At 39.5% G+C, this 72,089-nt stretch overlaps 1 protein-coding gene across 1 annotated transcript; it reads left to right on the forward strand.

Moving 5' to 3' along the window:
- The first annotated feature begins 20,609 nt into the window (after positions 1–20,609).
- Positions 20,610–21,296, forward strand: LOC126335714 (gustatory and pheromone receptor 32a-like). Its single transcript, XM_049999171.1, has one exon. The coding sequence runs from the start codon at positions 20,610–20,612 to the stop codon at positions 21,294–21,296; it is 687 nt and encodes a 228-aa protein (XP_049855128.1).
- The last annotated feature ends 50,793 nt before the right edge of the window (positions 21,297–72,089 follow it).

The raw sequence follows: 72,089 nt of genomic DNA on the forward strand, positions 1-72,089 counted from the left end.
CTGTGCCTATCATTAGTTAGTGACTTCCGTAGTTTGAAACTTTTAGTTAGCTGGCAGTAGTGGCGCTCGCTGTATTGCAGTAGTTCGAGTAACGAAGATTTTTATGAGGTAAGTTATTTGTGAAAGGTATAGGTTCTTGTTAGTCAGGGCCATTCTTTTGTAGGGATTTTTGAAAGTCAGATTGCGTTGCGCTAAAAATATTGTGTTTCAGTTTAAGCACAGTCGTGTATAATTTTTCTAAGGGGACGTTTCATATGGCGACCCTGCCAGGATACCTCACTGGAATCTTCTGATTTTTTCTTGTAGATTGTGTAGTTAGTGTAGCCTTTGTTTATTGCTAACGCGTAATCATAGAGAGAATTTCCTTTGTAGTTGCAGTCTTTCATTGTTGTACAGTAAAACAGTTGTGGCATGCATGTAGATTTGCACCAAGTATTTCGCAGCTTCGCTTGCAATTAACTAGATATTATTTTCAGTGCTATGTTAATGTGTTCTCTTATTTTTGCTCTTCAAATTGTGCTTTTATAGAAACAGACAATATGGCAACCAGAACTATTATCATCACAGGAGACGGAATAACTTCAGACGCAACGGTCCAGCGCGCAGTTACGATTCAGGGAGAAATTCTCCACCACGTGACCGACAAGAAATTAATTACAGAAATTACCGACATGACGACAGACGATATGATCGTAACGACAGACCTGAATTGCATCAGAACTGGCGGGATTCAAACAGAGCAGGGCCCTCTCGGCAAGGTGAATTTGTAGAAGTTAGGTCTCCTAATCCCAATAACGACGCGCGCCAACAAAGAAACAGACAATGATTCGCACCGCAGGCAGCCGCGTGCGCCGGCTGGCTCAGAGAAAAATAACATAAGCTAACCCTGAGCAAAATTCCAGTGTTCTTTACTGCCGTATACCACATGATGATTGACTTCAAGTTGATTTGCTGCATACTGAGGAAGAGTAAATGTTTACACCACATTTCACATGTAAAACCGTTTATTGAAATATAATCTGCTTTTTAACTTTGTCTTTGCCATAAAACATTTCACTTCACATTTCTAGTATGCTTTGTCACACTGAGAAACTGTTAACATGCAACAATGTTTTGAAGTTAACTATACAGTCTAGAACCTAGGGAACATTTTTAAACAGAAATTACGAATGCATTGTTATAGTGAACAGACTACACAGTGTTGTTATTTGTACAGTCTTGCTTGTTAGTTGCACGATTACGTAACGACTATAAGGCTTACATACTTAGAACATATACTGTTAATGAGGTCTTAATGCAACATTTTGGTTCAGTTGAAAAGACATTCTTTATTTGAAGTACTTTCTGTGAGATTAAAAATGACTTAGCGTTTGGTTTCTTTGATAGCTACACGATTATATCACGACGCTACTAATGTGTGACACAATTTACATTGTGCTTTTGCGGTGTATCTGTTTTTATATCTGCACAGTTTTTCTGAATTATTCTGGAAAGTAAAACATGTTTTAGTGGTAACTTTTGTGGTATAGCTACAATTAGACAGCCTTTTCCATAGCACAGCAATACGTTACAGCACAGTACTTTCTTCATCATGGCAATAAGCGTAATAACTAAGATATTTATACGCAAAGCAATTCACTTCGTTTATTACGAGGTAAGTACATTGACTTCTGTAGAACTTAGCTTTCGGACGACGATAACTACGACACTTCCACAGAGATTATCTTACAACACGACGCACAGTTTAGCGCTACAGTACGCGTATTTGAGTGACTAATTATGTACTTAAAACATTTATTTTTAAAGATATTTGAAGTAAAATGATACAAAGGTTTTCCGTGATACATTTAATTCCATTGCTGTAATCTGTAACACCTGAGGATATAATTACATTAATCCTCAGGGGGGTACACGCTTACTTTGTGTACCATGCGTTTGGCAAGCACAAGGGGCCCTAGCTAATATGGTACTTTACACACCGGTACCATATTTCTCTAACACATAAATTACACAGCTATCTGATCATTTAACTGAGAGAGACAAACATTTACTTTACTACATCAGTGACAGATGTTTACGTAAGTACACAGTTGGATAACTTCACACTTATGAAACTGTATTTTGTCTGTACTTTGTGAACTGTTCATATTTTTTCAGAACCATTGTGATACTATAGGAGCTTTGAATGACATATTTGGTATGAGATCATGATTTTTAAAGTACGTTTGAGGCAGATGACACTTGACATGAGCAGAGAATTTTTTTTAGGTTTGAAGTTATTGCAGAAAGCTACGATGATTTTGAGATTTAGCTGAGTTTTTATGATGTTATTATGACGATGACAATGTGTATTATGCTGTTGCGGTATGTTTATGATCAATAAGCTGATGGTATAAGAGTTATTTGATTATGCTACGTATCTGTTATGATGAAATATTGAAGAAGTGTCGACGAATAAGGTATGGAATAATGAGTAGTGGTTAGGGACTCTGGTTTGTGAAAAAGGTTGTTGGAAACCAAGAATCGTACTTTAAGAGTTATGAAATGTATGTACATGTGTGAATGTATTACAATGCTGTCGAAAATTTTTGAACACTATTATTTTTAAATGATTTTATTTCTACAGATTTGTAACGCAAATTCTTGACCTGTGAATTTTTTTTATATGAGACAGCCACTGTAGCGGAAACTGGTGTCGTAAATATTTCGGTAAGAAAGTTAAGTGACCACCTGGACGTAATGCGTCGTGGGCGCCCAGCTGGGCGACAGCCACCAGGGAACAAGCCATTAGTGTGTGCCTTTCAGAGGCACAGGTAAAAAAAAAAAAAAAAGGTGTCATTATCCTCGCTGTTGACATTTCTTTGTAGAAAGCGTCGCAAATACGACACGCTCAAAGTTGAAAACATATGATTACACTGTGGAGCTCTTAATTTATGATATTTACTAAAATGCCTAATGAAACGACGAGAAACATTTCATGGCTATTGTCCTGCTAGTTGAGAGAAATGCCATGTGGCATGCTTTATGCATTTATTTACTCATTTTGTTTAATATCTAGTTTCTAGCTGCACTGAAGCATTGGTTAAAATAAATTTTATGGATTTACTAATATAAATATTTTATGCCTACAGATCCAGTAAATAATAACTTTATGATGTACTTAAAAACAACGAAGTAGCACAAAAAGACATTTCCCTTCACAGAAATTGCATACAGAATTGTCTTTTCAAGTACATGGAAATATTTTTTTACAATAAATTTTTGTGGTGCACCACTTTAATTGCATAGACATTAAGATGTGAATAGACATTGTCCTTATCTGCATTGTTGTCTTTAGTGTAACATTTTTTCTGCTTGAGCTTTGCCATGTTTAGGTATAAGTTATAGCATTTGCTGCGGCTGTTTGCTATTCATAGTGCTACTGAATGTCACTTTGTATTACTAGGTTAAGCCAATTTTATTACTGATTTATTTTTCTTGTTTGCTGCGCATTGCCTTATATTAGTTGTAATGTTGCTCCCTTTTTTTTGCCAATTTCCATTTTTTTTATCATTGCTGTTTGTGTTAATTGTTTTGAGCTGCTGCATTGCCTCGTCCCTTAGTTTAGCATCTGAGCTCAGTAGCTTTAAGTTAGCTTAAGATGGGGTAGCCTATAAAAGAGAACGAGTTGTGATGAATTGGAATAAATGCATTGAGAAGCTATAAGAAATGATTTGGCCAAAAAAAAAGTTGTGTACAGTGGAGAAAAACATTTTTGAAAGAGGATGAGAACAGAATACAGAAAGCATGCTTGGATAGGATTTTTTTTTGGCTGGAGCAAATGTTGAAATAAGAGGGGCGATCTATGGAATGTAGTTTTGGGTTGGACTCCAGTACCAAATGTTACCCTGAAAACAAACCCTGTCCTTTCCTTTTGTGTTATCCCACTATGTGTTTGTGTACCATTGTGCATTTATTTTCTTCCTGTCTCTGTGTACTGTTTCATAGAATTTTTTCTCTTCTAATACTAAGCTACATTCAATATGAGGAGGAATACTGTTATCCTCAAATATAATTTGCATTAATAATATGTTATTTACTTTGTAAAGATGTTTACACATTATTTATTCTTTTTTGTTCTAATGCTCATTCGTGAAGTTGATGTTTCGAAATTTATTCTGATTTTTTATGTATGTGCTCCTGTCATAATTCCTGTAACACTGATGTATATGTTATTTCGATTCTTTTGTAAAGCCTGTATTACTGCAAATGTTATCTGTACTATTATGTTCTTTAATGATTTTTTTGTACCTTTGTTATTGTATTCTTATGTTATAAAATTGTAATTGACACCAGTTCATCAAATTAAGTAACTTGTAAATTACATTTCACTGCACACGTTTCTGTTGGTCATTGTATATGGACAATATGTGAGAAGTAGGGACTGATAGTGTTTGCACGTGTGTTAATAATTCAGTAAGGGACTGGATAACAGCATTGCTGGTTGTAAGAACATTTCAAAAACAATTTTTGTGAGTGCACAAGTGGTGGTTATGGACTTGCTATATTATCCGCAAGACTCTTCAATGGTGATTGTGCACCTGCACAGTCAAACAGATGGCTGCTGGCCATCTCTACAAGGACTACAGTGGGTCTACACCTTTGATGACCCACCAATACCATTATCTCTACAAGGACTACAATGGGTCTACACCTTTGATGACCCACCAATACCGTAATCTCTACCAGGACTACAAGGGGTCTACTCTGTGATGACCTACCTACCAATAATCTTCAAAACTTTGACTGACTCTGCTGTGGGTTTGCTCTGTTGTGGCCCATTACCTGTCTGCATGTCAAGAGTCAGCACTGTCTTTCCGTTGGAAGGACAACACTACTTCTTGAAGACTGCATGGAAATCCACTACTTCCGTGTGCATTTTCTTTTACTACTCAGACTTTGAGAAAAACACTGCAATTTTACTTTGATGAATGATCAGGACTGTCTTTATGGACTGTGAGAAAATTTTAGCTTTTGACCAACATTGTATCGATAAGTGTGTGCATTTCATTTCTTTGTTATTGTAATTATGAAAAAAAAAATTCAAATCTGTATTGGCCACTGCCCAAAACAATTTGTAAAAATTTTTTGTGGGGAGCATGGGGGCTATGTAAGTAGGCTGTTTAGGCTTTCTTATTGGTAACGCCGCTTAGTGCTCGGTATGAAAAATCACTGGCTGTGCTGTGCGCAGTCTGTGTTTAGTTTGCATTGTTGTCTGCCATTGTAGTGTTGGGCAGCGGCAGCTGGATGCTAACAGCGCGTAGCGTTGGGCAGTTGGAGGTGAGCCGCCAGCAGTGGTGGACGTGGGGAGAGAGATGGCGGAGTTTTGAAATTTGTAAGAATTGGTGTCATGAACTGATATATATATATAAAGGTAAATACATTGTTTGTTCTCTATTAAAATCTTTCATTTGCTAACTGTGCCTATCATTAGTTAGTGACTTCCGTAGTTTGAAACTTTTAGTTAGCTGGCAGTAGTGGCGCTCGCTGTATTGCAGTAGTTCGAGTAACGAAGATTTTTATGAGGTAAGTTATTTGTGAAAGGTATAGGTTCTTGTTAGTCAGGGCCATTCTTTTGTAGGGATTTTTGAAAGTCAGATTGCGTTGCGCTAAAAATATTGTGTTTCAGTTTAAGCACAGTCGTGTATAATTTTTCTAAGGGGACGTTTCATTCTTTCATCTCTGTTATCACTTCTGCAGTCAAAGATATCGCATTGCAGAAGCAAATAACAAACAGAATATTTATTTACAATCCTCAACGTCCTTTCCACCCCCAGGATAACAACTTTCACAGGCCGACTAATATCTCTTCCCTCAGGTGTCTGAAGAATTAAATACCGCACTGTTCTGTGTCTTCTTGGTCTTCTTTATATAATGTGCACTCTCTTTTTTATATGCTTTAGCTGTGTTTCTTCTGGTAAGAAGGCAACATCTGCCATTCGTTATTTACAGGTTTTCTGTCCCTCAAGACGTCTTTTTGCTACTTTTCCCCTAGCCTAGCCTCTTTTCGTAGATCCTTTAGTGTACTGAGTTCGTGACCAGTGTATAATGTAGTCATTCATTCGGCAGCTAAGAAATGACTTGGTGACAGTACTTCCGAGTTATCTTGTGCGATTGGTGAGAGTTCGCTGTATCCCCCCGTGTAGTTCAAATCGTAAGCTCGCCTACTGGGGATTTTCCCAAATTCATCCCCAGTGAGGGTTTAGGTGTTTGTGCCACACTCTCCCACATGCCTCCCCACCAACTCACCTATGGTACCGTTAACTTCCATGCAAAGACATGAGAGAAGATTTCTAGTTACATGTTCACGGCTTGAAATGTTTTTGCATTCTCAGAATAAATTGTGCATGTCGTTTTTCTTCTCGCAGCAAATCTCTTGAATGCCTAAAAATCTATCTATGCTGATGTTTGATCCAAATTCGATGAGGAGAGCTCTTCTTGCCCACACATGAAGAGTAAAATGTGACATTTATGTGGCAAATTTCCGAGAATGCCCCGGCCTGGCGAAATCAACGCCTGTTACTGCAATCGGATTCGTGAACTGAATACTGTTTGGTGACAGAGGAGCTTCTGCCTTACATCTGGGGACACTTCTGGCTACATTTTAAGGTAGACATGTGTACATGACCTTTTTAACTGTTTAGTTCTCTTCAAGACAGAACTGAGGCATTTGGGTTCCCCTCTCCACATGTTGTACAGGAACATCCACTGCTCTTAACTTATGTGACTGTGGTGTGGTCTCATAGATCCGACATTCTCAGCCCGTTTTTCTTGAGGAGATAATACCTAGCGGGCCTGTTAGGTGTACAGTGATTCTGATAAACGACCTCTTTCTAAAACATCTGATTCCAGTTTTGCAGAATGCTACTGTGTCCACACAACTTTTTCGGGCAAGATGGGGCGACACCACTCGTTGTTTGCCAGGTAAAGATTTTCTTCGAGAACCCTTCGGTAACGACAGCATCATCTGTACACAATTTCAAGATGTGTGGCCTTCCACATCCTCCGTACGAAATACATACGACTTCCGGTTGTGGTTATATCTGAAAGATCGTAGCTGTCAGGTATGTCTCTGGGCACTTCCTTATCTGAAGGATAGCATACAATGACATATCGCTCTGATTACACTGGATACGCTGCGAGCAACTGTCTACCATGCCGTGTTACGAGTGCAACATTTTGCTGAGTCGGGAGGCCATACTGAACACATTTTGTAATTTGTCATAGTATGCTACGAAACGTGCCACAACCACCGTTATCATGTCTTTGGTCTTTCAGCCCCATTTTTTTCACACACAACACATTCTGACTGTTTGCAGTGCCATGTTTTCCCCTGGTGGCGGAGGGTGGATCAATTATTTTTTCTAGCTGCTGGTAAACCTTTTGGGATGTGAGGTTGCGGTCCAAGAAACTCTTCTGTTGCTGACGTTTCGTCCAGGATGGCACTAGACACCCTCAGAGGCGCTCCTACGGCGAGTCTTGCCGACTGACCAGTCGGACGTCCGAGAGCGACATAAATACTGTAGGAAAGGGGGCGTGGTCAAAGTAACACGTGATGAGCAGAGCGATAAAACTTAACCATGGATTGTCGTCTTTTCAAAGATAAAACAGTCTAGCATTTCTATAGAGCTACTGTCCATAAGTTTCACTGACGCCTCTTTCCTATTACAATTATCCTGATGCTTATAAATTTCAATGGCTTCTCTACATAGTCGTCGATAATAATTTAACTTTGTAGCTAACATTTCTGTTTCATAAAACTGCCCTTCGTGGTTTCCTGACTGAAGAGCACGCTCTGCTACAGCTGATTTCTTTATTTTTCCCAATCGGCTAAGACTTTTGTGAACTTTTAGATGTGTATTTACGCTCCTCTTGGCAGTTCCAGTATAAACGTTATCACACGTGCGCGAAATTTTGTATACATCACATGTCGACAGAGGAGGGCGTTCGTCCTTTACAGATCGGAGTACTTGACTTATTTTCTTTGTTGGTCTAAAGGTGTTTCACAGATAATGCTGTAGTTTATCGACTAATAAAGTCATCAGAAGATCAAAACAAATTTCAAAACGATTTAGAAAAGATATGTGAATGGTGCGAAAATTGGCGGTTGACCCTAAATAACGAAAAGTGTGAGGTCATCCACATGAGTGCTAAAAGTAATCTGTTAAACTTCGGTTACACGGTAAATCAGTCAAATTTAAAGGCTGTAAAATCAACTAAATACCTAGGAATTACAATTACGAACTACTTAAATTGAAAGGAACACATGGAAAATGTTGTGGGGATGGCTAACCAAAGACTGCGTTTTATTGGCAGGTACTTAGAAAATGTACTAAGGAGACTGCCTACACTATGCTTGTCCGTCCTCTTTTAGAATGCAGCTGCGCGGTGTGGGATCCTTACCAGGTAGCATTGATGGAGTACATCGGAAAAGTTCAAATAAGGGCAGCACGTTTTGTATTATCGCGAAATATGGGAGAGAGCGTCACTGAAATGACACAGAATTTGGGCTGGACATTATTAAAAGAAAGGAAAATATTTTGTTGACACCGACCTACATAGGGAGAAACAATCATCACGATAAAATAAGGGAAATCAGAGCTCGTACGGAAAGATATAGGTGTTCGTTCTTTCCGCGCGCTATACGAGATTGGAATAATAGAGAATTGTGAAGGTGGTTCGATGAACCCTCTGTCAGGCACTTAAATGTGATTTTCAGAGTATCTGTGCAGACGTAGATGTAGATGAAGACCCATATATCATAGAAGAATATTTTCTTAGAACAAGAACAAGAGCAGACCCATTGTTGATTCTTGTGGTACACTTGTAGTGGTTGTTCCCCATTCTGATGATGTCGTTTCGTTCAGTGCACTCTCTGGGTTTCTTAACATGACAATCTGCATACTTGCAGTTACATAAGTAGAAAACCGTTTACCAGGGAAATCTGCGATACCATAATATTGGAATTTCTTTGGTAGAATTTTTGAAACTGCACAGTGAAGCATAACTACACATTAAGTCGATGTCACATTGGGCCTTCGATGACAGCAGGTGCAGGTACGGCGGCTTCTACCTTTCCTGAAATACGCCATAGCAGTATGGAGGGTTTCACAAATACAACTTATGCCTGTATTCTGGGTGCCGACTACATTTGGATACAACTTGCTCAGGAATTTAAGAACAGAGCAACTACAAGTCGCAGGTGACTCTGTCCCTGGCTCTTTCCTCCTTAAGAGGACCATACCGTGGTTCAGGTCCAAAAAAATCGACTTTCTGTTTTCTTCATATTTCGATAGATTAAGGTTTTATTTAAGAACACTGAAAAGGATTTCGCTGAAAAAAAATTCGAGAATTAAAATAGCACTTTCCTACCACGTGTGTTTATGTGCCACGCCCACTTTTCTGTCACCCACTTTTCTGCATATCTTTTAGATCTTTAGACCCCCTACAGTGCAAGTTAGGGATTTTTGTTTATACTCCCGAGTGTGTTGGCTAACCTTGAAATGCAACGGTCAGTATTCTTTTGTTTCTGCTGTTCGTAAACAGCACGATTTCAAACACGCGGTTAGTTTTGTTCAAGTGTGATTGCGAGTAGCTGTTATGGAAAACTTGGAGGTATACTATGGGCACGCAATTAGGAGAAATAAAGAAAATCTGGAGGCAATGAAGAGACGTGTTTGGGCCATATTCTTCCATAAGTCCTCTACTGATGATAAGCCATGTCATGGATTGTGTCCATCAGGAAAAAATTCTTGGTGTAGATACAATAGGGCTCAGGCAACTGGAGACTCTTACTCTCACCAGCATTCTCTTCCTGCTGCTGTTATTACAGCAATTAAACCTATTTTCAGAAACATGGCTCATCCTGACCTTCTAAGGAAATGTCTGTATGGGCAGACACTGAACCCAAATGAATGTTTCAACAGCATAATTTGGAATCGCCTTCCTAAAACTGTATTTGTAGGCATGCATACAATGAAACTAGGAGTTCATGATGCTGTTATTACATTCAGTTGTGGTAATATTGTAAAGTGTTGGGACTGAAAAAGTTGGGAATTAATCCTGGTGAAAATATGATCACTGGGCTGCAACATTGCGGTAAAATGAGGATAGCTGATGCAGACAGGTCTGCATCTAATATGGCCAAGAAAGCAAGACAAACATCCAGGAAGGAGAAAAAGGAGCTGGAAGATCTGCTAGAAGCCAAAGAAGGACCATCATATGCAGCAGGACAGTTTTACTTAAATGTAAGTAACAAATTTCAAAAGTTTTTTCTTTAAAATCAATTTCCCGCAAACTAAAATTTTCAGTACATTGCCTCATTATATCAGAAATTATTATAAATAAACGAATGAAATTTTCAGAGACTCTGCATTACATAAAAAGCCACCTCTGGTACTACATTCATTAATATTGCCCCACTCAGAAGTTCACAAAAAATATTTTCTGCAGAAAAAAAACCTTAATTTTTTTAATACATTATAAAAGTACTTCTGGTAAACTATAAAATGGGTAAAGTAGATTTTAGTACAGTTGACTCTATTAGCATCATGTAACAAACAGCAAAAATATTAAGGTCCTGCATCAAATAGTTTTTTCAGAAAGGGGCCAAATATTTGCCTAAATTAACATGGGTTAGATAGGCAGGGTATGGTCCCCTTAAGAAGGCGTTATCAGGAGAAGTTACAGCAGTCCAAGAACCTCCCTCTCCAGGCAATTCAACACAAAATGCATCGCAGTACCCAAAGAATGGGGCATCTTATGCTGACGCGACGCGATCTCACGAATACAAGAGTCAAGAGACAATCACATGTCGTGTAAAACAAACAAAATAGAAGGAAGAATCAGAAATTTGTGAGTTCAGCACAATCAGGGAGTAATGAAGAATACCCTGCAACGATTCCGCTGTATTCACGAGGAATATTCTTAGCCCATACAAGGGCGGTCACAAATATCCGTGGTGTAATCTCGCGAACCTAACTTCTAATCTTGATGCACATATCGTTTTTAGATCAATAGTATTTCTGCACATCAACAATTCATGCCTCTTCCAATATTCCAAGCGATAAGCGTTACGATGCGGCTTCTCCATTGTAATGAATAATCCTGTATGACTGTAAATTTCTTGGTTTCCGTATATACCTTCTTTGATTTTTCCCACGTTTTCACAAAAAAAAGTCTCCTATCAGAAAATTAGATGGAGACGCCTGGTCACCATACCTCCTTTTCTCTCCAAACATTTTTTTTCTTTATGGTTTCCCTGACTATAGTTTAGTTTGTCCACTAAACGCCCGGGAGAGGTACGACAGCCTGATTAACATTGTGAAAGGTACAAACGCGTGTGGAATTAGTAAGAGAGTTTAGTTTATTCTAACATAGTGCTGGAAGTGTTAATATTATTGCCTTTATTTACGAGTCTGAAGTTAGACATTAGAAAGACAGCCAAAGTTGTAGCAAGGACACAGCTTAACAGGCGTGATTAAACAATCGTAATAAAAGACGATGTGTTTACGAACAGAGACAATACGTTTACGAATAGAGAAGAGGATATACCGTCGTTATAAGCAGTTCCCAGAGTTTCGCCGGTACCCAGCTGTGACGGTTACGTCACATAAATATTGACATTTTTATAGGTTGTAAACCTTAGTTAAAGTATTTATGAATATAATTAGTACAAAAGATATAGTTAATGTTCTTGAAATAACTGATATGCAGCGATAATTAAAGAGTAGCATCTTTATTTGATGTCAACGAAAATAAAAAAGGATCGAAGGAGACGCTATTGTACGGCCGAGGAGGAAGGACGTATTTTACGTGACACACACTGTTTTGTTTCGCTATACGGAAGGCAGTCATTGAGCGGCTACACATATTTTATGTAAGTTATTCGTATTTCTACTAAAATAAAATTATTATTGTTATTACAAATTGAATTTCTTTGTAATAGTTGTCACCTCAAATGCTCACAGTGGCTAACTATTTTTAATGAGCATTTTTTCAGTAATTTGCGCTGCGAGAAGCTCATCTTCCGATGCGGCCTCTGGTCGGCCATTACGCGCCGAAGTATTAACTGATTTTTAAAGTGTTAACAGTAACTGTAAATTCGAGAGATTTCGTTATAAGAACCTTTTTAAATTGCAACAGATAATTAATTTACTTTAAAGTTCATGTTTTTAAATTATACAGATTCCATGAGTTCAGCAAGTTTTATCTTGGCCGCTCCACGGCAACAATCGAAGTTCTCTCCAGCCTTGCTTTGCAACTAATAAATAGAAATTAACAAAATCACATTCAATTTAGTTAACGGCAGCTATATTTTAGTCATCACGTTCAAAATCTAAAGTTGGTACGTGAATAACTGCGGCCCTTCAAGAACCCGTTTCATGTTTACATATGCAAGTAAGTAAAAGTGATAAGAAAAGACAATATCCCTGAGAGAAAGAATCATGCTGATAAATTAAAAAATACAAATATATAAAATATATATGTAATTTTTTGTATATGACATAACGAATGCCACCGACGTCACACAGTCCTGTATCAGAAGTTTAATACATTTTCTTAATCCATTTCGCATTATGTGTACTGCAGTATTCTTTGCAGATTACAAAAAATTCGCAAAACAATGTTTTTCACAATATGAAAAATTGTTCTGAGTTACAATATGGCACTTACAGTCCATTTAAAATGACATTCTAGTTAACGTGTGTCACTTGCCACTCTGGTGTTACCACATCTGCCTCCGGCTACCGCTCGGCAAAAGGTAACACACAAACACAAGTCATTTCACAAATACTGTTCATTCGTAATGCAGAGTAATCTTCGAAGTGGCCGCCACAAGGAATGTTGGAAATGTGAGATGCTCTGTCGCAACTGATTTTAATGCACTAATGACTGAAGTGCAGCAAGAGACGCGTTTTGTAGCTCGGAATTCAAATTCATGTACGAAGCTAACCATAACCTCGTGATTTGCAATGTATCCGAGAAAGCGGTAGTCAACAACCTGCGGCAGAACTAATACCACAATCACTTTTTGCACAGCTTTTAAAGCTAACATCTATGAGCAAGATATGACAGAAAAAAATCATTTTCAGAACTAAAAGCAAACTGTAATTTCTCGCTATCATTGGTTACTTGAAACTATCCTCTCACCAGCTACACGAGCTACCGCATTAGCAACCGGTGAGCGGTCCTCATTGGCACTTGGATGCAGATTATAGGCAACGTAGGCAGATTCCAGATGAAAAAAAAATGATAGGTAGAAAATTAAGAGTAAATGAAAAAGTCAGTACTGTGATGAAAATTACGTGGCAGAGAATTAGAAACAAAAAATTACATTTAAACCAGTTAATTGAATAAAAATGATAATCAAAGTGTTTTGATTAGATTTAGAAATAAACAAATTTCACGTCATTAGAACCTATGACCGTGAGTATGATTGGTTAATATGCTAAGCATTTCCCTACGGTACAATACTGCCTCAACTTGTTTTAACTGTGATGACAAAGTCGCGATGATAAATTGCTGTCTTCAAAAACTCTGTTTCAGGCAATGTCACGCGAAGCTTATCTAGTGTAAGCCGATCTCTGTGGTTACGATAATTGCGTACTTGGCGCAATTACCTTGTGCGGAAGTATCTAGTTGTGTTTAGCTAGTGATGTGTGTGAACCGTTTCAGTAGCATCGTTATGTGTGTGTGTTGTTTGTGGCGTGGTTGCCATGTATGATGAAACACGAAATAAAAGTGCCAGATCCAGGATACCTGATCGAAACACATCAAGAAAGAGTGCCGAATAGGAATTGTTAGTGATGTGATCGATTTTTGCGGCAGTTTGGCAACAGCGAACGGTTCATGCGTAACGTTGAGCCCTCTGATTGGAGGAAAAGGCTCCAACGCGTGAAATGCCAACTATCAGCTAATTTTATTCACTTTGTAGGAACAAATATTCTACTGTAATTTAGAAGTATTACAATCGAGAAAATCTTGTCAATTCTGTCTTTAATAATCCACCTGTTACAAAAAAAGGTTAAATTGGCTCTGAGCACTATGGAACTTAACTTCTGAGGTCATCAGTCCCCTAGAACTTAGAACTACTTAAACCTAACTAACCTAAGGTCATCACACGCATCCATGCCCGAGGCAGGATTCGAAACTGCGACCTTAGCAGTCGCGCGGTTCCAGACTGTAGTGCCTAGAACCGCTCGGCCACCACGGCGGGCTACCTGTTACATTATTGCTATAATATACACCAATAATCAGCAAGGAAACTGAAATGTACAAGTATTATCAAAAACCAGAAGTACTATCAAAACGAAGTTACAAATTACATACGTTGTGAAACAGAAACTTTTGGGAACTGACACAGATTGCAATTTTCAAGACAGGAAACGCTGCTAAGACATTAAATAAACTTACTTCATTTGCAGTTGTCATATGCTCCATAGCAGGAGACCTTCCATGCCAAAGGTCAAGATGGTGCATGACTGCCTAAGTACCGGTATGGCTTAACTGTCCACGGGTTATGTAACTAGTTTTATGAGTATGCAGAATTTTACTCAGTATAAAACTCTGTAACTGAAGAGTTAACAGTCTCCTCCGAATAGCTTTAATGTATCACACAAGACTTTAATATGTAGAACTCTTAATATTTACAAACCCTGAACAAAACGCAGCATCGTTTGTCACAGCAACAAAAATAGAACAAAATTCCGGAAACTGTTTATGGCGGTTGCTAGTGCACATTCCTTCATGTGAAACAAAAATTAGTCTCTAGATTGAAACACCGACCGGGAATGAGCATGTGGTGCTAGGTTACACTATCCTGCAGGTAACGCTCTTCCTTAATATTGCATTTATAAAATAACCGCAAACTATGTAGCTCGCGGAATCCAAAAATGACGCGAAGCTGACGACTGAAACTGTCTTAGAGAAGAAATTTTACTCCTGGAAGTAAAGTGAACTCAAACTAAAACAAATTAACAACGCTAGGCTCGACTCGCATAACAACTCACAATCAGCGATCCTTAGCAAAATGCACATTCAGAAAAGAGAGGTAACAATTTTATTCGACAATGAGCGTAGCAAAGATTTCAAATGGCTCTGAGCACTACGGGACTTAACTTCTAATGTCATCAGTCTCCTAGAACTTAGAACTACTGAAACCTAACTAACCTAAGGACGTTACACACATCCATGCCCAAGGCAGGATTCGAACCTGCGATCGTAGCGGTCGATCGGTTCCAGACTGTAGCGCCTAGAACCGATCGGCCACCCCGGCCGGCAACAAATATTTCACTGACGACATACTACCCACGACATACTACCAGCCATCTGAGCCATTTACTTAGTTCTAGTACCGGCTTTCACCATTTAAAATGTTTGCTGTGGCTACTGGAGTTGTGGTTGCATAAAGCAAAACTGCGGGTTGAACAGCCCATATCGGTGCTCACCTGGTGTGTCTTCGTATCGCTTTAGTGACGAAATAGTAAATCCCTCCTCCGGTAATTAGCCCGTAGGTGTGGCTGAGACTGGCGATGATGGAATGCAGCAGAGGAGGGCATTCCTATCTAGAGCTCTGTTTCATTTGGCAGTGTAGGTAGCTCCTCTCAGTGTGGATGAGACTTACATAGCTCTAGGTGGTTGATCGATCCCATAAGCTCCCAATAGCCCAAAGGCTCTGGAAAACGAGTAAGACAATATAAATGTCGCTTGTAAGTAAGTAATGGTCAAGCGCAAAAATAATAATAATAATAATAATAATAATAATAATTATTATTATTATTATTATTTCGAGACATTCAACGAAATGTGTATAGCACTTACGCAAAAGCACTGTAAAAGTTGAGTATCACTACAGAAACACAATAACTGTAGAGGAATCATGTCATATACACTGAAGAGCCAAAGAAACTGGTATACCTGGCTAATATCGTGTAGGGCCCCGCGGGCACGCACAAGTGCCAACACGACGTGGCAAAGACTCTATTAATGTCTGGAGAGAACTGACAACATGAATTCTGCAGGGCTGCCCATAAATCCATAAGAGTACGAGGAGATGGAGATCTCTTCTGAACAGCACGTTACAAGGCATCCCAGATATGCTCAATACTGTTCATATCTGAGGAGTTTGGTGGCCAGCGGAGGCGTTTAAAGTCAGAAGAGTGTTCCTGGAGCCACTCTGTAGCAATTCTGACGCATGGAGTGTCGTATTGTCCTGCTGGAATTTCCCAAGTCCGTCGGAATGAACAATGGACATGAATGGATGTAGGTGATGAGACAGGATACTTACCTACCTATCGTCTGCCAGAGTCGTATCTAGAAGTATCAGGGGTCCAATATCACTCCAGCTGCATCCGCCCCACACCATTACAGACCCTCAACCAGCTTTAACAGTCTCCTGCTCAAATGCAGTGTCCATGGATTCATGAGGTTGTCTCCCCGTCCATCCACGCGATACAATTTGAAACGAGACTCGCCCGACCAGGCAACATGTTTCCAGTCATCAACAGTCCAATTTCGGTGTTGACTGGCTCAGCCGAGGCGTGAAGCTTTGTGTCGTGCAGTCATGAAGAGTACACGAGTGGGCCTTTGGCTCGAAAACCCATAATGATGATGTTTCATTGAATGGTTCTCACGCTCACACTTCTTGATTGCCCACCACTGGAATCTACAGCAATTTGCGGAAGGGTTGCACTTCTGTCAAGTTAAGCGATTCTCTTCAGTCGTCGTTGGTCCCGTTTTTGCAGGATCTTTTTCCGGCCTCAGCGATGTCGGAGATTTGATGTTTTACCGGATCCCTGATATTGACGGTACATTCGTGAAATGGTCGTACTGGAAAATTTTCACTTCATCGCTGCCTCAGAGATGCTGTGTCCCATCTCACGTGCTCCGACTATAACACCACGTTCAAACTCTCTTAAATCTTGATACCCTACAATTGTATCAGCAGTAACTGATCTAATAAATACGCCAGACACTTGCCCTATATAGGGCGTTGCCGACAGCAGTGCTGTATTCTGCCTGTTTACATATCTCTGTATTTGAAGACGCATGCTTATATTAGTTTCTTTGTCGCTTCAGTGTACGTGTTTTTATTCTACTTTAGTAGATCTAACAACAAATTGATAGAAAACCTGAAGAAAATGAAACGTTCTGCATGCAGTGGCCTTAACATAAGCCAGCCCGTGTGGCCGAGCGGTTCTAGGCGCTTCAGGCTGGAACCGCGAGACCGCTACGGCTGCAGGTTCGAATCCTGCCTCGGGCATGGATGTGTGTGATGTCCTTAGGTTACTTAGGTTTAAGTAGATCTAAGTTCTAGGGGACCTATGACCTCAGGTGTTGAGTCCCATAGTGCTCAGAGCCATTTGACCCCTTTTTGAACCTTAACATAAATAACGATACAAGTACCATTATGCCCATTTTCATTCATTACACAAGGTACTCGTAAAATCACGTATTCTCCTCATTCACAAATGGCATCATTGCAGCTAAATCTCTTATCTTTTCTTCAGGCAACCTAGACTCACAAGGTGATGTTTCCAGCGGCAACTGCTGAAGATCAAAGGCTTCACGTTCCTGTTCAGTATTTAATGTTTCTTGAGCTCTTCAGTTGGATTAAGAGTTAACTTTCAGTACCCGTAGCTGTTTAGCAGTCAGTCTGACCCACTGTGCTTTTGAAAGACGCATGTTGGTGAAATTCATATATTTTACAGCAGCTGACTTAAAGTTGCAAGAATTTGTTTCTTGCATAGCAGCCACTGTGCATTGTGTTGTATGCGTAGTTTCAATGATGAGGCCAACTAAATACTTTGGGATTTCTACATCTAAATTTACGTCTACATAGATATTCCGCAAGCCACGGTGCGGTGTGTGGCGGAGGTTACCCTGTACCACTACTTGTCCTTTCCTTCCAGTTCCAGTCGCAAATAGAGCGGGGGAAGAACGACTATCTATATATCTCAGTAAGAGCCCTAATTTCTCGTATCTCATCTTCGTGGTCCTTACGCGCAATGTATGTTGGCGGCACACAGCTGCTTCAGTTGTCAGCAATTCTCAAACATGCGCCCCAAGGCACTAACAGAGAGCAGAGATCGCGGATGACTCATTATGTGAACATCAATGTTGATAGTAGGCAAGAGTCCCATTTTGTGACAGCTGTAAATACTGTTTCCCACTGTTCTGGCGCTTTTATCACAATGTTTGTTACTGGCCTTGGCGTTTACAGCGGAATTTCAACAATAACTAAAATTTTCATTTTCAGCTCTTGGCCCCTTATTTACTTGCGTGCGACATTTTATAGGACAATATTTCTCACACCTCAAAAAAATCACTCTAAAAGAGGGTAACAGCCTACACGTCTGTCAGATTTAATGAACTGTGTGTATCTCAGTACGGAAGGTATTTATGATCATTTACGAGAAATTTTACTAAAAGGACTGAAGTTCTAGTACCTTACAGTTGAATAGCTATGTTCTGTTGATGGATATCTGATAACACGTTACTCTCTTTTAATCCAAAATTATTAAGTTGATTGGAAACGTCAAACAATAATGTATTATATATAGTGTTCATTCGCTTTATGAAAATTGTTACCTCTGACAGTCATACAAAAATTGTAACAGAGCTAAATGTATCTTAAACCTCTTAGGATACGAATAATTTATAAATAAGAATACCCAGAGAAAATACAATAAAACTGATATTGTTTTGAAGACATATCTACCATTTCCTAATATATTTTTATTAGTGATCGAAAGTTCATAACACTGCAACATGTGTTTAAATACAGGTGTTAAAACTATTAAAATATAAAACTGAATTAAAAGTGTAATATTTCGCTGTAGCTGTATTTATTTAAGTCGACTGGAGACCCACACAACCAGTTTCGCAACTTTTAAGTTGCATCTTCTGGTGAACGGTACAGAAATGCTACTGTTTGTCATATGGTGCACGAAGTAGTTACATATGCCGCAGTTTAACAGTTGCCTAGGCAAAGCTCTCAGTCCTCATCTATTGATAAAAACCATCGTCAATTACGAATGTCATGTCTTTGTAAAAATCACGAACTGTCATCAACATGTTGCTGTCGGCATTGTCTACTGCTTGACATAGGCCGACAGAAACATGTTTTAATCGTTAAAGTGATGACAGTTCGTGATTTTAACACAGACGTGACATTCATAATTGATGATAGTTTTAATCACTTGAGAAGGGCTAAGAACTTTGCCTAGGCACGCCAACTGTTATTCAAAATGGTTCAAATGGCTCTGAGCACTATGGGACACAACTGCTGTGGTCATCAGTCCCCTAGAACATAGAACAACTTAAACCTAACTAACCTAAGGACATCACACACATCCATGCCCGAGGCAGGATTCGAACCTGCGACCGTAGCAGTCGCACGGTTCCGGACTGCGCGCCTAGAACCGCGAGAGCACCGCAGCCGGCGACTATAATTCTGCGGAATTCTGTAACCACTCCCTATGCCATATGTCAAAGCGTACAACAGATGCTCCAACTTAAAAGTTGCGAAACCGGTTGTGTGGCTGTCCAGTCGAGGTAAATAAATACTGCTAGAGTGGACAATTGGACTTCATTCAGATTTATATTCTAATAGTTTTAACACCTCTATCTAAACACCTGTTGCACTGATACGTACTGTTAATCAATCATAAAAATTATTTTAGCTGTGGTTGCCGCAGTTTTAAAATTATCTAATACACTTTATGGGAGCGTCAGTTGAAGCAGACTGCCCCGTCACCTGCCGTGAACTGCCTTCTGAAATGTTTCTCCCCCCTGAGGGGAACAATAGCACCTATTCAATTATTTAAGTCGCGTGTATTCAGAAGCATCCAACGACGTCTAATAACCGCAAAGATGTATGACAGGTAATCGAAAGTTTCAAATTAACCTGCTGCAGAGGTAGTGCAGTAGGATCGAATGCTGTGTCGCTCATGGCAAATTTACTTTCTCTGGTAGACGACTTCTGTGCTTTGAACATACGTTTGTGTTCTGGTGACCAAGACCCACACTACCCTACTCGATAATTCTGTCTTTTTCAGAAACGTGGTTGCTACTGACGATTCGCCTCCATACACGCTTTTGTAGCGATGTTGATCTACAAAGTATGGCAAGTGTTCGGCTTGGCGCCGTCAGATGTGGTTCCACAATGTAGCAGAATGGAGAACAAAAAGTGGCACTGGAGGAAACTTTTCAGTCCTTCCAATATTTGGCTGTCATATGCTATTTTCGTAGCTGTGTTAAATTTGTTAAACTATGGTCCATCCCACTATTATGCATCATTTCTGAGTAAACTCGTTTACAAAACGATGTCGCTGGTTGGAACAAGTAAAATAATATGTGCTCTTACAATGAACAGTAAAGAAGGAACGAAAAATTTCAGTTTATTCTTTGCTTCGTTAAATCATGTAGCCGTGTGCCTACACAGTGACACAGGCAACAAAACAAAGGGATTGACAGTAATGCTGTACATATTCCTTTGCATCACATGTACAATGTTGATCGTATTTTTGCATTATCATGTCGGTGCTCTGAGCGACTTCATCAGCGTAATGACAGGTATGCAGTATGTATATCATATAATGGTCGACCCATTTGTGACGCTGCAGTTCGTTGTGCTAGTGTTGAAACTGTGGACTGGATTCAAAGTACTGAACAGACGCATTCTTCAGACAGTAGCACCAAAAACCGACTCGTGTGTGGTGAGTATACTGCTGGGTCGCTCAGGGTCGTCACCTGGTGCATCAAGCAATTTCCACGAGCTGCAAAGGGCACATCTTTTATTACATCGGGCAGCAGAAGTTCTACAGGATCACTTCGGAATGACGGTAGCCCTGGACCTCACTTACACCATTTCTGGGATGATATGCAGTTCGTACGAGATAGTCGAAGCTATCAGCCGCGAGAAAGAACCGGTCGGCATTCTGGACGAAGGGCAGACGCGAGTGTCGCTCGTGTGGATGGTGGTGCACCTGTGGAAGCTGTCGGCCATGACGTTGAGCTGCTCGGCGGTTTCTGCAGAGGCGGCGGCCACGCGGCTGCTGCTGCAGAAGGTGGTTGCCCTCCACAGCACGCCGGGTCCCCAGCTGGGGGCGCTGCTGCGTGTAGTCGCTCTCAGTCCACAGCTGCGCTTCACCGCCGCCGGATTCGTCACCGTCGACCGCAGCCTGCTGGTGTCCGCCCTGACTGCGGCAGTCACCTACCTGGTCCTACTGACTCAGTTCAGTGGGAACTACTAAACACTACCATTTTTTTTTTTGTAAATGTACTGCTAATAACCTCACCAGATAAAATACTAGTCACCCTTCCAAAGTGCACAGTGGTCGGTTTGGAACACTGTTAGCACAGTAAGATGGGTCGATTTGGGGACGTGACAGAAAGACAGAGAGGAGTTATTGTGTTTGGAAGTGCTCGTGACCACATTATAAGCGAAGTGCCCAATTTGTTACTGCATGAATACAGACTGTCCAATGTGTCTACAGGGTGTTACAAAAAGGTACGGCCAAACTTTCAGGAAACATTCCTCACACACAAATAAAGAAAAGATGAATATGTGGACATGAGTCTGGAGACGCTTAATTTCAATGTTAGAGCTCATTTTAGTTTCGTCAGTATGTACTGTACTTCCTCGATTCACCGCCTGTTGGCCCAATTGAAGGAAGGTAATGTTGACTTAGGTGTTTGTGTTGACATGCGACTCATTGCTCTACAGTACTAGCATCAAACACATCAGCACGTAGCATCAACAGGTTAGCGTTCATCGCGAACGTGGTTTTGCAGTCAGTACAATGTTTGCAAATGCGGAGTTGGCAGACGCCCATTTGATGTATGGATTAGCACGGGGCAATAGCCGTGGCGCAGTACGTTTGTATCGAGACAGATTTCCAGAACGAAGGTGTCCCGACAGGAGGACGTTTGAAGCAATTGATCGGCGTCTTAGGGAGCACGGAACATTCCAGCCTATGACTCGCGACTGGAAAAGACATAGAACGACGAGGACACCTGCAATGGACGAGGCAATTCTTCGTGCAGTTGACGATGACCCTAATGTCAGCGTCAGAGAAGTTGCTGCTGTACAAGGTAACGTTGACCACGTCACTGTATGGAGAGTGCTACGGGAGAACCAGTTGTTTCCGTACAATGTACAGCGTGTGCAGGCACTATCAGCAGCTGATTGGCCTCCACGGGTACACTTCTGCGAATGGTTCATCCAACAATGTGTCAATCCTCATTTCAGTGCAAATGTTCTCTTTACGGATGAGGCTTCATCCCAACGTGATCAAATTGTAAATTTTCACAATCAACGTGTGTGGGCTGACGAGAATCCGCGCGCAATTGTGCAATCACGTCATCAACACAAATTTGCTGTGAACGTTTGTGCACGCATTATTGGTGATGTCTTGATTGGGCCCCATGTTCTTCCACCTACGCTCAATGGAGCACGTTATCATGAGTTCATACGGGATACTCAACCTGTGCTAACGGGGACACTTTGAACATTTCCTGTAAGAAAGTGTTTGAAGTCACGCTGGTACATTCTGTTGCTGGGTGTTTCCATTCCATGATTAATGTTATTTAAAGAGAAGTAATAAAATGAGCTCTAACATGGAAAGTAAGCTTTTCCGGACACATGTCCACATAACATATTTTCTTTCTTTGTGTGTGAGGAATGTTTCCTGAAAGTTTGGCCGTACCTTTTTGTGACATCCTGTATAAGGAATATTTTACCACTTGCAGTCATGTGGCAATGTGTAAGAACACACCATAAATAGCAGAGACCAGAGATACATTTCATGCCTGGTCAATGGCAATCAGCTACAAACTACCAGGAATCGCTGCTGTCAGTGAAATGACGTAATTTCAACCACTTGCCGACTGTACAATGTAAAAACAGCTGCATGCAGTGGAATTTTGGAGTCGAGTAACTCGCAAAAGGCCATTGCTTGCAGTGGCACATAGTGCAGCATGTTTTAAATTGGACAAACAACACAGAAACCGGGCAGTATCTAACTGGAGGCATTTGATGTGATCTGATGAGTTGCGATTTTGCCTCTTTAGAAACAATACGAGGCGCTGTGTGTACTGACGGCCCACTGAGGCATTAGACCTTCAGTCCTTGGTGTGGGTAATTCTGACTAGTGGCGGTTCCATGATTTTTAGGAGGTTTTGTGCAGGGACTTGGGCCTACTCATTCAGGTTACTTCAAAAATGAACCAGAATTTTTATTTCAGCATACTCGATGACCAGGCTGTGCTCCTTCTTGTACATTATCATCATAGATATGCTGTGGATAATACCATCTTCCAAGATGAGAACAGCCTTGTTTACAGGGCTGGTTTTCTGAACACTCTGGCACTGTATCTTACTTTGATTGGCCACCTAAGTCATTTGATTAAAAAAAATACTTCGGGGGGAATATGAAGTTACATGTAGCAGTCAACACCCCGAAAATCTGTTACCTCTATTGGCTCTAATCTTCAGTAGGTGGCTTCAGCTGGACATTCTCTATCTGAATAAATTCTTCGACTCCATGAATCCTAAACTGAGGGCACTCTTAAGCTTGAGGCAACGTTACGCAGTACTAGTGACAAATGGTGAGGGTGACAAATATTTGTTGAGGCTGCTTAAGCCATACTTTGTCTCTAAGGTATACATGCACACATTTCAAAAAACAAGTGTGTAATCGCTTCCCAAGAACCTTTCTTCTCTGAGTGCTCTTCTGAACTTGCATGAGGGCAAATGTATAGTTTCAATTGCATTGTGCAACGTGTTTCAGCAATATTAACCTCATATTCGCACATGTTATGGGTAAGCATGATGGACTTGTGGGTTACTTGTTTACTTGCACATCACTTATCATATAAGCTTTCACTCACTCATCACACTGATCAAATCTTTTTAGATAACGTAACTGTACCAGAAGCAGTAACAATTTCGATTACATTTAGGCATCATTCCACATTTCATTTTATGGGTTTGCTTTTCTATCATTAACAACCATGGGAAGTCTTCAGCGAAGTCACCAAGACTTGACACAATTGCCATCGAACAGGCTGTGGTGTAACTATGTGGAACCCTTTCTGCAACTCACTTATCACTCTTTGCTGCCATAAGAAATTTACAAGTAGCGAAGAAGTGAAAATCTGCTTTTCATTATTCTCCACCTTCTCCCTCTAACTTGCCAGATTTTTATGGGGCAACCTGCTCCTGTTTCATTGTTTTCTCTGTGGTCTCCCCACCTTCCTCTCTAAAGGATTGTATAGTTAGAATTTACTTTTCATCTGAAAAATGGGATGTTTCCACTTAATTTTGTTCTATACGTATCAGCATAGAAAGCAGCACAAGTTGATATTATTGGAGTAGTATTCTTTGTGAAAAGAAAGGCGGACAAAGAGTGAGTTACTATGAAAAGTTCAGTGACAGGGTTACATTCATCAGAATCGACACGATACCAGCACCAACAACTATAGTTTTGGTATGCATACGGCAATTACAAGCAAAAGATGAAGAGGTACAGCGAGTATATAACGTCCATCAACGGAAAACTTAGTATGTCAATTGTTAAATTCAGTTTTTAAAGCTTCTGTGCTTTCAATGAATCTATATTTGGACATGATAACTCATTCATTTGCAGTTACTTACATATAGCAAAGTTTATACTTTAATATTATCTGTAACCGACTGCTCCTGTAATAAACTGATCATAGCATCTTCCAATTCAGTTTTCAGTTCTTTATATGTCATTAATGGTATCAGTGGATTTAATTGCAATATTGCTTTACTTTATAGTTGCTGAAACAGAAGCATAAATGAAATCACTAATGTCTGTTTTATTAATACACTGAAACTACTGTCAGAATGAACTGTCACTAAGTAATCAAGTAATTGGCTAAAGTTTTATTTCCCAAAGAAATAGATTTCGTTGCTACAGCATAATATACAGACATGAGAAACGGATTATACCTTACTGGTCTTCTTGTTGACGACTTGTAAGGAACTAAAACACATACCAGACTACTTCGCTCATGAGATTCTCATCATCAATGAAACATTTAAATGTGTGTTATTACTTTATAGTAACTACAACGCAAATAAAAAGAGAGTTATGGTCACGTTAAGAATCTTTGAAACATCTCACAGCAGAGATAGAAATATGGGAAATGCATTATACCTTTCTGACTTATTTGTAGGTGGTAACGAAAACAGATAGCAGAATATACTTGTTCCATTAAATACAAAATGCATTTTGAATATGTGAAATCAAGTAACTGTTCTTCATAATTGTGCTCAAGAAACTCCAGATGAATGTAGAATGGGGCGATAATATTATGTTGATAGTAGAATTCTTATATTTTTGTTGCATTAAATACATACTGTAGACCTTTGTGGGTATTCACTAATTTTTGTTTTGCAAGAAAATATTCATAGTGTGTGTAGAGATCACATAGAATGTTACCAGTGCAAATAAATGTGCGATCTTTCCATTTGTAAATGGCTTCATGTATTTTTTTAATTGTCTTACATCACACACTCATGAAACACATGGCATGAAACGTCTGTATTGAAAAAAAAAACTATTCATCTATTGTAGCTTAAATGTTTGCAATGAAAAGTAGAATAAAATTACTCTGAGCAGTTTCATTTGTGTATTTTCTTCTCCCAGAGTTTGGAATGGCTAAATTTTCGCTAGATATGCAGAGTGGACCAGAACTACACCTACAGACTTTCAGAGGGTGTTCAGAGACTCCTTCTGAGTGTTTTGGTATGAGGGATCCATGGTCTCTGGTGGCTTGTTGCAGTATAATAATGTAATGATGATTTATTCAGATTGTTACAATTGATGTCTTTGATTCTGTGCAAATACAATCACAACAGGAAAAAAGCTGTAAGATGCAATCACCGTAACATACAAAAAAAAAAAAAACGCAGGATAATGCAACAATCGTCAGACCCAGAAGTACTGTGACATGGTTGTGGTCGGTGCTGGAGCCGCTCAGCTTAGCATTGTTGTGCCACTCCTCCATTGCAGTCACTGAATCCATACGTGAGCAGCCTACTCTTCCTCAGTAAACATAGCCATAGCAACGTGCATGCAAACAACATTACCAGTAGATGCGCAGTCAGCAGGGCATGCATTGGGAGAGCAGTAGTAATCGGGGTTGCAGGCAGGTGCTATAGGGTATATGCCGAGCACTGGAAGGGATGTGCTGTTCTAACATGATGTCTACGCTCAAATTTTTAAATATTAACTGCAGCACTCCACGTCCACACTTGCATGGTGACCATTCAAAAAAATCTACTGTCGCATTTGCTTTCGTTAGTATCTAAAAAGAAATCTGCTGAAAGCGCAACAAAAGGAGCTATTTAGTTTCACCTGGTTTCTTATGTATACATAACTTTCAGAGAATCGTCATGGGTGGAGAATTTTGAGTAAAATCTACATTTGTCTTGCTGTCGTTATCAATTTGCTTCTTTCGACAAAACACTGTGGAGTTTACACAATGTGACCTCACTAATACGTGCAGGCGCAACTGTGAGAGAATTCTGAAAGCATGGTTAATTAAGTTTGTGAAGAGAGGAATTGAGGAAAAGTAAGGACAACAGCTCATCAAAAAGCACATTTTCGCTACAAAAATAAGAGTGTAATGTCTTCACTTATGTTGTTCCAAAAACCACTCCATTTCTCATTTCATCAGATATCGATTCCACTTTAAAAAACTTCTTTCATCAAAAAGGCCCGTAGTCAATAGAATAACACGGCAGATAATGCATTTTGGCATAATAACCATGTGGCAAAATACTCTCCTCCTTGTGTGCTATCATTCGTCAAAATGTCATTTCTCTATCTCAAACTGTTTATGAAATACAATGAATGTTGTGGATATTGTGCGACTGCAAACAAGTGTCGTACAGCAGATCGATTTTCTCAAGATTTGTGACAGATAGTGACCTCCCCTCGAGTCTGAAAAACAATTCAGTATATTAACTAAATTTCATATGCAGCAACTCGTAGTGTCCTGCTTCAATGCAACTATCACAGTAAGTATGACCATTAGCGAGATGATGGGCATGTCATCGTGAAGTAACGCAAAAATGGTTTGTTTTAACAAATAGATTTTGAAACTTGATTGAGAATGATTGCAGGGCATGCGCCTCCATTATGTTATCACAAGGCAACGCCTACTGTCCGAAAGCAATGTTGGCCGCCCTTTCCGAACAAACAAATGAACTCTCCTAGCACTTGGGACGAAAACTGGTCATTGTTCATCAGTACTCTACTGTTGTGCATCACTATTAATGCATAATTAACATTACTGTAAAACAAAACCCTGGAGAAAACCAAAGAGTACAGCCTGCAAGCTTGAGGACAACAATGGGAGGATAGCATTATTGTTGTCAATAGCAGATACCGTGAGGCAATGGAAACAAGACACACAGCACACACTGTTGTGCACTATTTTCAGCACAGTGTGGATACAAAATTAACTAGGGCAAGGAACAAAACGAAGCGCAGTAACTCTGAAAACATCTACTGGAGACCTCTGGTCGCCTATTATAATCTACTCTGCAAAAAAAAAAAAAAAAAAAAAACGGCTCAGTACAGTGAAAAAGTGCAATACAGTTTAATATCGTTTTTTTTTGTTTCAGTTATATAGTGTTCCACACAGTATTGATTTCAGTGAAACCAAGAAGGAAAAAAACAGCAAACTAAAATATTAACAAAATAAATAAATTAGTTTTCATTCTGTGTATGTTTGATATTATGTCTTCAGGGAATAAATTAACTGTAGATAAAAATATGATGTTGATACATGCATATCAGTTAAAAATCACAATTTTATTTTCAATGTCATTTTATGTTTTTAGTTTATTATAAATTTGGTACAATTTTGGTGAACGGAATGGGCGGTGTCTTGAAAGGAGGATATAAGATGAACATCGGCAAAAGCAAAACCAGGTGGATACAGAGGGAATTAGATAAGGAAATGGTACACTTAAAGTAGTAAATGAGTTTTGCTATTTTGGAAACAAAATAACATACGACTGTCGCAGTAGGGGCGATATAAAATGTAGGCTGCCTATCGCAAGGAAAGCGTTTCTGAGGGAGGGAAATTGGTTAACATCGAGTAAAGATTTTAGTGTCAGGTAGCCTTTTCTGAAAGTATTTGTATAGCGTGTAGCCATATAAGGAAGTGAAATATGGACGATAAATAGTTTAGATGAGAAAAGAATAGAAGCTTTCGAAATGTGGAGCTACAGAAGGATGCTGAAGGATACATGGGTGGATCACGTAACTAATGAGGAGGTTCTGAATATGACTGGGGTGAAGAGGAATTTGTGGCACAATTTGATTAGAAGAATGGATCTGTTGGTAGGACATGTTCTGAGGCATCAAGGGATCACCAGTTTAGTACAGGAGGGGAGCGTGGAGGGTAAAAATCGTAGAGCGAGGCCAAGAGATGAATACGCTAAGCAGATTCAGAAGGATGTAGGTTGCAATAGGTACTTGGAGATGAAAAGGCTTGCACAGAATGGAATAGCATGGAGAGCTGCATCAAATCAGTCTATGGACTGACGACCACAACAACGACACACAATTTTATAACTAAAAGCCACATTACATTATAAATGTGTAAGTTCCAAAAAAATCGTTAATAATTCCCTTACGTAAAATATAGCTTTAATGAAGTAATGACAATAATTCATTTTGAATTTCAATACTCGTTGGCTGCAAATTAAGACAATATTATGCAGCAATGAGACACTCGATACGCCCAAGACTTAGAGGTTAGTGGGTGTGGAACCTATCATTAAAACAAAATACAGAATACTAATGTTAAAGAAGAAATTATATACTTAGATTTAATTTTCAGTCCACACACCTTCGGTGTTAAGGATTTTGAACAAATCAAAAATTGTGAACACATTCTCATTCACAAATTAATACAATCATTTTCGTAATTATTTTGCTATACGCACAAAAGTGGATTAATTAATTTCTAGACTTTTTTGAATTAAATTTCACATGTAATGTTATCACACTTATAAACTTCAGAACTCGAATACTTTATAGAACTTCTATTATCTGACCTAATATACATATTATTAATAATTCATCATCTGTTACTCATGCTATGAAACTGGCTCACTGAGGCGAGGTACAACAGACCATAGACCTAGGAAACACACCAGTCACACATGCATTTCTATCACAATGCGACAGTACCTCTTCATAAGACAGAAAGTTGTTTCATCTATATCTACACAGATACTCTGCAAGTCACTCTAGGGTGTGTGGCAGAGAGTAGGCTGTACTCCTTTCCTGTTCCACTCGCACTCCATTTGAGCTCTATTTGCTGGTATAATATCATTGTGGTCCTTACGTGCAATGTATGTTGTCAGCAGTAGAACCAGTCAGCAGTCAACTTCAAATGCTAGTTCTCTGAATTTTCTTTATTGTATTTCTTCAAAAAAAACGTCGCCTTCCCTCCAGGGGTTCCCATTTGAGTTCCTGAATTACCCCCCTAATACACTCCTGGAAATTGAAATAAGAACACCGTGAATTCATTGTCCCAGGAAGGGGAAATTTTATTGACACATTCCTGGGGTCAGATACATCACATGATCACACTGACAGAACCACAGGCACATAGACACAGGCAACAGAGCATGCACAATGTCGGCACTAGTACAGTGTATATCCACCTTTCGCAGCAATGCAGGCTGCTATTCTCCCATGGAGACGATCGTAGAGATGCTGGATGTAGTCCTGCGGAACGGCTTGCCATGCCATTTCCATCTGGCGCCTCAGTTGGACCAGCGTTCGTGCTGGACGTGCAGACCGCGTGAGACGACACTCCATCCAGTCTCAAACATGCTCAATGGGGGACAGATCCGGAGATCTTGCTGGCCAGGGTAGTTGACTTACACCTTCTAGAGCACGTTGGGTGGCACGGGATACATGCGGACGTGCATTGTCCTGTTGGAACAGCAAGTTCCCTTGCCGGTCTAGGAATGGTAGAACGATGGGTTCGATGACGGTTTGGATGTACCGTGCACTATTCAGTGTCCCCTCGACGATCACCAGAGGTGTACGGCCAGTGTAGGAGATCGCTCCCCACACCATGATGCCGGGTGTTGGCCCTGTGTGCCTCGGTCGTATGCAGTCCTGATTGTGGCGCTCACCTGCACGGCGCCAAACACGCATACGACCATCATTGGCACCAAGGCAGAAGCGACTCTCATCGCTGAAGACGACACGTCTCCATTCGTCCCTCCATTCACGACTGTCGCGACACCACTGGAGGCGGGCTGCACGATGTTGGGGCGTGAGCGGAAGACGCCCTAACGGTGTGTGGGACCGTAGCCCAGTTTCATGGAGACGGTTGCGAATGGTCCTCGCCGATGCCCCAGGAGCAACAGTGTCCCTAATTTGCTGGGAAGTGGCGGTGCGGTCCCCTAGGGCACTGCGTAGGATCCTACGGTCTTGGCGTGCATCCGTGCGTCGCTGCGGTCCGGTCGCAGGGCGACGGGCACGTGCACCTTCCGCCGACCACTGGCGACAACATCGATGTACTGTGGAGACCTCACGCCCCACGTGTTGAGCAATTCGGCGGTACGTCCACCCGGCCTCCCGCATGCCCACTATACGCCCTCGCTCAAAGTCCATCAACTGCACATACGGTTCACGTCCACGCTGTCGCGGCATGCTACCAGTGTTAAAGACTGCGATGGAGCTCCGTATGCCACGGCATACTGGCTGACACTGACGGCGGCGGTGCACAAATGCTGCGCAGCTAGCGCCATTCGACGGCCAACACCGCGGTTCCTGGTGTGTCCGCTGTGCCGTGCGTGTGAGCATTGCTTGTACAGCCCTCTCGCAGTGTCCGGAGCAAGTATGGTGGGTCTGACACACCGGTGTCAATGTGTTCTTTCTTCCATTTCCAGGAGTGTATTTACATGTTGTCTGAACTCTACCCCAGTTCTCACGTGCTCGTTCCCTTTCATATTGCTGTGCAACGTTATGCCAAGGTATTTAAATGACTTTAATGGGTTAAGCAGGACACTAGTAATACTGTAACTCAACATTACAGGTATCTTCATCCTACTCATCCACATTTATGGATGCCTGCCATTCATCAAACCAACTGGAAATTCTATCTAAGTCGTCCTGTTTCTTCCTACAGTCACTCAACTTCAACAACTTGCTGTACACCACGGCATCATCAGCAAACAACCACAGACTGCTGCCCACCTTGTCCGCCAAACCATTCATGTATACAGAGAACAACAGCGGTCCTGACATACTTTCTTGGGCACTCCTGGTGATACCATTGTCTCTGATGAATGGATGTCACACAGAGAACATTCGCTGTCGAGGACAACATACTGGTTTTTGTTACTTAAGAAGCCTTCAAACTAGAGTTCCTAGATAACAGAACGCAGCATGTCATTTTCAATGGAGAGAAGTCTTTCGAAGTAAGAGTGATTTCGGGTGTGATGCACGGGAGTGTCGTAGGACCGTTGCCATTCATAACATTCATAAATGACCTTGTGGATGACACCGGAAGTTCCTGAGGCTTTTTGCGGCTGATGCTGTGGTATATCTAGAGGTTGTAACAATAGAAATTGCACTGAAATTGTAGCGAATTGACGCATGGTGCAGGGAATGGCAATTGAATCTCAATGTAGACAAGTGTAATGTGCTGCGAGTACATAGAAAGAAAGATCCCTTATCGTTTAGGTACAATATAGCAGGTAAGCAACTGGAAGCAGTTAACGCCATTAGGAGTGATTTAAAATGGAATGATCATATAAAGTTGATGGTCGGTAAAGCAGATGCCAGACAGAGATTCATTGGAAGAATCCTAAGGAAATGCACTCCGAAAACAAAGGAAGTAGCTTACAGTACGCTTGTTCGCCCACTGCTTGAATACTGTTCAGCAGTGGGGGTCCGTACCAGAGAAGAGATAGAGAAGATCCAACGGAGAGCAACGCGCTTCGTTACAGGATCATTTAGTAATCGCAAAAGCGTTACGGAGATGGTAGATAAACTCCAGTGGAAGATTCTGCAGGAGAGACGCTCAGTAGCTCGGTACGGGCTTTTGTTGAAGTTTCGAGAACATACCTTCACCCAAGAGTCAAGCAGTATATTGCTCCCTCCTACGTATATTTCACGAAGAGACCATGAGTATAAAATCAGAGAGATTAGAGCCCACACAGAGGCATACTGACAATCGTTCTTTCCGCGAACAATACGAGACTGGAATATAAGGTAGAACCGATAGAGGTACTCAAGCAACCTCCGCCACACACCGTCAGGTGGCTTGCGGAGTATGGATGTAGATGTAGATGTACTCACATTTCTGTGGACTTATTCCATACGCTCATACTTTCATTAACAGTCTGCAATGGAGCACCATGTCACCAGAAATTTAGAAATACATAATCTTCCTGTTGCACTTCGTCCATGTTACCGATTTGCTTTTGTATTTAAACGTCAGAATCGCGTGTAATCGAACTGTTTTTAACGTTACGTGTCAGGGAAAGGAATGCTTTTTAACTATGAATGTGACAATATTTAGCTGTACGACTCACTAATACCGCTTGATACGGAACTAAAATGTGCAGAAAAATTTTTGTGTCGTTCTGTAACGTAGGTCGCGCTATGGAAATTTGAGTGTGTATATGGGGTCGGGTTTACGGCACCCCGCGCTTGTACCGCAACCTGCTGAGAGTGCAATCCAAAAGAGAAGAACCTTCGTCCCTTCCGCACTGACTTCTCAGAAAAATACAGCTTTTATTGGCCCAGTAGAATGGTTCAAATGGCTCTAAGCACTATGGGACTTAACATCTGAGGCCATCAGTCCGCTAGACGTAGAACTACTTAAACATAAATAACCTAAGGACATCAGACACATCCATGCCAGAGGCACGATTCGAACCTGCGACCATAGGAGAAGCACGGTTCCGGACTGAAGCGCCTAGAACCGTACGGCCACAGCGGCCGGCGGCCCAGTAGAGCATTTTCATTAAAACTGCAGTCTATTGCACTATTTTTACTAGCAATAACGACAATCTCTCATTCAAATTTTGGCATGTGTTACTTAACTGAATTAGCAAAGCACCTTTCTAACTTTTAAACTTCTCTCCAAAGAGAGGTGTGGATAATGGGGTTCGATTTTCAGGATTGATAAACCACACAAGTTATTAAACACACAACACTTTAGATAACCTGCCTGGAATTGGTTTTATCCGCACCCCTGCAGCAAACAACTTGCAGCTATGTAGCCTTACCGTGTGACAGATCCATTGAAGGAAAATTATATCTATGAAGACTATTTTGGCCCCCAGCTCTGAAGGAACAATTTCAGTACTTTATTTCAGTTTATATTTCTTTAAATGTGTGAGAAGTAAATTTACTTTAATGACTTCTGTGGCAACAATTATACTTGGAAACAAGATGGAGGTAGATTGAGATATTCTTATGTGGCCTAATGGCTGCTATTTTTTCTCTGAATAATTATGTAAAATTGATATGCTGATAAAACAAATATAAAGGTAAGAAATCCCATTAAATTGTACTTTACCTTGACATATCAAAGCGACCATACTTCTTGTCTCTTCAAATTGAAAGTGAATGATTATTCTTGGAAGTTACTTATATATGCCACCTCAAGATTGTTGTAACATGAAGATTAATGAACTACTTTCTTTATACCATACAGAGTGACACAAAAATTACATTTAACGAAATGGGAGGGAGCGCTGGATCGGTATATGACTTTGGGACAATGATTCAAACAAATACTACTAACAAAGTCATACTAGAACTTTGGCAAACCATGGGGTTGATGTAGCATTCTGATAAACTGCTAAAGACTGTTAATACGAAAATGTCTACCCTGGCTACTTGCAGTCACATCGGTGTTGAACTTGGTGCTTGCTGTATGAAAATGTGGATAGGCTCATCACGTCTATAGTGATGGAAGTAATTAATTTACTACCAACCACGTGTGGTAGCTATGTTAAGTTGCTGTATCATCAGCTCCATATTCTATCATATAAAACCAGTTGGATATTCTTGCTTTCTGACACACAATAAATTGTAGATAATTTGAGGAACTATAAACCACTGCCACACCAAATACAGTATTATACACTTTTGCACCCAACTGTTACTGCTGTAGGCAAACATCGTCAGACATGGCACGCCACAATACGTACACTGTTAAGGCCCGACTGTAACTGGGAATGGTTTTCTATTCTTTTTCTCCCTTGTGGTGTTTGCATCAAGGTCATCCGGAAGACTGTCGATCAAAACCCATAGAGTTCTCCTACCTCTATCATTTCATTTCGTTTAACTGACTTACATGTTTCAATATCATTCGAATGTTCCAGTCAGTACATTTGTTAATTTGCATTTATTTTTATATTTTATTTTTAATAAAATTATTAATTTTCCTCAAAATACTTTCTCCTTTCAACGAACGTTTATCACAGGAATCACACTTTTGGATTTGGAAATGGTTACATACACATATCATCACCTCAATTCCGAGAGTTCCAGAACATGTACAGGAAACTGGTATGAAGATCAACGTAAACATCATTTTCGCCGTTTTTATAGCTCATGAAATCCATACAGTGCATGTTGTCCCACCATACATCGAGAACTTCAGAGGTGGTGTTGCAGATATCTGTACACACCGGTACCGCCAATACCCAGTAGCATGGCCTCTTGCATTGATTCATGCCTGTATTCGTCATGGCATACGATCCACAAGTTCATCAAGGCACTGTTGGTCCAAATTGTCCCACTCCTCAATTGGGATTTGGCATAGGTCCCTCAGAGTGGTTGTTGGGTCACATCGTTCATAAACAGCCTTTTTCAATCTATCCCAGGCATATCGATAGGGAGCATGTCTGGAGAACATGCTGGCCACTCTAGTTGAGCGATTCCGTTGTTTTCAAGGAAGTCATTCACAACATGTGCATGATGGGGGCGCGAATTATCATCCATGAAGATGAATGCCTTGGCAATATGCTGCCGATAGTGTTGCACTATCAGTTGGAGGGTGGCATTCACATATTATACAGCTGTTACAGTGCCTTCCATGACCACCAGCGATGTATATCGGCCCCACATAATGCCACCCCAACACGTCAGGGAACTTCCACGTTGCTGCACTCGATGGACAGTGTGTCTAAGTCGTTCAGCCGGACTGGGTTGCCTCGAAACATGTCTCTGACAACTGTCTAGTTGAAGGCTTATGCGACACTTATCGGTGAAGAGAACGTGATGCCAACCCTGAGCGGTCCATTCGGTATGTTGTTGGGCGCATCAGTACCGCACTGCGTGGTGTTTTGGTTGCAAAGATGGACCTCGCCGTGGACGCCGGGAGTGAAGTTGAGCATCATGCAGTCTATTGCGGACAGTTTGAGTAGTAACGCAAATGACCTGTAGCTGCACTAGAAGCATTATTCAACATGGTGGCATTGCTGTCAGGGTTCCTCCAAGCCATAATCCATAGGTAGCAGTCATCCACAGCAGTAGTAGCCCTTGGGCAGTCTGAGGGAGGCATGTCATCGACAGTTTCTGTCTCTCTGTATCTCCTCCATATCTGAACCACATTGCTTTGGTTCACTCTGAGTTGCATGGACACTTCCCTTGTTGAGAGCCCTTCCTGGCACAAATGTGGACATGATTGAACTGCGGTATCAACCATTTGGGTGTGGTTGAACTACAGACAGCATGAGCTGTGTACCTTCTTCCTGGTGGGATGACTGGAATTGATTGGGCATTGGACCCCCTCCATCTAATAGGTGCTGCTCATGCGTGGTTGTTAACACCTTTGGGCAGGTTTAGTGACATCTCTGAACAGGCAAAGGGACTGTGTCTGTGATACAATATCCACAGTCAACGTCTGTCTTCAGGAGTTCTGGGAACCTGGGTGACGCAGAACTTTTTTGATGTGTCTAGATTTCGTTAACACTAACCTTTTGTATAAGACTGATCACTTTACTCGGTCAATTTTCACTCGATACTGTTTAAATAAATAAAAATTTTTTAGACGTTGCCATTTGAATTTAACTGTATCATCACAAGACAACTGATCAAAATATGCAGAACTAGACAGTCTACCACCATGCCATACTACCCTAATGTGTTAGCTGATAATGTTCATCTGATAATGCAACAGTGTTCACATAAAGAGCATTTAAGGATCAATATTCTGAGCTGGAAATAAGACACTCTACCACCATACTGTACAACCCTAAACCATCATTTGCTTACTACCTGAGCCCCCATCTTATTCTGTTACTCGCTCCTGTGAACTGGAACACGTTATGAAGATCTTGGTGTCTCTCACGTTCTTCTAGAAAAGATAACCTGAAGATGCCTAAATAAAGCTAAACATGTCGTTGAAAAATAAAAAAACTAAATTTGCAACCAGGACTGTTTTCAACCAATTCTGTTAAGCATTGGTTTGCTGTATGCCACATATGGATTGGAAGAATTTCTATAAAAACTAATTTGTGTGATTTTTATGGTCTTCAGTCCAAAGACTATCTTGATGTCATTCTCCATACTATCTATCCTGTGCAAGTCACTTCATCTGCAACCTACATCCTTTTCAACCTGCTTACTGTATACATGTCTTGGTCTCCCTGTGCAATTTTTATCCTCCACACTTCCCTCCAATACTAAACTGTCACCCCCTTCATGTCTTAGAATGTGTCCTATCTATCAATGAATCCTCTCTTTTAATAGAGTTACGCCACAGATTTCTTTTTCCTCAGTTCTGTTTAGTACCTCATCATTAGTTACATGATCTCCTCATCTAATCTTCATCATTGTTCTCTAGCAACACATTTCAGAAACTTATATTCTCTTCTTGTCTTAACTGTTCATCTTCCAAGTTTCATACCTTCAAAGAAATGGCCTGACATCTAAACCTACACTTGATGTTAACAAATTTCTCTTCTTCAGAAACACTTTTCTTGTCAATGTCATTCTGCATTTTATAACTGTGCTTCAGCGATCAGCAGTTATTTTAGCACCCTAACAGCAAAACTCATCTGCTGCTTTTTGTTTCTTGTTTCCTATCCTAATCTAATTCCCCAGAACTGCCTGATTTAATTTGACTACATTCCTTTTCCTTTTTCTCTCATTACATCCTCCTTTCAGAACACTGTTGATTCCATTCAACTGCTCTTCTAAGTTCTTCCCTGTCTCTGACAGAAATACAGGCCTCAAAGGCTTTATTTTTCTCCCTGAACATACTTCCAATCTCAAGCACTGCTTTCCTTTCATGCCCCTCAACTCTTATAACTGCCGCCTGGTCTCTCTAAAAGTTGAATTTAACCTTTTTCTGCTACCTTCTACCTTCAGAATTCCACTTCACAATGTCAGAAATCTACAATAGCTGTAAATGTAGGTTTGCCTTTCCTTAACCAATCTTTTAAGATATGCCATCGAGTCAGTACTGCCTTGTGTGTTCTTAACATTTCTTTGGGATCCAAACTGATCTTCCATGAGTTGAGTTTCTAGCAATTTTTCCATTCGGCTGTAAATAATTTGTATTTGTATTTTGCAATCATGACTTATTAATGATAGTTTCATAATATTCACACTTATCAATACCTCTTTAGAATTGGAATTACTATATTCTTCTTAATGTCTTTTGGTATTTCACCTGTCTCACACATCTTGCAGACCAAGTGGAATACTTTTCTCAGGGGCCTCATTTCAACATATATTTATGTACATTATCTAATTTATGTAAGTTACCAATTAACAATAAGATTGGTACATATGAAGCCCAAGGCCCCTCTCTGCAATATTAGTGTTGGTCCTTTATCTAAAAAAATTGGCAACCACTAATTTAGATCGTACATGTTGGGATGAGATTCTGCAATAACCAATGCACACGTTTTACACTGTGAAGCGTTAAACATGAAAGACCCCCCCAACAGGACTGATGTTTGCATTTAGGACTAATTCTCCATCAGCAAATTTACAGTCTATCCAATATCTGGTGCCAATCAAAACATCCCAAAAGGAGATTAGAATATATAGGAACAGTGTAGTAACCCAAAAGCAGACACGCTTTTATAACCTGAGAAGAGATCCTAATGTATTTAGTGTGGGAGACCATCTGCATCTCCAAACTTTTGAAAATATGGGTATGACTGCAGTGAAATTGATGGATAAACTTTTGCTGCACTTTTGGGAGCCCTATCAGATTTTATGACTCTGTTCGTGGTCTAAAGTGAAGTCTTCATTATGGAAAAGTAATGTAGGGCCACATTTCACAACTTCAGCCAGCATTAAGCACATGGCTGTATAGTTTGCATTGGTGGCTTGATTACAAAGCACTGCCTTTGCTACCACTGTGGACATTATGTATATTTACATTTCAGCATGTGCTGCTCCCAATCAAATGGTGGGGGAAAAAGAAGAGTTTTGGTAGGGGAGATTGTGCCATACATGGCAGCACATTTGGATTTCCTGCCACTAGAGGAGGTTTTTTGAGTTAAGGGGTCTGTGGTGCACTACAAAACAGGATGCCAGTAGCATGTGGGAAAAACTGCAAGTGCCTCTCTGGTCTGTGACTTGAGGTGAGCACATCAGATTTGCAGTACATTGATACTTGCTGTTAAAAATCATGCATTGTAATGTGAAATACTTCCAAAATTAAAATATTAGATCACATACTACAAAGTAGTACCAGTAGTTCCTGTTCCAAAGTACAGAGGCCATGTAGTAGAAGAGTATGCCATGAAGCTGATGACAGTCAGGAGGCAACAGGTAGTTAAACTGTAATGGTGAAGATGGGTTGTGGTCATCTGTAACACAGACATCGTTTGGCTATGATAGCAGACAGTGTTATCCATTCTGCATCCAGAAGAAATGGCAGCAGAGAGACAGGAAGAGTAGAAGAGACTTTCTGTTATAACAATCTAGTGCAAGGCATAAGAGTAACATGTGCTATTGAGTAAACCATAATTGCAATTTGTGGGCTCTTGTATTTTAAGGGTTCCAGAGAGTCAAAGCAACAGGGTCAGGGAGTACCTGGATAGGTGAAGTCATGCCTTATACAGGTTGTTCATTTTAACTGAAGACATTGAAATATCTCAAAAACTACACATCACATCAAAAAAAGGTATAATTCCAATTTGTTTGTCTTGGAGAGGGACATCCAACTATATCACATTTGACCTGCCTCCCTACTCTGTATGTCTGCGGTGGGGGAGGCAACTTTGAAATCTTCAATTGCATTCCCCATTTTTCAGATTACAATTCTATGACAAAAATCTACATATGTTTTGTCTGAAGCATTTCCTTTGTTTTACCACAGGTGGCACTATAATCAGAGGAACAGAAATGGGTAAACAATCATAATTTATGACATGCTATTCAATGGCCCTTAAATATCTGTAGAATAGGCCAGTATTTCGTAACATATAATCGGAAACCCTATTTGCAACAATCCTCTGACATATCAAACAGAGGGCTACGCAGTGCACACCATGGCCATGTAGTGAATTACAATGGATCGTAACAGGCTGCATGCTGCGACCGGAGCTCACATATTCTGCAGATGCAGAACAGGTAGCAGCTCTAAACATTACAATACTTCTGTAGTGTTTATTGCCTGCATACCTACCCATCATTTAGATAACAGACATGAGAGTGGGCGATAAATGTTCCAACCACAGAAGAAAAAATTGAAATGATCCTGATTTATGGAGAATGAAGGAGAAATGTTGAGGCCACTGTTGCCCTGTAAGCCAAGCGTTTTCCAGGGAAAACTCACTCTTATTCATTCTTTGACAAGGCTGTGAATGACTTTGTGTCTGATGGCAGCATACAGACCAGTAAAAGGAAATGAAGCAGTTGTGTTACATGAGAAGCTAACAAAATAGCTGTACTAGTGGCAGTGCACCACAACTCACACATCAGTGCACAGCAATTTCACCACAATTCTTGCATGTCCACAGGTAGTGCTGTCACTACACTGCTTCGCCAGAGCTCATGTCACTGTATCAAGAATTTCATGGCAAGGATTTCCACAACTAGTTAGTGTTTTGTGAATGGACACATCATCAAATACAGACAATCCCCATGTTCTTAGCTGAGGTACTATTTTTGAAGAGTCAGCATTCACAAACCATGGTGGAGTTAACTGGTTACAGCAAACCAACTGTCAATGTCCTTGGTCACTTTAGGTATAGTGTGGCTACATGGGGAACCAACATATTGGACTGTATTTTATCAACAGCACATTGAATGGACACAAATATCAAATGCTTTTGGAACAGGAACTACTGGTACTACTTTGTAGTATGTGATCTGATATTTTAATTTTGGAAGTATTTCACATTACAATGCATGATTTTTAACAACAAGTATCATTTCCTTCATCTGTTGTGGGTGGGCTTTGGAGATATGCCGCTTTGGAGTCTTGCAACTATTGCACTTGTACCCAAAAACTTCACATTCAAAAACATTCATTTTTATTTCAAATTACAAAACACTGCCAGTAGAAACAAGCAATTGAGGTAAAACACCTGAGGGCCAAAGACCATGCACTGTTGACTGCACAGTGTGAGAATGGAAACAACATGGAGTTTTGTACCATCCTCACCATGTTGTTGCAGCTCTAACCAAGCTGAAATAAGAGCTGGAAGGCTAATGAGAAAACACGATGTGTGACCTGTTTGCATGTAAACTGAGTTAACTTCCAGATTGGAAATAGTTGATTTTTATTGACCATTTAAAGAACTGATGCTTCTTTGAAAATTTGCCTACTTATGTGTGAAAAATCTTTCCTCTGAAAATTTTATTTATTTGTTATAATTGTGCTTTTTTGTGAAAATAATGTTTAGTGTTTTTTTGTATTATTATTTTATACAGTGAAATGTGTGTATGAAGTGAAACCTGCAGCTTATAGAATAGTTTCTACAAGAAACGTTTGATGTACTTTACAGATGAATGTTCATTAGCACAGTGGTAAAAACAAGCCCTGTATCATGAATGCTATCAAATGCATGCTGAACAAATTATTTGAAATGTAGTTATTTACACAGAGTGTAAATGCATAGCACTATATGAAACACTGGTGTTTCTCATGGTAATGTCTGATATGATATTTACACGCAGCAGTTCTCTTGTACTTTGATGCATTTGTTGTGTCAAACTTTTTTACATTTTGATTTAGATGTTTGATCAAAAATTATTCTGTTTCAAAGTGTAGGTTTTATTTGGACCTGCTGAAGTTGCCTAAACTGGACTTGCTGAAGTTGCCTAAACTAGAAACCTTACATTTTATGTATAAAATTTTCCTGTATTAGTAAACACTCTTATTCTCTTGGAATTCTCCTGCTGATTCCAAGAGGGTAGTAGGGAGGGTTGATCAAATGGGGATCTGCTTTTAGGGATTTTCCTGCCTAAATGTCATTGCTGCTCATTCAGTCACAGCACTTTCAGCTATAGTCTTAGGTTTCCACCGAAGCACACTCATGGAAGTCAAAACATAAGCTGAAAAAAAGGTCAAATATTTCTGACAAGTAAGAAAACAAATAGCATTGCTGGTCTCAGAATCCATCATAAATGTGAACATGAAAAATAAAAAATATCTACGTACAACAAATTGTGAACCTGAGACCTTTGGTACAGTAATACAATGTCTCTAACTACACATTCAAAGCAAATATTGAATATGAGGAACAAAACTATTTTTCATATTAAGATCTTCTGATGACTTTTTTCATCAATGTGTCATTAACTGATGTAATTACAGGAAATCCTTTCGAAGGTGACATGTTTGTGATATATCTCCAGTGCAGTAAAAACAGCTTTCGTAACAAAATAAACATGCACATGGGTGGCACATAGCGCTTGCTGACTTGCCTTCCAGTTATGACTTTTCTTTGGTCACTTGGCTAGAGCTGGTACAATGTGGTGGGGATAGCACAAAACTCTGTATTGTTTCTATTCTTGCACTGTATGGCATGGACCAGAGAATTTACACAGTGCATAGATACTCTGGACTGTACTGGCCATCCTTTCAGTGGGGGAATGAGCAATTGTTTGCTGTGGAAGGCGGTGCATGAGCAGGATTTGTTCCAGGTTGAAATCTGTCACTATTTCCTTCCTAGATGGGCTAAGCTACTTTAACATCAACTCGATTTCTATTCACCAACTGAAATATCAACATACACCATGATTGCTCTCCTATATCATTTTTACATCACTTCATTAGCTCATTCAGATGCAAACAAACTCTCCTCTCAGCATGATGAACAAGGCAAAGCTTACAAGCAATACACTAGACATCACTTCACTCACACCACCAGAGTATGCCCTATGTTTCATTTCCGTTAGTTACAGTAGGGAAACACACAGCCTCACATTAGATTCCAACACCTTTCACCATATGTCAGAGTTTTCAGTTTAGTTCAGCATGTTCATCAGTTTTTGCTTTTCTCTAGGTGAGCACAAAGGGCAGATCTCTCAAAAATGTGTGTTTTGAAATATAATTTGTGGTCATGTCAGAAAATAGGCCAATTAGCTTGTACCCAGATACTAATTTCAATGTTTTGATGAGTTTTTACTTGCTGTTACACATGTATGATTTTTTGTAAGTACTGATGACGTTTATTGCCACAAAATATAGGATAAACATTGTATTGTACATTTAATTTCCATCACTTACACAGATTTTATGTAATGTGTTGGAGGGGATCATGATTTTTGATCATATATGCCAATTATATATGTTTTTGCACATATTTTGGGGGTTTTAACATTTTTCTCAATCCTGAATCTAACTCAGCTTTCAGTTTTTTAAGTCTGGACCACACGAAAATGCAACATAGGGTTTCACTGGTCCCATATACAGAGAGATGTACTCTTGGAATGTGAACATGAAGACCTTCAAGCAATGGTCCCAAGTTTGAAAAAGAGATCTGACACATGAAGGGAAGGGAAGGGAATATGTTGACCCAGTCTTCAATGATGTCAGATATGAGGACAGAAAAGGAGAGGAGCAGGCAAGAGGAAAAAAGACCAGTGGGAGCAATGTCAGAGAGTTGCATGCAGTAAGGTTTGAGGTATATGAAATGGGAGGACGTGTAGAACAGTGAGGGTGGAAGGTCTGGGAACAGTCTGTTACCATAGGTTGAGGCTGGGATAATATCAGAAGTGCAGAATGTTTTGTAAGGATAAGTTCCACCTACACAGTTCAGAAAAGCTTGTCGTGAGGGAAATGATTTATATAACTTGTGTCATGCAGCAGTCATTGATATCAAGCATGTTACAATCAGCTGCATGTTGTACCACAGTGTGGTCACTTTGCTCTTGCCCACAGTCTGTTGGTGGCCATTTATCATCGTGGGCAACTGGTTGATACTCGTACCTTTATGAAAATATGTGCAATGATTGCAGCAGACGTGGTATTACAGGTAGCCTGGCCTCTTAAGGGGTAGAATAAACCAGTGACTGGATTGGAACAGGAAGTGCACAAGGGTTTTGTGAGTGGATCGGACAGGTCATGTGCCTGGGTTTTCCACAGGCAAGGGGTTGGAATTGTGGGTAGCATAGGGATGGATTACAATGTTGTGAAGGTTGGGTGGGTGACGGAAACCCCTTTAGGAGTCATGGGAAGGGTCTTTGGTAGGATGTCCCCCATTACAGGACATGATGATACACTCCTGGAAATTGAAATAAGAACACCGCGAATTCATTGTCCCAGGAAGGGGAAACTTTATTGACACATTTCTGGGGTCAGATACATCACATGATCACACTGACAGAACCACAGGCACATAGACACAGGCAACAGAGCATGCACAATGTCGGCACTAGTACAGTGTATATCCACCTTCCGCAGCAATGCAGGCTGCTATTCTCCCATGGAGACAATCGTAGAGATGTTGGATGTAGTCATGTGGAACGGCTTGCCATGCCATTTCCACCTGGCGCCTCAGTTGGACCAGCGTTCGTGCTGGACGTGCAGACCGCGTGAGACGACGCTTCATCCAGTCCCAAACATGCTCAATGGGGGACAGATCCAGAGATCTTGCTGGCCAGGGTAGTTGACTTACACCTTCTAGACCACGTTGGGTGGCACGGGATACATGCGGACGTGCATTGTCCTGTTGGAACAGCAAGTTCCCTTGCCGGTCTAGGAATGGTAGAACGATGGGTTTGATGACGGTTTGGATGTACCGTGCACTATTCAGTGTCCCCTCGACGATCACCAGAGGTGTACGGCCAGTGTAGGAGATCGCTCCCCACACCATGATGCCGGGTGTTGGCCCTGTGTGCCTCGGTCGTATGCAGTCCTGATTGTGGCGCTCATCTGCACGGTGCCAAACACGCATACGACCATCATTGGCACCAAGGCAGAAGCGACTCTCATCGCTGAAGACGACACGTCTCCATTCGTCCCTCCATTCACGCCTGTCGCGACACCACTGGAGGGGGGCTGCACGATGTTGGGGCGTGAGCGGAAGACGGCCTAACGGTGTGCAGGACCGTAGCCCAGCTTCATGGAGACGGTTGAGAATGGTCCTCGCCGATACCCCAGGAGCAACAGTGTCCCTAATTTGCTGGGAAGTGGCGGTGCGGTCCCCTACGGCACTGCTTAGGATCCTACGGTCTTGGCGTGCATCCGTGCGTCGCTGTCGTCTGGTCGCAGGTCGACGGGCACATGCACCTTCCGCCGACCACTGGCGACAACATCGATGTACTGTGGAGACCTCATGCCCCATGTGTTGAGCAATTCGGCAGTACGTTCACCCGGCCTACCGCATGCCCACTATACGCCCTCGCTCAAAGTCCGTCAACTGCACATACGGTTCACGTCCACACTGTCGCGGCATGCTACCAGTGTTAAAGACTGCGATGGAGCTCCATATGCCACGGCATACTGGCTGACACTGACGGCGGCAGTGCACAAATGCTGCGCAGCTAGCGCCATTCGACGGCCAACACCGCGGTTCCTGGTGTGTCCGCTGTGCCCTGCGTGTGATCATTGCTTGTACAGCCCTCTCGCAGTGTCCGGAGCAAGTATGGTGGGTCTGACACACCGGTGTCAATGTGTTCTTTTTTCCATTTCCAGGAGTGTAGATAAATGAAGCCCTGGTGATGGATGTGGTTCAGTTGTGTCAGCCTGTGGTGGTAATGGATGACATAGGGGACACTCCTTTGTATGTGGTTCTTAGGGATGGTGGGAGGACCAGGGGTGTGTGGGCTAGTGGTACATATTGGGCACTAGCCCTGCACCCACATACCACCAGCTTTCAGTTTACTGAAACTGTATGACCTGTGTTTAAAGGTGATTTAACACATTATTAAGCTTAATACTTCAGATCATCAATATAATTGCTTGCAGTGGTAAGAGAATTATACTGTAATTCCATTCTTGTTTCTTTACTGTATCATTTGTATAGAGCATAACAACTTTAACCAAATATTTTTGGTCACTTCGGATATTTATTTTTCTTTTAAATGTTTCAATGTTTCAGTTTGTTGATATTTGTGCAACAAAAATCAGGCAAGAGGAATTTCACTATACATCATCAATGCAGCAGTTTCTCACAATATACTGATATATTGTAATGATGTATTTTGTTTTGTGCTAGTCATATACTCCCTTCAGGTGTGGAGTGGCATGCTTCATCAGGTCATCATGAGAAGCGTTTGCTCCAAAATATGTATTGGAAAAAACCTAAGAACCAAAATAATGACAGCCGATGGTGTGTGTGTGTGTGTGTGTGTGTGTGTGTGTGTGTGTGTGTAGAAGGAGGGGGGTGGAGGTGGGTGGGGGGTGGGGGAGATGTGACAAGTGTGAGTGCAAGCATGTTGCACCAAATGAAACCCTTGTAGGCTTATTAAAATTTCTTTTAATCTTTTTTGGGAAATTACACTCTTTATTATGAGTGTAGATGTACCTGGTAGATGTCATGGTTCAATAGATGTAGCACTGCTAACACCTGTCCACATTCACGCTATATGTGTGAACTGTAACATGATGATATTGCGGCAAGATGAAAGCACCGGTAGCTTGCAACAGTATCTGGGCCTTTACTTCCAGACACTGTTACGTAGCAGGACCATATACAGTTTGTGCATTAAATCAATTTTGTTACTAAATATAACTTTGTTCATCTGTGGGAACCTATATCTACCTCCTTACCTGGGATAGTCTCTTCCCTTACAAACTTTCATTTAATATGTTCGCTGACAGTGAGTTCAAATCTAAAGCAGAAAATTGTTGAGGAGGAAGGCTGATCAAGGTCAAATAGATACAGATACTCATAATTGTAAGGGTGTGCATATAATCTAGAACTCTGTGACTGCAGTGTAGATACCATTACGCATTTTTTACATGACTCTATAATGGTGTTTAACATAATTAGGCAGTATAAATAGATGAAATTAAATGGTCTGAACAATAAAATCAATAACAATAACACCATCCTGTTCTTTTCTTCATTACTAAACAAGTCACAAACTACATTCTCAGTATTTACCCACACCATTCTCAAAATTTTTCAACAAAGTGTTCTTAAGAGCAAATTTAGAGACTTTATTCAAGGAAAAGAAGCTGCATGAGTACCATGAGGTGCTTTTGTGTGACCAACTAGCAAATTGGGACTATGCACTTTTCAAGAGTAACCCAGAAACGTACATAGTAGACATAGGAAGGAACATCTGGTAACTGCACCTGTTCTAGATCAAATTCGAATATCTCACCAATGTGTTGCAGAAAACTGGATGTTTGTCTGCTGAGACAAAAAAAGCATTACAAAACTGTAGCAAAAAGATGATAGTGATGTACAGGCATCTGCAGAATTCAAATTTCTCATGCTGTTCATTACAGGTTGACTGCATAGCAAAGATCTTTAGAAAATGGAATATCATTGTAATCACACTCACAAGATACAGGAACACTCAAAGTCTACCAATAATATTTGCAATCAGCTGCAAAAGCAGAAAGTTATAAAATACTGTGTAATTGAGGAGATGTACATGAAGGTACTACTAATGCAACTGTAAAAAAACAGCTAGAAGGACACAAGAGTGTCTGTGAAAGAGAAGAAACTGACAGATCACCTTTTGTAGAACATGCTTTGCAGATATGAGACCACTGGATTCAGTCTGATAAGACTTTGGTACTGACAACCACTAATGAATATTATGAAAGGCTATACAGAAAGGTCACACAGAGAATTAATGATTTAAGATGGCCGCCGAGTGAGATCACAGGTATTTTCTTCGTCCGCTAAAATAACTTATTTAAGAGGAAATAGTGCCAAGTTTAAATATTCTTTGTTTTTATTACTTGCTGTAGTGTCCGTTCTTGTCACACAACTGAATATTAGCGTCCAAGCAGAGCTTGTTCTTGAAAAAACTTGTTCTTTAGCTGAGGTCCCGATAATCGCGACATAACCCGTAATTTTGCGTGACATAAACACAACAAATTCTATTCAAGTTTTCTTGATAGTGCAAAAATCGTTTAAAAAAGACAGCTACTAGTTTCATCAGTGTCTATTGTGGCAATAAAAGTGTAATTAAACATTTCTAAATCGTATTTAACTAACACATTTCGTATTGTTTACTAGTTAGATAGACGCGATCTAGGTCTAAATTTTCCGAGTTATAAACGTTTAAAAACCTGACCAAACACGCCTGATAACTTAAATTCTCTAAAAGCAAAGTAATTACAAATTCATTCTTCTGTTTTTGCATCTCTAAATTAGTAGAAAAACAACAACCACCGCACATAAGATCTTTGTGTCGTTTTTTTTGCTTGCAGACATACAATCTCGCGACCTTGACAAATTTAAAACATTCTTTAAACTTAACTATTCTTTCGAAACTGACCATGAGTGAGAAATGTGGGAGCTGTTATAGGGTAGTGAGTAGAGGGATTTGTTGCCAATCTTGTAGGAAATATTTTCACTGGGGGGGATGCAGTGGGGAGAATGTTGGGAGAACAGGAGAGGCTCTCTCCTGGAACTGCAGAGTATGCAGTAGGAACATTTTGATTGGGGGAGCAGGAAAGGAAAATCTGTGCCCTTCAGGCACAGTTGGAGGAAGCAAGGAAGGAACTGATAAGGATCAAGGGAAATAGGGGGGAGGAGGGTGGTTGGGAACTGGCAGCTGGTAGGAGGATAGGAAGAAAGAGAACGCGATCTGATAGTTTTATCATCAACACCAAAAACAGGTATCTGCCACTGCCAGAGTTAAGTGGAGAAGAGCCTCAGGTAGAACGAGGAGCAGGAAATGTGCAGCACACTTCAACCGAGGCCAAGAAGCCTAGGAATGTACAAAGTGTTAGGAAGAAGAAAGTGCTGCTGCTAGGTAGTAGCCATGGGCGAGGTGTAGGCCCTCAGTTACAGGAAAGTTTAGGGGCAGCGTACCAGGCCACCAGTATCTTCAAACCAAATGCAGGGCTAAGTCATGTGATAGAGGACCTAGGGTCTTTGTGTAAGGATTTTACAAAAGAGGACCATGTAGTGATAGTGGGTGGGGCGGGAAACAGTTTGGACAGGGATGGGGCATATGAAATAGGTGGTGACCTGGACAAGATAGCTTCCCTGACTCATGGCACCAATGTACACTTTGTTGAGCTGTTCCGGCGTCATGATCAGCCACGCCTTGATGGAGCTGTGAGGCGAATCAATGTGGGGCTGGGGATGGCTCTGAGGATGGCCGACTTTGCTCATGTTTCTCTGGTGCCCGTCGGGACTATCAACAGATGGGGTTTCACTAGGCATGGCCTACACCTAAACAGGACTGGGAAGGGAAGATTGGTACAGCTGATTCATGAAAGTATAGGGGGTGGATCTCGGGCCACACATGGTCAAATACTTGTTGTCATAGGTAGGAAAAGTAGGTCTTTTTTAGGATAAATCCAGACAACAGGTTCCCCTGCCTAAAGAGTATCTCTAGCAGTTCAAAAAATACTGAAACAATCACTCACAAGACAGATTATAACACTTCAAAAATCACACATACCAGATGTCACAAAGAAAAACAAACCATCGGAAAGAGTAACATGGGGCATTTCACAGACTTAACAATCCTCCATCAAAACATGCAATCAATAAAAAATAAAATACAAGCATTAGAAGTTGAGCTCCAATCTTTGAACTGCACAGTAGTTTGTATTACTGAGCACTGGTGTAGAGACACAGAAATCCAACATGTAGTATTATCATTGTATGAAAGGGCAAACTCTTACTGCAGAACTACTTCAAGGGGTGGAGGATCATGCATTTATATCAGAAAAGGAACACAGTTCAAATCTAGACATGACCTCAGTACAGTAAGTGAAGACAAACACATTGAAATATCAGCTATTGAATTATCAGGGCTCGATATCACCAAGAAATTAATCATTTTGTGTGTGTATAGATCTCCCAGTGGTAGTGTGGACACTTTTTTCAATAAATTAACAGAAGTTCTAGATAAAGTCTCAAGTACAAAGGTCAACATAATTCTGTGTGGGGACATAAACATCAACACTAATATCATAAATGAATCCAGCAGCACCTTCATAAATATCCTTCAAAGTTTTGGCATGTCCCTATTGGTCAATAGTGCAACAAGGGTTACTACAATGACTGCATCAGTAATTGACCATGTGGCCACAAATATAGACAGGGAAAAATGTGATGTAGCTGTAAAAGATCTCGGACTATCAGACCATCTCTGTCAAATAACAACAGTAAAATCAGGCATCGAATCATTCCCTAAACTACAAGCCTATAAACGACATTTATCAGAAATCAAAATAAAAGATTTTTCAAAAGAACTAGAAAAACAAAGCTGGGATAAAGTGTATAAGGAAACCAATGTGAATATGAAATTCTCCAAATTCTCCACATTGTTTAAATTGAACTTTGAAACAGCATTTCCAAAAGTATGCATGACTGTATCAACATCTCACAAAAACAGATGGATAACAGCAGGTATTAAGAAGTCCTCCCAAACACTTAAACACCTCAGTTCCATGAAAAAGATTCACAATGATCCAGAATTCTTAAATTTCTATCATAGATACAAAAAGATTTATAGGAAGGTGCTGATTGCTGCAAAAAAGTCATTTAATGACAAAATAATATATAATGCAGAGAATAAAAGCAAAGCAGTCTGGGATGTTATAAAAAAGGAAACGGGGAGAGGCAAACAAACGCAGAATAACATACTGCTAAGGGAGGGGGATAAGGTAATAAATGATCCACAACACTTAGCAAACTATGTAAACGAGCATTTTTCAAGTATTGCAGAGAAGTTACAGCAAAAATTCCCCAAAACAAATATAACACCTGCAAAAATTGTTGCACTAGATACAATGATGTTACTTCCAACCACAGAGAATGAAGTCAATAAAACTGTTCAAAAGCTAAAAAATAAAAAGTCAGAAGGCTTAGATGATGTACCAATGTGTGTACTGAAACAATGCATAGGGATTATACAAGGCCCATTAACAAATATAATAAATGAATCCTTCACATCAGGGACATTTCCAGAGCAGCTAAAACAGGCAAGAGTTGTACCTTTGCTTAAGAAAGGTAATGCAGAAGACATAGAAAATTACCGGCCCATTTCCCTGCTGTCAGCATTCTCAAAAATAATAGAAGCAATTATGAAAGACAGATTAATGAATTATCTGAATAAATACAATCTTTTAAGCAAATCACAGTTTGGTTTTCGAAGTGGCAAAAATACGGAGTCAGCCATAGTAGAATTCACAAAAGTTGTACTTAATGCTCTTGATAAAGATGAGTGTGTCACAGGCATATTTTTGGATCTTTCTAAGGCTTTTGATACAGTCGACCACAAGATTCTATTAAATAAATTAGAAGCATTAGGAATAAGAGGGGTAGCTAATGACTGGTTTCGATCATACCTAACAGATAGGGTACAAAGAGTAGAGATAATACATACTTCAAATAGATCTAAACATTTAGTAAAATACTTATCAGAACCAAAACATATTAATATAGGGGTTCCACAAGGTAGCATATTAGGACCAATACTATTCCTGATATACATCAATGACTTTCCCAGTAGTGTTACTCATGGTGAGAAAATTCTCTTCGCTGATGACAGCAATATTATAGTCACTGAGAGAACAAGAGAACTCCTTACCGAGAAAGCAAATGAAACTCTCAAGGAAGTTTACGATTGGTCAATAAGCAACAAATTGACATTAAACATAAAGAAAACTAATGCCATGAACTTCAGTTTGAAGAGGAAAAATGACAATGTTACATTAAATGTAGATGGCACCTCTATAGACTGTGTAACAAATGCAAAATTTCTAGGAATGAATATTGACTCTCAGCTGAAGTGGTGCGAACACACAAAGGTACTTGCAAACAGAATGTCATCAGCATGTTATGCCCTTAGAATTCTATCATCTGTGTGTAACATGCAGTGTCTTTTAGTTACATATTATTCATATGTACACTCAATTCTTAGCTATGGCATTCTTTTTTGGGGAACAAATCCAAAAAATATGAACACAATTTTCAAACTCCAGAAAAGAGCCATAAGAATAATAACCAGAAATAGTAGTCGAGCTCATTGTAAAGATCTGTTCAAAACACTGGGAATTTTAACTGCTCCATGTGAACACATTTACCAGTCAGTTATACACATCAAAAGTAACATTGGCAATTACTGCACAAACAGCTCTGTCCATGACCATGCAACAAGAGATAGACTCAACTTACATTTACCAAGAAAAAATAAACATAAAACTCAAAACAGCATTTTCTACCAAGGAATAAAACTGTACAATAAATTACCAAAAGAGATTAAAGAAATTTCAAAAATACACTTATTTAAGAAGGCAGCTAAAAAGTACCTGTTATGCATTACATTTTATACATTGAAGGATTACTTAGATAAAGCAGAGTAGGGGTTTGACAAAAAAATGTTATACAAACAAATAATAATAATGATTATAAAACATCCAATATTCCACATAACACCTTCACTTTATTATTTTTCTTCTTTTTTCCTTTCTAGAGACACTCTCCCCTCAAGCTATGCATAGCACAATACTAACACCTCTTCCTCTTTCTGAGCTCAACATCTCACTCATTATGAAGGGATGCTGACTCAGTTTTTCAGGATAGCAAATGGGAACTTGCAGTACAGAAAATGGCCCAAGGATCACCTGTGTGTGTGTGTGTGTGTGAGTGTGTGTGTGTATGTAGTGAGTGAAGTGTTATGAAACAATGTGTGTATAGTGTGTGCAGTGACTGATAGTGAAATATGAGTGAATAGTGTGGCATTACATTATTTAATGAGTTAATTGTAAATAAATTATTGTATACCAGGAGTAAAATCTAATGATTGTCTCTAACTAGAAGTCTGTAAATATATGTGTATACGAATTAGCTTATTGTAAATTGATCTAAGCTTGTAAATACTTTGACATGTCCTATATCCTTGTAAAAAGAGATCTACGGATGAATAAAACTACTACTACTACTACTACTACTACTACTACTACTACTAACCCTCCTAACAACAATATGACCCCATGAAAACATTGGAAATATATATCCATTGTTTAAAAAACTATTATTTTAAAAAAATAAGTTTCTCCTTCTGATTCAACATATTTAATAACGTTTTGTTCATTCTATATTCCCAACACATTAAAATTTACTCATGGTTTTTGCATTGAGTATCCATGGGGTCAGTAAGACCCCAATTTAAATTTTTTTTGTTTGTTCCTTGGATGTTATATTTTCGAAAATAGAATCATTACTGTTACATTGAACAAGTGTAAAGTATCTTTTAAGTTAATTCGTTAAAACACTGTCAATATATCAGTGTAAATTACTGGTGTTCTATATGACCTCAGTAGTACTCAATGACACAAAAAAATCCTTTTAGTAGGAGGATTAAATACCTGTTACTGATTTGGAAATGCTTTTAATTGACTGGAATAGTGAATAAACCATCCATAAGACCAGAGGACACTGCTATACTAAAGAAACACAAGAAAGAATACTATTTTTGTGAGTGTTAGGGTGTAGAAGAGTCAGGAGGCTTGTGCATTTGTAAACTAGGAAAATTAATGGACACAAATGTGTATTGTGTGGAACAGTACTGTAAAAATTATTTTATCAATCTCAAACTCTCGTGAAACAATCTGTCACATAGTTATCAATGGTTTTATTCATTTTTCAACTCAAAATCAATAAAAAATGTCTCAATGTCCTAAACAGTTATTTAAATTGTTGTCAGCTGCCATGTAGGACTTTTTCATATCAATTCATACTGAGTGCAGGGGGACTGGTTATCACGTGCTAATGTGCTACAGCACACTGTAAATATCACTTAATAATAATGCCCTTTCTCTTTGAATGTGAGCTGGAAACCACAGTAAAATTAGATTATTTCTCTTTGAATGCATGCTGGTATGCAAATAAATGGACAAAAACATGTTTTGTAGCAACTAGCATGGTAACTAGAAACCATGTCAAATGTTGTGCAATGATCAACTCAGGGAAGGGGTGGGTGTTGTCTGTTTTTGACTGCAGCTGCTCTGATGTGAGATCATCCCTTCTGGCATGATGAGTGCTACATTGCTCATAGCAACAGGTCATTATTTATGTTTGAAATAGTACACAGTGCATTGTGCATGCATAGAGTTTACTCCTGAGATGCCTTCTTTGCATTAGTTAGGTCTAATAAGTCATGTTCATCATGTTGATGACAAACCATAGCTGAACCCTGATATCAAGCAAGTATTTCTAGAATTGGGATGCTTGGATCTCTAGTCACATGACAGTTTCTTAGGTTCTTATTTCTAATTCATATTTGAAGCAACGGGTCCATCCATCAACATGGTTTTAAAGATTCATTTGAAGCTTTTTGTCATGAAGCAGATGTATGTGCGGGACATTATGTTGTAACATAAATGTAACAATATTTCAGCACCAGTAAAACAACATATCACAGTGCTATAAAATACCTGTGTGTTGTATCTACTTCACTGCAGGTCCATGCTGAAATTTCTCTAAGTTTTTAGTTGTTTGGTTTGATTGCACAAATGTTATCAACGGACTGATTACGAAAACATTGGAAATAAACATCAAGTGTGATGTGTTAGCTTCCACTCGCATAGTGTTGAAGTGCCAAACAACTGACTGGGGGATCCTGGGTTTGATTGCTGGTCAGTGTTAGGACTTTGATCTGTCAATAATAACTTCCTTCACATCTGACAATTTGTGTTATTGTGAAAATGTTGAGTTGTGCCATGGTTCAGAGTCAATGTTAAACTATAGGTCACTAGTTGGGTAAGGCAGTTTACAGGAGAGAGGAAGGCAATGGTGTATCACTTGTAAGAGAAACATGTCTAGTAAAGCAGCATGGGGTTCATATCAACCTCTGAGTCCATAACAGCTTTACATTTTAAAGTAGTTCTACTCTATAGATACAGGACACTGGGAAAACCAGACTGATGTCAAAGACTATAATTTTCTTACTACTACAAGAAATTACATAAATCATAATGAAATATGATACAAAGTTTTCTTTACCCTAAAACATACTGAGATGGCTTGATTTTGTAGCAACAAAAAATGTTGGATGAAATAAGAGTTTACAGTGCCTGGAATCCTTTCAGCCACAATTTCTTTACAATATTGGGAACTCAAATGTATCTGCTGTCTGTCATTTGGTTAAGTGTAGAGGAGGCCATAATTTTAGGACTGAAAATTTCTAAACATCTCGATTTTTGTTTTCTATACGTACGACCTTCCAGTAACTTGCTGCAAAATGCGTCCAATTTCAAGCAAATGGCCAACTACTGCTGAATGTTTTGGTCGTTGGAGCCAAAAAGTTGCAAAATAATCATTAAATCTCACTCTAAAATTCCTGCTACAGTAACTTAGGTATGATGATTGCATTTGATCATGTATAAATGCATTTTTTCTGTGCCATTTGACTTGTTTAATATCAGGAGCGATAAGTCTTTTTGTGTGTGTGTGGTGGTCTTCAGTCCTGAGACTGGTTTGATGCAGCTCTCCATGCTGCTCTATCCTGCGCAAGCTTCTTCATCTCCTGGTACCTACCGCAACCTACATCCTTCTGAATCTGCTTAGTGTATTCATCTCTTGGTCTCCCTCTATGATTTTTACCCTCCACGCTACCCTCCAATACTAAATTGGTGATCCCTTGATGCCTCAGAACATGTCCTACCAACCGATCCCTTCTTCTGGTCACGTTGTGCCACAAGCTTCTCTCCTCCCCAATCCTATTCAATACTTCCTCATTAGTTATGTGATCTACCCATCTAATCTTCAGCATTCTTCTGTAACACCACATTTTGAAAGCTTCTATTCTCTTCTTGTCCAACCTATTTATCGTCCAAGTTTCACTTCCATACATGGCTACACTCCATACAAATACTTTCAGAAATGACTTCCTGACACTTAAATTTATACTCGATGTTAACAAATTTCTCTTCTTCAGAAACACTTTCCTTGCCATTGCCAGTCTACATTTTATATCCTCTCTACTTCGACCATCATCAGTTATTTTGCTCCCCAAATAGGAAAACTCCTTTACTACTTTAAGTGTCTCGTTTCCTAATCTAATTCCCTCAGCATCACCTGACTTAATTCGACTACATTCCATTATCCTCGTTTTGCTTTTGTTGATGTTCATCTTATATCCTCCTTTCAAGACACTGTCCATTCCATTCAACTGCTCTTCCAAGTCCTTTGCTGTCTCTGACAGAATTACAATGTCATCAGCGAATCTCAAAGTTTTTATTTCTTATCCCTGGATTTTAATACCTACTCTGAATTTTTCTTTTGTTTCCTTTACTGCTCGCTCAATATACAGATTGAATAACATCGGGGAGAGGCTACAACCCAGTCTTACTCCCTTCCCAACCACTGCTTCCCTTTCATGTCTCTCGACTCTTATAACTGCCATCTGGTTTCTGTACAAACTGTAAATAGCCTTTCGCTCCCTGTATTTTACCCCTGCCACCTTCAGAATTTGAAAGAGAGTATTCCAGTCAACATTGTCAAAAGCTTTCTCTAAGTCTACAAATGCTAGAAACGTAAGTTTGCCTTTCCTTAATCTTTCTTCTAAGATAAGTCATAAGGTCAGTATTCCCTCACGTGTTCCAGTATTTCTATGGAATCCAAACTGATCTTCCCCGAGGTCGGCTTCTACTAGTTTTTTCATTCGCCTGCAAAGAATTCGTGTTAGTATTTTGCAGCTGTGGCTTATTAAACTAATTGTTCGGTAATTTTCACATCTGTCAACACCTGCTTCCTTTGGGATTGGAATTATTATATTCTTCTTGAAATCTGAGGGTATTTCACCCATTTCATACATCTTGCTCACCAGATGGTAGAGTTTTGTCAGCACTGGCTCTCCCTAGGCCGTCAGTAGTTCCAATGGAAGGTTGTCTACTCTGGGGGCCTTGTTTCGACTCAGGTCCTTCAGTGCTCTGTCAAACTCTTCACGCAGTATCGCATCTTCCATTTCATCCTCATCTACATCCTCTTCCATTTCCATAATATTGTCCTCAAGAACATCGCCCTTGTATAGACCCTCTATATACTCCTTCCACCTTTCTGTTTTCCTTTCTTTGCTTAGAACTGGGTTTCCATTTGAGCTCTTGATGTTCATACAAGTGGTTCTCTTATCTCCAGAGGTCTCTTTAATTTTCCTGTAGGCAGTATCTATCTTACCCCTAGTGAGATAAGCCTCTATATCCTTACATTTGTCCTTGAGCCATGCCTGCTTAGCCATTTTGCACTTCCTGTCAATCTCATTTTTGAGACGTTTGTATTCCTTTTTGCCTGCTTCATTTACTGCATTCTTATATTTTCTCCTTTCATCAATCAAATTCAGTATTTCTTCTGTTACCCAAGGATTTCTACTAACCCTCGTCTTTTTACCTACTTGATCCTCTGCTGCCTTCACTACTTCATCCCTCAAAGCTACCCATTCTTCTTCTACTGTATTTCTTTCCACCATTCCCATCAATTGTTCCCTTATCCTCTCCCTGAAACTCTGTACAACCTCTGGTTTAGTTAGTTTACCCCAGGTCCCATCTCCTTAAATTCCTAACTTTTTGCGGTTTCTTTAGTTTTAATCTACAGGCCATAACCAATAGATTGTGGTCAGAGTCCACATCTGCCCCTGGAAATGTCTTACAATTTGAAACCTGGTTCCTAAATCTCTGTCTCACCATTATATAATCTATCTGATACCTTTTGGTATCTCCAGGGTTCTTCCATGTATACAACCTTCTTTCATGATTCTTAAACCAAGTGTTAGCTATGATTAAGTTGTGCTCTGTGCAAAATTCTACTAGGCGGCTTCCTCTTTCATTTCTTAGCCCCAATCCATAGTCACCTACTACGTTTCCTTCTCTCCCTTTTCCTACACTCGAATTCCAGTCACCCGTGACTATTAAATTTTCGTCTCCCTTCATTATCTGAATAATTTCTTTTATTTCATCATACATTTCTTCAATTTCTTCGTCATCTGCAGAGCTAGTTATAAAGTTGTACTACTGTAGTAGGTGTGGACTTTGAATCTATCTTGGCCACAATAATGAGTTCACTATCCTGTTTGTAGTAGCTTACCCGCATTCCTATTTTCCTATTCATTATTAAACCTACTCCTGCATTACCCCTATTTGATTTTGTATTTATAACCCTGTAGTCACCTGACCAAAAGTCTTGTTCCTCCTGCCACCAAACTTCACTAATTCCCACTATATCTAACCTTAACTTATCCATTTCTCTTTTTAAATTTTCTAACCTACCTACCCGATTAAGGGATCTGACATTCCACGCTCCGATCCGTAGAATGCCAGTTTTCTTTCTCCTGATAACAACATCCTGCTGAGTAGTCCCCTCCCGGAGATCCGAATGGGGGACTATTTTACCTCTGGAATATTTTACCCAAGAGGACACCATCATCATTTAATCATACAGTAAAGCTGCATGCCATCGGGAAAAATTACGGCCGTAGTTTCCCCTTGCTTTCAGCCGTTCTCATTACCAACACAGCAATGCCGTTTTGATTATTGTTACAAGGCCAGATCAGTCAATCATCCAGAGTGTTGCCCCTGCAACTACTGAAAAGGCTGCTACCCCTCTTCAGGAACCACACGTTTGTCTGGCCTCTCAACAGATACCCCTCCGTTGTGGTTGTACCTACAGTACGGCTATCTGTATCGCTGAGGCACGCAAGCCTCCCCACCAACGGCAGGGTCCATGGTTCATGGGGAGGGAAGTCTTTTTGTATAAAAACTAATATTCCTGTTGCATTTTTTGAAACTATTTACAGTTTTATGTGAGAGGTTGCCAACAAATTCCAGACAATGGTACACTTTCTTATTAAGAATTATTAGTACGTGATGTAGTAGGCATAGTGTCATTCTGTTTTACATTTTTGTATAAAGGGAATCTATGTTGTTTGAGGTGTGACCATTCTCATTGAAGATAACTGGAATTTGACATTTTTAAGTATCATTCATCTTAGACAAGCAATTTTGTGTTAATGCCTATGGGATAGGGAGTTACATATAGTAGTGTTTTTTATGGTGGCTCTTCTGTACAGATCATATCGACTATTTATCTCTAAAGCCAACCTTGTGATCAAGGAAGTTCATAGTCAGCCTGTGTTCAAGCTCTATTGTAAATTTTAATTTTTTTATACTGGGAACTGAACAGCTTCCACATATTATTAAAGTGTTATTCTGTTCAATGTACAAACATTACTATACAAACTAAGTATGTATGGTTACATGCAGTGTTTCTAATCACAGAACAGTCAGCTACAAAGTTCATTTTGTAGGTTACCGGTGGCAAGGTTTGCTAACAGGGTGGATATGCTGCTGTCTATGACTAGACCAATAGTTTGAACAATTGGTCTACCATTAAATTTAAAAATCTGTGATTAAGTACTAATCCTGTAAAACAGAGTAATCCCGTAATTTCAGGACCAGAAATAATTTTATACTTGTAGAGTTTGCCCTTTACAATTTTCTAAGGTAACTTTGATAGATACATTAGAAAATAGATTCACTATGCCTAGAGATGCTAGTTTATGGTTGTTTGTTATCTGTGCAGGTTCTATTGTTTTGGATAACTAAAAACTTTTGTTGACTGACCTTTTGCTCACAAATAGAAAAAGAAAAACATTTGAGTATTTTTTCAGTTTCTTTGTACTCTGTATTTAGGCTGTTTCATGAATTTATATTTGGCACAAATGGTGTGTTAGTGTTTAGAATTCTAAGTTGGGACAAGAGCACACGTGCATGTGAGTTTATCATTGCTTGGTATCTTGTTTCTTATAAACTCAAAAGACAATTACAGTTTTTCAGTGTGCTGTCTTGATTCTGTATGTTGTTGTCAACTGACCAGATTTATCTTCTGCCAAATGGAGAGTGGTAGCTGTGACATCAGTGATAGTTGGGCAACAGTGTGTTTTGATACTGTGGGAATGCATTATGTTTTGGACAATTACTGAGAAGGTTCTTTACGTTTTTAGTGAATTTTATGTTTGTGCTAAATTTTTTGTTAAAGCCCTATGTACATGTATCCATTATGATTTTTATACACTGATAAGTAAACACATTTTTAACACCATCTTCTGTGTGATTGAATGTAACCTTGTGGCAATGCTGGCATGTGGCACAGTGAGAAAATTACAGTAGTGTAGCAGAGACAAATGATGTAGTCCAGTGTCTCAGAACCTCCATCTCTGAAATAGCAATTCTGGTCAGTTTTACATGTGCTACTGTTATGAGCATCTAAGGCAAGTGGCTGAAGGATGAGAAAACCATGAGTAGATGAAAAGTTGTAAGACATCCTCACTTCAGGAAATCAACATAGGTGACAGTCTGTGGCAGATCTGATAAAATAAATTGCTGGTGCAGGTACAAGTGTTTCAGAGCACACTAGTCAGTGCACATTGTTGAACATGGGAGTCCCCTATGTATGTTCCCATGTTTCTCAAAAAACACTGTCAATAATGCTTACAGTGAGCACAAGTATCATCAATACTGAATAATAGATCCATGGAAAAAAGACACCTGGTCTGACGAATCATATTTCTTGTTGTATCAGGTTGATGATCAGATCCAGACACATCATCATCCAGGCAAACAGCTGCTTGAAAAGAGCACCTTACCATAGACAGTGGCCATAAGGGTGACGAGGAGCAGTATGGAGGACATTCACCAGGACTTTCTTGGATTCTGTGATAGTAATCAAAGGCCCCATGAACAACTGTGAACTACATGAAAATTACTGTGGACCACCTGCATTCCTTCATGCTCAACGTTTTCTATGACAGTACTGCAGAATAACCATCCATGTGTTGAAGCCAGACTCATGCTACAGTGGTCTGAGGAATATGATAGTGAACCTATGATGGTTTACTCAGCAAATATGCCTAATGTGAACCCCAGTGGGGACTGGTCTTCATGTGCTAATTCACTACTACATACTATAAATATTGCACTAAGTTGTGCCATTTCTCTTTGAAAGCATGATAGTATGAATTAAAATGGATGAAAACATGTTTTTTGTAGCCCTCTCTATGTGATGCCCTGAAACCAATGTCTAGTGCGGAAATGATTATGGATCAGAGACACAGCTGTCTGTTTTCGACTGCACATTCTCTGATGTGAGATCATCCCATCCAGCACTACTAGTGCCCCATTGCTGACAGCAACAGGTCATTATTATATTTGAATATGTGTGTAGCATACTGTGCAAGCATTGAATATGAGCCAGTTTTGAGGAAATGTTGGTGTAAAGGGGCAGTGGCCGAGTGGTCTAGCCCACAGATAGGGAATTCGTTGACTTGGTGCAATTCCTGCTGTTTTGTTCATGGCAAAGTTAAACCATTGATTATATATGTAAAATTAATGTATTCAATTTACTTACAATTTTTAACTTTGTAAATCAAGATTTCATAGGCTAATTGCTTAAAAAAGAAGTGAGTATACAATGAATTTTACTATGAAAGTGTTTTCTGTAGACAACCTGCTAACGAGGTCCTCAGATCTTTGAAGGAGAAAATGGGATTCACAGAGTTAGGTAGATAAACTGCAGATGCAAATCTAACAACAGAGGGGTGTGGGATGAAGCTTACTGATTTGGCTTACATAACACTGAAAAATTTTGAACTACTTGCAAAATATTTTAATTAGCTTGTTAATACATAGGTACATGCAGGTGTTCTTAAAGACCGAGAAGAATACTTCACATTAAAGCAATGTCTGACAATTGCTCGACATGAGCTGAGTCATCTTCTCAGTACCTTTAACTGAGAATTATAGCAGTTGTTAGGTAAGATGCCATGCCATTTCCACCTGGCACCTCAGTTGGACCAGCGTTCGTGCTGGATTTGCAGACCGCGTGAGACGACGCTTCATCCAGTCCCAAACATGCTCAATGGGGGACAGATCCAGAGATCTTGCTGGCCAGGGTAGTTGACTTACACCTTCTAGACCACGTTGGGCGGCACGAGATACATGCGGACGTGCATTGTCCTGTTGGAACAGCAAGTTCCATTATCGGTCTAGGAATGGTAGAATGATGGGTTTGATGACGGTTTGGATGTACCATGCACTATTCAGTGTCCCCTCAACGATCACCAGAGGTGTACGGCCAGTGTAGGAGATCGCTCCCTACGCCATGATGCCGGGTGTTGGCCCTGTGTGCCTCGGTCGTATGCAGTCCTGATTGTGGGGCTCACCTGCACGGCACCAAACATGCATATGACCATCATTGGCACCAAGGCAGAAGCGACTCTCATTGCTGAAGACAACACGTCTCCATTCGTCCCTCCATTCACACCTGTCGCGACACCACTGGAGGCGGGCTGCATGATGTTGGGGCGTGAGCAGAAGACGGCCTAACGGTGTGCGGGACCGTAGCCCAGCTTCATGGAGACGGTTGCGAATGGTCCTCACCGATACCCCAGGAGCAACAGTGTCCCTAATTTGCTGGGAAGTGGTGGTGTGGTCCCCTATGGCACTGCATAGGATCCTACGGTCTTGGCGTGCATCCGTGCGTCGCTGCTGGCTGGTCCCAGGTCGACGGGCACGTGCACCTTCCGCCAACCACTGGCGACAACATCGATGTACTATGGAGACCTCACGCCCCACGTGTTGAGCAATTCGGCGGTACGTCCACCCAGCCTCCCGCATGCCCACTATACGCCTTCGCTCAAAGTCCGTCAACTGCACATATGGTTCACGTCCATGCTGTCGCGGCATGCTACCAGTGTTAAAGACTGCGATGGAGCTCCATATGCCACGGCAAACTGGCTGACACTGACGGCGGCGGTGCACAAATGCTGCGCAGCTAGCGCCATTTGACGGCCAACACCGCAGTTCCTGGTGTGTCCGCTGTGCCGTGCGTGTGATCATTGCTTGTACAGCCCTCTCGCAGTGTCCGGAGCAAGTATGGTGGGTCTGACACACCGGTGTCAATGTGTTCTTTTTTCCATTTCCAGGAGTGTAGTATGATGAACCCAGTACAACTGCTGGGATGTATTTTTTGATGAACAAATTATGTACATACTCATTAAGTGAACTAATAGCTACATTCAAAGTATGCAGGGAAACTTTTCTAGGGAGAGCTATGTACAACAAACTAATAAACGAGTAATTAAGGCTTTACCTGAATTACTGTACTATGCTGGTGTAAAGCGTGTCCATCAACTAAGTCTACAAGATTTGTGGAACAGATATTTTATCTCACCAGGTGCATAAACAGATTTTGTTTCTCCTTTGGTGTCTCAGATTTGACAATAAAGAAACAAGATGTGTGAGAGAGAAAACAAATGACATGATGGTAATAGGACAGATTTTCTACCTACTTATTGAAAACACTGACAAGGCTTATACAGTTTCTGAACATGTCAAGCTGACAAAACACTAGAAACATTGCATGGAAGATACAGATTCTCATGTCAAGTAAGCAAAATAAATATGGAATAAAGATTTTTGCAGCAGTGGATGCTAGAAAATGTCACACATTCAGAGTGGAGATATTTGGTGGACAACAGCCTGAAGGCTTATATAAACAGAGCAACAGGCCAGCTGAACTTGTTGAGAGACTTCTTATGAATACACCTATCATGAATACAGGCTGCAACATACTTTGTGACAGTTATTTTGCAAGTTACAAGCTCATGGAATAGAAGACCATCATTGGTGGTGTGTATTTACTAACACTATTTATTTACTAACACTAAAATTCCACAAGAAAAGTCAAATAGACTGGCGTTACTTGTGTCTATGATGCATCAAGGTGGAAATATTCATGAATATGCAAGAATGAGAAAAAAAAGAAAAGAAAAATAAATTATCATGTTCTGTAATCTTATTAAGAGTGGAGATCAAGTGGTAGATGGAATGAGGGCAACATACAATATAGTTAGAAACACAAGAAGATGGCTAATGGTTGTATCTAACAGCATCAAGAACATAGCTTCAGTAAATGCCTTTATTATTTCCAAGACAAATATGAAAGAATAAGAGAAGAAAATAATTACTGAGGCAGCTATCTTTTATGCTTGTACAAGATCAGCAAAGGGCAATGTCAAAAGCATTGCCAAAAAAGGAAACTGATAGAAATGGAGAGTTTTATGGTATGAAAAGTTTTGAAGTGGAATCCACTGCGATCTCACGAGAATGGTGTGTAGACTGCAAACACAAAAACAGAAAAATCAGATCTGTCTGTAAAAACTGCAAGGATTTTATTTGCCTTGAACATTCTTTTAATATGAGCCAAGACTGTATCAACAAGATATTCCACTGAATATGTGCTTGCTTTTTTTTTATAGCAGTTCATTTTTTTGTATCTCCATTTTGTGTTAATGTTTTTGACTAAAATATAAAAGATTCCTTTTAAATAAAATATTAAAGTGATTGGTAATGATATTATTTCATTTATTAACACTTCTTGTCATAATTTATCATGCAATGCAAATTAAAATGAATGGAAGCTGTATGGGTGTGTTGGGCCTGCTTTGCAAACTGATGTCAAGATTCCTGGTGCATACACCACTGGTTTAATTGTCCAGAACCAATCCATAAGGTCAAATACTTAAACACTCACAAAAATCTGGAATAAGATCTACCCAAACAACTATCGCAGAAATTGAAGAAGTTATTAAGACCTTATAAAGCTAACGGAGAAGACTGTTACAGCAGAACTTATGAAATGGTCTCTGTCAAAAAATAAAAATAAAACAGCTAAAATTAATCTTCGAGAAAACTGGAAAACAGACAAACTCCCAGGAGAATGAAAGGTGGCCTTGAAATGTACACAGTGTAAGAAAGGCAATAAACAAAATTTTAACAACTACAGATGGATTTCTTTCCAACCAGTTGCATGTAACATATTTGCAAGATTATCCTGGACAGAGGACAAACAACACTAACAGGGGGGAGTAATTTAGGTGAATATTAAATTGGTTTTAGGAAGGACAGAGCACTTTCCAAAGAATAATTTAATATGAAGTCAGTCATTTGCCCTGGATTACTGAATTCAAAAAATGTTTAATGGCTTCCAAGAGGCCATTGATTCCACTGACAGAAACCATACGTAAGATAAAATTACTTGAGTAGAAGCAAGTTGATGCCCCTTTCAAGTTCCTAGAATATTTTATCTGAGTGGACTGTAGGAGAAAAGTAAATCACTCTTTAAACATTAATGCATAGAGCATAAGAGATTTATGAACAACAGTTCACATAACAGGAAACTAGTACAGCAGTCTAGCTCACTTCTTGACAATTTGTCAGCTCTGGTTTGATTCCCTTGCTGCCATTATTTATTTAATTTTATTTCATTGCTCACATTGTTAAATGATCAATTACAAAATTTAATATGTATGTAAACAGTTCAATTTATGTACATAAAATTAATATGTTCAATTTAGTTATGATTACTACCCTTGTAAGTCAAAAGGCCATCACATTTGTACAAGCTGCCACTGCTGAACCTGATGGTACACATCTGGCTCCAGTGCTGCCTGCACATACCACCATCCTTCAATTTGCAGACATTTAGTGACGCATGCCTCCAGAAAGTTACCAAGATCTTGTTTAATCTATGCCATGCAGGATTGCTGCTTTATTGAGTTCCAAATATAGTTCAACACATTATTAAGTATAGTTTCTTGTCATGGTAAGAATATTATAGACCTTGACTGCAATCTTATTTCTCCAATGCATCATTTGTATAATGGAGAACTACTTTAAGCAAATAATTTTGATTATATAGGATGTTCATACTTGTTCATTGTTTTCAAACTTCAGTTTGTCGATGACACAAGTGCAAGGAAAATCAAACCAGAGAAACCTCACCACCAACAAGTGAAACAATTTCTTGTAATACACAAGTATTTCATAGTGGTGTAGTTTGTTTTGTACTAGTGCTCATTTAAAATAAATACTCTCTCAGCCACAAGCTTCAATAGATCAAAACACACATAAATAAATTCGAAAGACCTAAAATAAAGACAGTGAAACCATCACCAATTCATCAAAATTTCTTTTAATCATTTAGGAAACATTACACTGAATATGTAATGTGTGCAAATGTATGGCTGGCAGACATCATGGGTCAATAAATGGAGCACTGCAAACAAATGACCACATTTGGACTAGGCGTGTCAACTGTTAACATGTGATAATATTGTCTGGTATGAATGAAGTACCTGTAGCCTACATCAGTATCGGGTCCTGTACTTCTGAACACAGATACGCAGCAGAATATTTGAGCACCAAGGGGCCTGTTAACATTGTTGTGGAGAAAGTTTCTGCTCTCAGCCTTGTTATTGCAAAGGTTGCTTTTGACTTCTACTAGTCTGTGTCTTGTGTGCCATCAGCCAGCTGTGTTTAGCTCAACTATCACTTGGTGTCTCTTCTGCAGGCTACCCTTCCAACTTGCAGCTTCACTCCTTGGTCCTGAGACATGTGCTGATATCTGGCTACTCACAGATGTAGCAGTAGTATCTTATGAAAGGAGTATCAATGAGTACACATGAACCAGTCAACTCTGTCCACAAACCACATGGGTTGAAAAGGTATGTCATAACTCAAATAAAATGCAGTTCACATAAATTACTTAGGTGTAACATTTTGTGGGGATATGTAACAGAATAACCACATATAATCAATTGTCAGTAAAGTACATGTCAGACTTCAATTCAGTGGCAGGATACTGCGAAAATGCAGTCTACAATTGAAACTGCTTATAAATCACTTGTGACACCCATCTTAGACTACTGTCCAAATTTGTGGGACCCACACAAAGTAGGACTAACATGGGATGTTCAATATATTCAAATAATGGCACCATGAATGATCAGTTTTGTTTGATGCATGATGGCAGGGGGAGGGGGGGGGGGGGGGTGAGGGGGAGCAATATGGAAATGCTGAAACATGTGAACTAGAAGATATATATCTAACTCTCCCTCCCTATCACCTCCCTTACCAAAAAAGCCCACTTACAAAGTTTCAGAAATGAGTATTACGAGACAGATCTAGAGTTATATATAACAGTCCCCATGTATCACTCCTGTAAAGACCCCAGAAACAAACTTTCACTGTTTACAACATACACAGAAGCAATGAAGCCATTGTTCATCCCATGCTTCATATATGAATGTAACAGGGTGAAAACCCTATATGAGGTACAATGGGAACTATCCCAAGCCACGTGTCTCATTCTGAGTATGTATGTAGACAAAGACGCAGAAATGAATCATTTGTGGTTTAAATTCAAGAATATCATGTACAAATCTGCTCAAGGAATTTTATATTCTAACCACTGCTTCACAGTATATTTATTTCTTACTGAATTTTTTTGCAAGTAATACATCTCTATTTCTAATCAATATCTGAATACATAGTGTCAATACTAGGAATAAGAACAATCACCATAAAGATGTAAAATCACTTACCTTGGTCCAAAAAGGGTCCAACACTCAGGAACACATATTTTCAATAAGTTGCCAGCAACAATTAAAAACTTGGGTTCACATAAAGCACGGTTTAAACAGAGCTTGAAAGACTTTTTGATAGGCAACTCCTTCTACTCTATAAATGAATATCTTAATAGAGACTGTTAAGCCAGTTTAAGTAAAAATGTTTGTTATATTTCAGTTTTGACAGCACTTGGTCACAACAGGAAAGATTAGGTATTTTGTGTATGATGAATTTATTGATAGTGCACAACAATGTTTCATTCTGACAGTGTGTTAATTCTGTAAATATTAGCTGTTCCAGTTTACTTCATTGAATTCACCTATTTCGACAAACTCCTGACAAATGATCAGGATAGTATGTATTATATTCAAATGATTTATGTTTTTATGTTATACTTTATGACATGTTCCACACCCATGAGAATCATCTTATTTTTTCGGTCAATGGAACAAAAACTGAATCTAATCTAATCAAAGGTACACAGAAAATGCTTTTTTTATACATCTTTATTTTTACTTGTGTATTCTATGCTGTGGATACTGAGTTAAATCAAACAATTCCACTTGATGCTACTTGTGTCAGCAATAATCATCTGCAATTGACATTAATTCAATGGGTGAAATGGTAATAATTTCAATGGTACCCTTCAAACAATGAGATATATAACTGCATGACTGTGTGGTGTCTGTTCTTTTGTTCCAAACCAGGCATGAACATTAGGATATCTCTTGTAGTCAAAAGCAACAGCCTGTAATGAGTAAAACTATAGAACGTACAGTACATGTATTATTTCAGACTTAATGTATGTGCAACGACAGCCACTGATTATCAAAAACTCATGTTGATTTTTGTTTACACTTCGTGATTGCTTCATTTAACTAACCATATAATAAAAGACTAAAGAAAAGACATAAAACATACAAGGCATAAAAAAATTATGTCTCTGAGCTTCAAGGGTTAGTGGAAGATATCATGAGGAACAAGCTGGGTACAGAAACCCATCTCAAGATACATAATTCTTCAACATGGTTATAGGAGCCAATGCCACCTGCTAGTTCATCCCTCTGGCAGCAAATGAGTCTTTATGCTGACAAATGACCACAAGCAGAGCTTTTTACAGTAAGAGTGACAGCTTCATGATGTTTAATGGTGACGAATGTGTTCATACGTGCCACAACATCACTGATTGCTATCCACTGGCACTGCTGCCAAAAGGGATGAACTGCAGATGTTGACCTCTATAACATCAACGTCCTGTAGTAACATTTTATGAGGTTTCCAGACGTGGATTCCTATCCTCAATTTGTTTGACACCACACAACCTACTATTCCTCGAAGTTGTTGGTGTTGTTACACTTTGTGCCTGATAGTACAGTATAATGATGATGAAGCTACTCTGGTTATATACAATTTATTATTCTTTTTAATAGTGTATCAAGATGTTTGATTAACCAAAACCAGTCATTGAGTATAAACGAAAACCGACCTATACTGTTCTTGTCATAAACTCTATGGTTACCTGCCATACGCTGGTGGCTGGACAGCTTGGTGGCTTATTCTTGTGCATATAAACTAGCACTTGAAAAATAGCTTAATAGTCATAATTGACCAACAGCAGAAATAAATAATATTTACAATAGTGGCAGTAATGTCATCATTTCAGTAACATATTCTAAAACCAAAACAAAAATCAAATAACTTTCAAGAGAGAGAAAACCATGAAATGATTAATCTGTGGTACCAGGTAATAGTAATAAAACACCAATACCTCAATACTCAAATACAGTAAGTGAAGAAACGGTGAAAGTCAAAGTAATATGAAGACAGAAAAGTATGAATACATGTTGTGGAAGCTTTCATGCAAGTGGTGAGTGAAAAGCATATTCAGTTTGCAGTTCTATATTGACCACATCAATGAAATTGAGAATGGAAAAAATATTCTGTTCCACTAGGTTGTGTAAAACCACCATTGTGGTTTGCACATTGAGTGTCTAATCATATGGGACATGATGTTCAAATGTGGAGTGATCAGTAGCTATCTAATTTTTGTGATCAGATCGGTGATAATTGATTGGAAAGTACATGTGCCCTTCAAAACAGTCCCCATTAGATGTAATAAGCTTTTCCAATTCATGAAAGACTTCTCAAATTGATATTTTGGATAGGCTTCAGTTCTTTTTGCAATGGGTTTTTCATTCATATTCATCAACCACTGACCATGTACAAGATATGGATTATGTCAGGTACAACTGGATAGACAAATCAAGGGATATGACACAGTGTACTACTTTTCGCATTTAAAAAGAAGAAAATTGTTAGTACACACATTTTGCAAACTGGTGTCAGTTGCTACCTATTTTACATTAAATTTAAATAACCTTTAACTGTGTAGTAACTTTTTTGAGGTGCTATGTTTTACAGTGTTTTGAAGCTGTCCCCTACTGGTGTTTCTTTAATGTCTTTAGGTAATTTATGATCTAGGTTTACTCCTTGGTGTTGAATACTATTTTGTGTTTTCTTTCTAGGTGCAGGTAGTCACTGGTTCTTGCATTGTGATTAGTGTACAGAGCCTTTTGTGGTGTAAATATATACATATATATTTTTCTTGATGTACAATAATGTTCGGCAAACATATTTGCAGGGCCCAGGCAAAATTCCTAGCTCTTTCTGTAATCCCAGATTGTGAGCACCATTGTTCTTTCTCATTATTGTTCTAAGAGTCCTGTTTTGTAATTTGAAAATTTGTTTGCTGTTTGCTCTGTCTGTGCTGCAAAAAATTTTGCTGTGGCTAGTAAATGAGTGAATGTATGCATAATAAGTTACTTTCAGTCAATAACTATCATACAATGATGCTGGTACCCTTAGAGCACATCATGCCAGTGAAATTCTCTCTGCTGTTCTTCTTTCTCCACTTCAGTTGGTTATCTACATACAGCTCTAAAACTTCTGCATTAGCTACACTACTTATTGAGTCACCATTTACATTTAATTTTTAATGTTGTTATTATTTTATTTGCAGAAAAATGTATACTTCATATTCTTTACATTAAGTGTTACTTTATTATCTTCTGACATTTTGTGTACATCTATTAGCATGTCACCAGCTTCACACAGCAGTAGTTCTTGTGACATATCTGTGATCATTATGTTGCTGCTGTTTGCAAACAGAATTTTGTCTTCCTGCATGGCTTTTTTTCTGGGAAGTCATTAATGTGGATCAGATATAAAACTGGTCCCACATACTCCCTGTGAGACACCTACGTTGATGTTGATATGTTCACCTCAGATAGCTGTTCCTCCATGGAATTGTGATTTCTATTGGTCTGTCAAATTTCTACTCTATGTACTCTACTCCTGAGATATGACTGGGACCACATGTTTACTACTCCTGTTATTCTCATTGTTTCTAGTTTGTGCAAAGTATTTTGTGATGTACTCTGTTGAACTCCTTGGGAAAATGTAAAAAAAAAAAACCTTTCATACAATAGTCTCTATCCAAGGCCTCCATTATGCTTTTAGTGAAAGCTGCTATTGCTGCTTGCAAATTACTGCTTGTTTGAATTCAAATTGTGATTCCATTAGCAAATTTGTTATTAAAGTAGTCAATAGGCTTATCCTCCATGACTGATTCTCTGATCTTTGAAAATGAAGGTAAGAGCCATCTCAGTCTATAGTTTTCTGTGTTCTCAGTATCCGATAGTACAGAATCCAGACAGTACATCTCCATTACTAGTACACTCCCATTACTTTTTGAACACATCTTGTATAACAAATTTCTCACTGAAATACTACCCAGTGGCCTCATTTTGATTCACTTATTCTCTGCAAGTACTCGTTGCTTCTTGACATAAAGCATCCTCTTAATTTTCATTTCTTAATGTACAGAAATCTTCATTTAAAAATCACAACATTGTTAAAAACAGGGTCCATTTACTTAGCTATTTGTACATCCTCTAGGTGTATCTTGTTATAATGTGGAATGTTTCATTTGGTTTACAGAAGAAATGAATACTTTCAGTGTGGATGGTGAGTAAAACACATGACTATCTGTTTAGAAACAATTTAGTATTTCAAAGCATGTTATAGAGTGAAGTGGGAGATGATATATTAACCCTGCAATATTATTAGATTCATTCCAGAAACAGTCATGTGGCTCAGCTTAGACTGTCAGCCCAAACAGCACTGAACATACAGCAGCAAATTAGAACATCAGCATGGCTGTTTGTCAGTGAGAATGATAACAAGGATCAGAGTAGGAAAAGCAAAGTTACAGTTCTCCACAACATTACTCTACATTACTAATTAGTGAAAATGTTCTTAAATATTCATCACCATTCACATGAATTGCAAAAATCACAAAAATTAAGCATTCTTACGTCACTAACTGCACGAGGATGATTTATAAGTGTTATTTTATTCAATGCTCTACCATTCATGATGAAACTATTAATTCAATGATGGAAATTTTACCATGAAAAGTACATAGTTTACATAACATCTGACTTACAATCAGCTATTCTGTGACACAGAGTTATTACAGACAAAGTGCTTTCAGTACAAATAATTTGCTACAAAAATACTTCTCAAAAGAGCATCAAGAACACAAGAGAAAATAACATGAGGTCCCGGCACAAAAAAGAAGGTGCTCCTACAATTTACCACAATATTACCCTTTGATCTAAATTCCTTTTAAGACTAAAATCATATTAAACAGGTTTTAAATTTTTCAATATGTGTAGGCAGCTGATCACGTCCCTGAAATCAATACTGCTACATAAATTCTTAAAATGAAGTAGTAGATAAGAACAGCAACTGAATAGTGCAAGGAAATGACCTGTAGCCTCCCCCTCCCTCCCCTCTCTCATCAAAATAGCTGCCTCAGGCTCTCCTTCATTATGAGGTTGATGGAATGTGGTGCATAATTGATCAAACTACCTTTAAAATGTATGGTCCAAAGTGTTATTTGTCCAAAAAAAGATAAAT

The sequence above is a fragment of the Schistocerca gregaria genome, chromosome 2 (genome assembly GCF_023897955.1).
Source record: "Schistocerca gregaria isolate iqSchGreg1 chromosome 2, iqSchGreg1.2, whole genome shotgun sequence".
Taxonomy (NCBI): domain Eukaryota; kingdom Metazoa; phylum Arthropoda; class Insecta; order Orthoptera; family Acrididae; genus Schistocerca; species Schistocerca gregaria.

Excerpts from the sequence above, each read along its gene's own strand:
- LOC126335714 (XM_049999171.1), top strand. The coding sequence starts at position 20,610 with ATGACAGGTATGCAGTATGTATATCATATAATGGTCGACCCATTTGTG.